Below are 72,089 nucleotides of genomic sequence, written 5' to 3'. Positions count from 1 at the left end.
TGCCTCTCCATCTTCTTACTCCTCAGAGGAAGACTGCGGCTCTGAAGTTTTCACAACATATGCTACAGCATATGTCAGTATGTCACCAGTGCCATATGGATAATTACCATCTCACAGTGTAAACAGCGTGGAGGGGGTTTTTCAGATCTTTGTAGTAAATGATGACTAGAAATAGCTTAAAAGCATACATACGATGTGTTAGCTGTTAAGATCCTTCAATCTGGAGATTTCAAACTTTTTTTCTATTGTAGTCATCTCTTGAAAGCATATAATTACAATAAATTCCATGGTGTAAAGCTTTACGTTCCCTCCAGAAATACTGTCAATTGCTTCTTTGTCCTTGACTACAGCTGAAATCCAGAGGAATAGGAAGTACTCTCTGCCTAGAGTAGTAGGCATACTTTAGGATACTTTATTACTGAAGAATGAGAGGTACAAACCTGGTACATGGACCTCTAAACCCAGGGAATGTTTCTCATTCTCATCTGCATGCCCCATGCAATCATTGCTGGCTGTTTGCTGTTCTCTAAGATTATTTTCTTTCCTGACATATGTTTGTGGAAGAATCATAGGATTCCAGTGCAGTGGCAGACGGAAATGTTGGCAAGACCTTAAGGTGGCAGACCTTAAAGCCATTTTTGAGTAGAAAAATGCAGATGAAGAAGTGTTCCAGTTTGGCCAAACTTAGAAACATATACTCTTACAGAAGGCAGGTCACCACCCCTCCCCCTCCCCTACCAGGTTCAGGAAAAATACATTTTCCTTGAAGGAAAGTGAAGGAGATAAAACTATTTATTTACCAAACACATGGGAAAAGGAAAATAATGCTAAATAATAAAATCTCTCTCTGTGGAGAAAAAACCTGGGAAAAAGTGTTAGAGTCCTCCCTTTGATCTCCTCGGAGCTGGGGCTTGGCCCAGGGCCAGGCCCTCTGTGCCCAGTGGAAAGTCCTCCCAATGTGTTCTGATATTGAAGCAGTCCAGCAGAAAAGGGAGAAAATCTGGAATTCAGGGAAGGGAAAAAAGTTCAACTCTCAGTCTCTCTCCAGAGAAAAAGAAGCTGAACAACTGGCCAAAAGCTGACCGGGCAGCCGCAAGCTGGGTGCCTCCTCCCTCCCCTGCCGCAGCTGAAAAAAAGTCTCTATCTCTGTGTGACCTTGAACAAGCTGCAAACTGCTTCGAGAAAGTTTTGCTCAGTTTTTCCTTCCCCCTCTCAGGCTCAGTTTAAAGGCATAGAAAGGTACAAAAATCAATTTCTGGGCAGAGGGCAATGATCTGGGATACATATCATAAAGTCACTCCAAGACAAGAAGTTACATTTGAAAAAAACCTTGGCTGACGGCAGAGACCGCCACAACACAGAAGATTAAACCCTATGGAGAATTGTCTTCTGACGAGCTTACCCAGGAAACACAGTTGGTACATAATTAGTTTGGAAGGTGTTCAGATCCCATTTCAGCATCAGACATACAAGATTCTGGATTCTGACCTCTCTGGCCATTCTGGCCATGTGTTCTAGGATGCAAAGTGTTTGATGATGAGCATGTAAGTTGCCTGTGAGACATGCTTGAAAAGCTGTCTCCAAACCCAGCTCTTCTAACATGTTCACAGCAGCATGGCAGCTCTGAGCTTGGTCACTTCTATTGTTGTTGCACCCAGACTTCGTGAAAGTGGAACCACAGAGCAGCCCTAGTGCCAACATGGATGAGATGCCTAGGCAGAAGCATTGGACTGGATGATCTCCAGAAGGCCCTTCCAATCCTAACAATTCTGTGATTCTATGAGCTCTGTGGAAATGTGTACAGGAATAGAAACAAAGCCTGCCTCTGCAGATGTCCTTTTCCTTCTTTAGATTTTCCCAGACAGGTTTTTAGCTATTCAAGAACACATTGCAGCTCAAGTAGCTGAAATGAAAAATAATGAACTTTATCCTTAAAGACTCTTATTGTTTATATGAGAAAAATAGCATAGATTAGGATCACACTAACTAAAAGGGACTGGTTCATATATCCCCTTTTTTGTTAAATAAAATTATTAAACTGGCTTGTTCTGTATTTCTAATGAGACAGAGGGCTAGCATAGAGTGTAATATTTCCATTAGTATTGTTTCTGTTATTTGTAACTCTTTATTAATAGACAGCACTTGGAATTTGTTTACCGTCTTCTTTTCCATGTCCAGTCTGCTGGAGCATTCAGAACACTTCAATAATCTGAATATTTCCCATAGCTGCACATTGACAGTATGTGGATGCATTTCCATATACAAAATGTGTGGACTTCAGTGGTGGGTCCATTTTGGAGTCTGCTGTGTCTGACATGGGGACAGAACTTGTCTTTTCTCAAAGGTCAGACAAGCAGCTCTCCACTACCAAAACCTTGCCACATAAAACCAATACACCACTTCATGATAACAGACTGTCCTGTGTGCTTGTGTGCTGAAGTGCTCCAGAAAGAGCAGGTCCATAACTTCTGACATTGGTTTCAGAAGACCTCTAATCATATCACCTTGATTGGTTTACAGTGGAGATGTAGCACAGACCAATCTACACCTCATGGGCCAGTCCTAGACCCAATGTAGAGCAGAACAGAACAAGACAGTGCAAAACCAGTATAGTCTTTCACTTTTGGTCATTATCAAGCTAACTATTTATAAACTAAGCAAACAAGAACTCCAAGTGAAATTGCCTCCTATCATCTCCCTTTACAAACACTTGTCCAAAGTTTGTCTTTGTTGACACTTTTTTGGCTCCACTGGTGCTGCCAGCAGCATGAGAGACATTTATGTTCAGTTCTGGTCTATCTAGACCTCCGGTGAAGAGACCAGGGCTAAGACTGGTTAAAATAAAATACTCACCCTGAATAATCTCACTGATTCTAGAACAATACCTGAGTCTCTTGAGAAGACATATGTATATAAAACTCAAGTATCAATCCACTGAGAAGCAGTGTATTTTCTGTGGCGTGAACAAAGTCCCACGGGCCCATCTCTGATAACAAAAGAGACCTTTGTCTCTTATGCATTACCAGCAATGGAACAAACCGATACAGACCTAGCAATGGGCCACTAAATGTTGTCAAAGGCAGGAGATTATCTGATTGCAGTGTATGGTTTTACCAGCAGTTGTGGACTACACTCCACAAATAATACGCAAGTGTAACACATTCATACTCTTGCTTAGGAAATGAGGCCTGGTCATATTTGTGTTGTGCTCTGTATTGTGTCATTAGTGGCTGCTTAATTTGTACTACCTTTATGGTAGTTCTACTATGATTACCATTGCATGCACTGGTGTCTGTAGTTCCCTTGATCTCTACACATATTCTTCTGTTTACTCCATAAAAATTGGATCAAAAGCTCTCTGTTGCTTGGTCTATTTGTTTCCATAATGTATTCTAAAAAGGAGGTTAGTGCCTGTTTATTGTCCCTGACAAAGTAATACACTCAGAATTACACCTATTGTGTTTTAGAACATGTTTTGCCAGAAACAGTGCCATCAGACAGAACAGGTACCATCAACATAGTCTTATTTTGTCACAATCAGGAAAAAGACATCTGGCAGCAGGCATTTTGCTTTTTTTTTCGTTTTTTCCCTTTTTTTCTGTGGCATTGTTGTAGTTTAAGCCCAGATGGAAATTAGGCACCACAGAACCACTTGCTTGCTCAACCCACAATCTCTCCCCCTGCTATCCCGGTGGAATCGGAAGGAGAATCAAAATAAAGCGGTAGGTTGAGATAAGAACAGCTTAATAACCGAAAATAAAGTAAAATGCAACAATTACAGTAAATAATAATGGTAATAAAAATGGGGAAAAATTGCTCACCACACAATTATGAATACCAGACCCTATTCCCACACACCCACCCTTCTAGGTAACTCCCCTCAGTTTATATACTGAGCATGGTGTTCTGTGGTGTGGAATATCCCTTTGGTGAGTTCTGGCCACCTGTCCCAGCTGCTCCCTCCCAGTTTCTCTTTTGTACGTCCTAACTGGCAGAGCATGACGCAAGAAAAAAAAGTCCTTGACTCGGGATAAGCACAACTTAGCAGGAAAGCAAAACACAATGTGTTATCTACAGCATTCTCATTCTGAATGCAAAACACAGCACTGTAACAGCTGCAGAGAGGAAATTAACTCCATCCCAGCTGAAACCAAGTCAGGCATGTAAGTATAAGAGGGTCTTCCAAGAATTCTAAATGAGATCACTTTTACAAAGACAGCAGTAAGAATTCCCAGTGTCACCATAATAGTTCCTCAGTCATTTGTACCACCACCTTAGGATTCAACCTTCTCCCTCTGAAATGTCTACATTTGCAAAGATAATCTGCAAGTGGAAGATTTCTTGTATTTTGAAAACTGGTTTCTTCCATGTGCCCTACCAAAATAAACCGGGAGGAGAATTACCATTCTCCTCTACTTTGGACAGCATTATCAAGTCTGGTTCAACTGAAACTTTCTTTGGTAGATTCATGCTTGTCAGATAATGTGCGGTTTTTTTCCATGACTACTAGTGCAGCTAAGTCAAATAGTTCTCAGGTATTAGGCTAGCTCCCTCTTTGATGGCTAATGAGTAAACTACCTGACTGGATTTGTGCAGAGCTATACCAAGTGTATCTGAGAAAGCATAAAGCATGAAAAGAATGCAGTTCACTAACTGCGGCCCCTCATGCAGTTGTAGTTGGAGTCAAAGATATTGAAAAAAAATTTTTGCCACATAACTAAGCATATGCAAGTGAGCCTAGTGTAGAAGCCATTTTTGCCTGATGTCTGTATTGCAGGGTGTTGGGAGATGTTTGCACAGACCAAAGACTTTATCGCAGACAAGAAATAAATCTAGATGCAGCTGAAAGCACTTTTTGCAATTTTAGAGATTATTTAAAGAATAAGGAGGGGATGAAGGTAACTTCTAATGCAGGAACAAATTTGGTACATTTTTAGCATTCTATTGAATCCTCAAACATCTGCAAAGGACAAAGTCTTTATAGATCAGAATAGCAATGGTCAGATAAAGAATTATATTTTTATAGTTATTGCAATATACTCAGACGTAGAAAAGAAAGTTCTTCCCCTTAGCATGAATATTTTGAAAGAACTTTAGGGAGAAGGCTTTATGGAAAGTAAAGCTACTTCTATTTAAAGTCTAGCATTTCCTTGTAAAAAAAAAAATAGAGAAAATACTATGGTGGATAAGACCAACATTTTAGTTTTTTCCTTTTGACCATTATTTGGTAACTCCCTCTTTGGAAACAGTCAGGTTGAGGTCTCCAGGACAAAAATACACTTTCTGAAAGCATCTTTGGAGAATATGTTCCCTTTCATGTCCAAGTGAACATGCTCTTATGACTAATTTTCCAGAAGAGGGAGCCTTTTCAAAGCTGGGTATTGCTAATAAGAGCAAAACCACCACCCATCCTGCACTGCTCACAAGGGCTTCAGTTCATTCTGTTGACAAACATACACAGCAGGCTTTATAGAATGACACAAGGAAATGTGAAGAAAAGCTAACGCAAGCAAGCCAAATCTATCCACGCTCTCAATGGTACATTGTTGTTGAAGGACTTTGAGCCCTTCAAGTATTTTGAGTGGTTTTGGATGGTTCCTGAAGGATGGGTGCTCACATCTTGTGCATGCCTTTCCTGAAGTTCCTATTAACACAGTCATAGACCTGACAGATGAAGAACAGCTCAAAGTCGGTAGCTGCTGTCTCATGTTGTTAGATTAAACATTTCTCAATTGAAGTGAAAGTAATGGGGAGACCTTCTTATTTAGGTTTTGAGAATACTGTACCTATCCAATCTCTTTTAAGGAGCCCTTACAATTCTGTTGAGGCTCTTGCAACTCAGTGTGAGCAGGTTACTGCTCTGCAAAGCGGATTACTTTGCTGTATTTAGAAGTAAGCATTTAAGCTCTTGAATAGTGGTTCTGGTATCTCTGGAAGGCAAGGAAGGCTCACTGGTCTTCCCACTTCCTTGTAAATAAAGAGTTTTCCAGACACTGCAACAATCAATACTCCAGAAAAAAAACGTTTACTTGAGTAAATGAGTACAGTCTCCTCAGGAGGTCTTGTCATTTTTTTCTACACAATAAATTTCCCTCTCCTTTTCAAGGGTACTGTTTTCTAGGAGTGCTACTCAAGCTTATGTTTTTATTAGTATGTTTTTCTTAACCCTCTCTCCCATAGTGAGATGATTCCTCCTGTTTCCCCTTACCTCCAAAAGGCAACTAAGGAAAACTATATTCTTGCCTGGAATAAAACACATATCTTTCCCACACAGCATTAAAATGATAATCTAAAAGCAAATCCTTAAATGAAAGTCTTTCAAGGTGCACAATATGGCAGTATGCACACATGATAGAGTGTTTCTACAATTTTTATAAGTTTAGTTGATTAGTGTACTGTGCCGGTTTGGTCAAATTTAGAAATATATCCTCTGAGAGAAGGCAGGTTACAAACCACCCCTCCCCCACCAGGTTTGGAAAAAAAAATAAATTTTCCTCAAAAGAAAGTGAAAGAGATAAAAACTATTTATTTAACAAACACACAGGAAAAGGAAAATAATGCTAAATAATAAAACCCCTCGCCCTGCTGAGAGAAACCTGGGAAAATTTCAGAGTCCTTCCGTAGTCTCTCTCTCTCCCCCTCCTTGGAGCTGGGACGGGGTGGTGGGCTCACCTCCAGGGCCAAGACCTCGGTGGAAAGTCCTCCCGATGTATTCTGATGTTTAGACAGTCCAGCAGAGAGAAAAGGAAAAAAAAAAAAGCCCCAGGAAAACAAAAGTTCAACTCTCCGGAGGAAAAGGAGCTGAGGAAAAACCTGCCAAAAGCTGGCTGGAAAGAAAAGCAAGCCGGGTGCTTCCCTTCCCTCTCCCTCCCCTGCCGCAGCTGAAAAAAAACTCTCTATCTCTGTGTGACCTTGAACAAGCTGCAAACTGCTTTGAGAAAGTTTTGCTCAGTTTTTCCTTCCCCCTCTCAGGCTCAGTTTAAAGGCATAGAAAGGTACAAAAATTAATTTCTGGGCAGAGGGCAATGATCTGGGATACACATCATAAAGTCACCCCAAGACATATACCTATCAAATATTGTCCAATTAGAAGAGCAGTTGGTTAGGTAATTTTTTCCCTTGTTCTGCCCCATTGGAGTTATTCCAGGGGCTTTCTTGTTGTCTTTTAAACTCTAGTGGAAAACAAAGTGTCCTTGCTAGCCTAAAAAGCAAGACCGAACAGAATTCCAAGAAGCTGGCATAATATCTGGGAAAGCGCAGCTACTATACTAAAGTGACAAAGAGTTAGAAACTATATAGCTATATATTAAAATCCATAACACTACAGATTTAGGCATCAATCTTTAGCTTGTGAAAAGCCTTATTGTGTCCAGTAATCCTGAAAGCAGAGGACAAACTGAGACCTGGACTGGTGGTGGGGATTACAATAAAATAGACTTTGGTACTATTATTGCTGCTGCTATTCTAGGCCATGAATAATTTTTAGAAACCTTTAGCCCCATTTTACCTGCAGCTAAATAGAATGAGGATTTTGTAGCAGGAAACACAACTACCATCTTCACACCTCCATCTATTGCAAGTTTTTTCAGCATCTACACTTCATATATTCTGTAATTCATTCTACCTCTTTCTCTAAGGTTATTACAGACAGGCACTAACACCCTTACCACAACCTACAAAGGTGATAAGAATTGTAGGGGAATCAGCAGACATCATTTTAGGAAAAGATGATCTTCACGAATGGTTATGTAGCACTCTGGGAAGTGAAGCTATAAAGTGCCCAGACCGGCCCCTTAAAAGCAAGCCACCTTAGCAAAAGCATATCACATTTTTCATATTACAAAAATACCTGAAAACAGGGTAAAAAAAGTATTTAACATGAAATTTTGATCAACAAAAACCCCAAGTGGGTCACATAATAAGTAAAAAGGCTAGATCCCTGTATCCCTACCTATTTTCTGGGGAAGAGCTTTTACTGAGTCTCTCCTGACATCTAGTGATCCAACAAAGGAAAAATTCCAGCACCTTTTGATGGTGCGTGAAATCAAAATAAAGGTGATCAAAACTAGCAGATACAGAAAGCAAGACGGGAACAGTGCTTCTGTAAATTCATGGAATGATCAGAGGAAAAAAGGATGAAAAGGGGGAAGCAAAATGCTTGGGAATTCAACGGTTACCTGAGAAATGAAGCCTGACCTGAAATCTCAGTATGGGCTCTGCTGTGGTTTTATTACAGCAGTTAAGTAGCACAAGGGGCAAAGTGATGGGTCTGTGGAGATCTCTTCTTTTTTCTACATCTGGTTTCAGGTGAAGCCAGGTCCCATAATCACTCATGAATGGAAAATATGTTTAGTACAGAGGGTACCTTAGCTGACTTCAGCTGAGTTGTCTGCAAGAATAGCACACAGCTGCAAGGATCACTTCCTTTTTTGAAATGACTGAGCATGATTATTCAAAAAACTGTGGAGGATGGATGTGGTATTCCTGAACTGAAAATAGAGAAAACTTTTTTTAGTGGCTCCTTGGGGAAGTACCTGTAACAGAAATTATTCCAAATAAAGAGACAAGATAATTCAGACACTTTCCCTATGTAATAATTATTGTAATATGGCCAAATAGCCAGCTAGAGTAAAATAAGAGTTTTGCAAGACAATTTCAGTCAGCAGTTAATGATAGTTGCATTCTTTAGGGCTATAAACAACTATGGAAGATAGGTGGGATTGTGCGATGTAATGGTAGTTGTTTGGTATGGACACCAAACTTGGGTCCCTGCTGTTGCTTGCGCTAAGATGCTGCACCAGTGTGGGACTTTTTCTTCAGAGAGAGGAAGTAACACTGGTATGAACCTATCCACAGTCTTGTTTCTGAACCAGAAACTAGAGCTGTTAGTTCAGGTAAAGTACCAGGCTGGTGAAGTTATATCTGTTTCAATCCACGTATAAGAGACAGAAATTAGACACGTAATGCGTAGTCTCTCCTTACTTTCCAGCACAGAATCAGACAGATGAATTTCCTGGGTGTATAGTCCCACGTCTGCAAAAGTCCGGCTCTCTCATTTCTGCTAACAACTTCTGCTGTAACACAGCTTCTAACAACATACCCAGGTTACTGCTTCATTTTACAAATCAGGAACAGAGATAAGAAACTTTCTGAAGTGAACATGGGCTACAAAACTCACAAATGGACACAAATCCAGGTTTATTATACTATGTATATGGAACCATTCTCCCTAACATGGGGAGTCCAAATGTTGTAATGCAATTGGTGCTGAGGTAGGAACACTTCCCTAGCAGGTGGAAAACAAGTAAACAAGAAAACTCAGATTTGATGTTTCTTACGTATGCTTAATTCTGGTAACATGCAAGATTTTGCATGTAAGAATTCAAAATTTTCTCATTTCATCTAGACAAATGTGATCCTGAGCTGCCATCTATATTTGCCATCAGAGAACAAGCAGAATGTCATGTAGGGTGCTCCCATTTCCCTCATATTTCTAGCCACCTGACATCAAAGGCATCAATCAATATAGCAAAAATAAAATATTCGCTGTGGCAACCATGGCAACATATGCATTCTGATCAATGCCTTATGAGGTAATACACTGGTTGCTATAGTGAATCCCTGTGCTGCAGAATGCCATAGCAACAAGAAAACGCTTTGATTTTTTCCCCCCTCTATAAAATCATCAGGAGCTAAAGAGTGAACTGGTTTTCACCACTCAGTTTTCCAGTTTTGTATTCTCATGTTTCAGATTCATAGCTTCACAAAGGAAAACAGAAACATGTGTACAGTTGTGCACATACAATACATAATATTGTATTAAATTAAGTACTTTCCTTATTTTCTGGGATAGACTTTAAAACCAGCTTGAAATCAAAATCAAAACCAAGGAAAAAAAGCCTGTCTGATTTACACTGTCATAAATGTATGGTAACTCCAGCTTTAGTGAAGATATACCAAGTTTAGACTGATGTAAATGAGAATTTGATTCAGCCTCTCAAATATGAAAGTTTTGTGACCTGATGCTTGTTTTTATGTTGACATCAGAAAACAGGTTAGGATTGAAGCAGACCTGTTTATTCTGTGGGTCTGCTTACAGAATTGGGATGATCCCACACAGATGAACTGTGGCCACAAATGCCAAACTTAGGGCTTCACACCAGCTGTTCCCAGGACACATCCGGCTGTGCTGGTGACTGCCAAGCAGGGCTGTGCTCCCCATGCCATGTGCCTCACAAGGACAGAGAGCTTCCCTTGCCCTGCCCCAATGCCCTTGATACAGATTTGTCTTTTATAACAACTGGTGGGACTGATGTTCAGAGACACCTTCACACCTAAATGGCACTGCTAAGAAGCACATTTAATGTAGGCTATTTCTAGTTGAAATTTGGAAGTCTGTCAGTGATCCACAGACTCACAACTTTTGGGAACAATGAATTTACGGCACTACATGGTGAGAAGGAGACTGACCCCTGCATAGCAAAAACATCTTTGGTCTGTAGAAGAATTGGGATTAATATTTTTTATCGTTGGCATCTTACCTTACTCTACCCATGTCTTTTGTGAGAAAGAGGTGATACCGGGTTTGGAGAACACTAATTTGGTTCCATAACTTGCTGTATATGACATGCCTCTATGACTGCGTCCTTGTTTTGGCTGGGATAAGGTTATTTCTCTAGTAGGTGGTACAGTGCTATGTTTTGGATTTAGGATGAAAATTACGTTGTTTACACACTGATGCTTTAATTGTTAAGTAGTGCTTACTACTTAAGTCAAGGACTTTTTAGCTTCTCATACCACCCCAACAGTGAATAAGCTGCGGGGCAGCACAAGAATTTGGGAGAAAACAGTCCTGGCTCCAGGCGTAAGGGGGTTAATTTTTGCTGTAGCCAGGAGAGGGTGTGGCCAGGACCTGGAGGTTACTCTATACCTACTTACTATTCTATACCACCTCGTATCACTGCTGGGGGACAGAGGAAGGGAGTCTCTGCTGAGGTGAAGGGATTCCTTCTGATTGAGTAAGCGAGGAGTGGAAGGGTAATGCTGATTTCCACAGAGGGAAAAGTTGGGTGATGCTGGTTCTGAGATGGAGGGAGCAGTTGGAGTGGTGTGCCTGCAGTCAGGTTGAGTTCTGTGGTGAGGGAATTTTTGCATGTGAATCACTCTCTCTCTCTTTTGTACATTTTTGCTATTCATATAGCTGCTGTTACTGTTTGTTTTCTTATCTCATTGCTGTTTCCAGTAAGTTGTTTTTATCTCAACCCATGTTTGTCCCCTTTTATGCCTCCAGTTCTCCTCTCCAGCCGCTCACAGGGGGAAGGGGGAGCGAGAGACAAAGTGAAGGAGTTGTGGTGTGGTTTGGAGAGTCTCAGTGAGAGCAGTACATTGGGGAGTACCATTCCTAAACCATGACACACACAGAGCCAGAACCACTGACTCAAACTGTTTGAAAGGATATTCCATGCTGTATGGTGTCATGCGTGTAAACTGGGGGGAAGGATGGCTGCAGGCTGCAGCCTAGGGACTGAGTGGGCTGTAGTTGGTGGATGAAAAGCAATTGCCTTATGCAGGCAACTGTGCCTTATCACTTCTTCTGTATATTCTCTTATTATTATTAATATTATTATTGCCTCAAACTGACTCAAATTGTCAACCCAAAAATTTTACTTTTTATTTTTGCTTTGAATTCTCCCTGTCCCAGGTAGCAGTGGGGAGTGAGCAAGTGACTGGTTGGTGTTTAGCTACCCACCAGTTAAATCACAACACATAGTCAACTACTTACTTGTTCACAAAGATATATAGGTTGTAATGGCTGTTGTGGTACGTAGAATTGGAAAAAGTTTGTTTCTAAAATGTCCTTGTTTTTTCCATCTGCCTGTAATCTCAGCCAAGTAAAATAGAAATATTTCTGTTACCTGCCAGACATGCCTGATTTACATATTTCAGTACTTTTCTAAATTGGCTTGAGAAAGAACTTTGTTTTATTTAAAGGATCATTTTCATTGACTGTACATGTTCTGAGCATAATAAAGGCTATACAGTAGATTTCCTGGAACTGTTGCACACAGAACTGCGTAAAAGTTTTCCTGGAATTATTACCAGTGACTTTTGGTGACTAACACCCTCCAAAAGATACAGTACAAAGCTTTAGATATGTACTGACATCCAGTGGGTAGCTTGTGAGGGTGAGGAATTGAGTCATGCCACTAATGCTTCATTCACTTGTCATCTTCATTAGTTCTAACCTATTCTGCACTGTGATGCTGATAAATTTAAAGAAAGTTAAACTCTCTTTTTTGCAAAACCTTTGAAACAGAGCTATGTCCACATAGACTTCATCTGCTGTTTATGAATTGCCAAAATGTTCATTTACATCATTGAATCTACAGGTGTATAGAGTGTGTACTGGGTTTTCGTGGCTAGGTTTTGGTAGTGGAGGGGAAGAGGGAAGGTGTGCTACAGGAGTGGCTTCTTTGAGAAGTTACTGGAAGCTTCCTCCATTTCCAATGGAGCCAATGCCAGTTGGCTCAAAGATAGACTTGCCACTGGCCAAAGCTGAGCCCATCAATGACAGTGGTAGTGCCTCTGTGATAACTGTTTAAGAAATGGGAAAAACCCTGCTGCAAAAGAAGCAAGCAGCCAAAAGAGAAGAGTGAGAATATGCACGGGAAATTCTTGCAGACACCCAGGTCAGTGGAGAAGGAGGGGCAGGAACTGCTCCAGGTGCGGAGCTGAGATTCCCCTGCAGCCCATCGTGCAGCCTATGGTGAGGAAGCTGTACTCCTGCAGCCCATGAAGGCCCATGGGGATGCACATATCCACATGCAGCATGTGGAGAAGACCCACACAAGACTAGGTGGATGCTCAAAGGAGGTTGAAGCCCTCTGGGAATCCCACATCAGAACAGGCTCCTGGCAAGACCCATGGCCCCCAGTGCTAGGGCAGGGTCCTGGTGGGCCTGTGGAGAGAGAAGCCCACACTGGAGCAGGTTTGCTGGCGGGACTTGTGACCCCACTGGGGACTAACACTGAAGCAGCCTGTTCCTGAAGGACTGAACTCCATGGAAGGGACACATGCTGGAGCAGTTAATGAAAAACTGCAGCCTATGGAAGGACTCTACTCACATTGGAGAAGTTTGTGGAGGACTGTCTGCTACAGGAGGGAGCCCACACAGCAGCAGGAGAGGACTGTGAGAACTCCTCTTCCTGAGGAGGAAGGCAGGGTAGAGACAATGTGTGATGGACAGACCACAACCCCAGTTCCTCATCACTGTGGACTGCTGGGTGGTAGGGATGGAGGTAGAGAAAATCAGGGTAAAAATGATCCCAAGGCACAGAGCGGGATGGGGGAGAGTATTTTTAAGATTTGGTTTCATTTCCCTTTATCATACACTGAATTGATCAGCAATAAATTAAAATAAGTTAATAAGTTGAGTCAGTTTTGCCTATGACAGTACTTCGTGAGTGGTCTCTCCCTGTCCTTATCTCAAGCCTTTCATTGGATCTTCTCTCACCTGTACAGCAGACGAGGGGAAGGACAGAGCAACTTTGGTGGCACCTGGCATCCATCCTACCACAAAGTCAACCCCACCATATGTGCTAGCAAGCATTTGATTAAATCAAATGTTTCTTCTGAGGTCTGTGATGCAGGCTTGTTTGTGCTGGTATTGTCAGAAATGTGTTCCTGGGCACTGGTAGTTCAGGGTACAAGCTGCCAGGGTAACTCCAGGCTGATGAAATGCACTATTCCACTTTGGTGCTGAGAGAGACACAAAGAGCTCTACTCTGGACTCCTAGCACCATCACAAGACAGAGGGAAAATAGTCACTGGAACACATGATGGTATTTTTGGTAGCAATTCCCTCCTGCTTTCACTGCTCTTTTTGTTGCATTTAGGATGTAATGTTCCATGTATATTGTCTTTTGATTAAGCCATCAGCAAACCAGCTGGGCAAGCTCTTTGAGCAGGTGTAGCGAAATATCATATATACTCTGGAAAGATTGCCTTCCATCTAATCCAGCTATAGAAGAGTCTTAAAAAGGAAAAGAAACAGAGCACATTTCTTCAGGAGGAAGGCTGCTACCTTCAGCTATATGAGAGACTTTTTAGCAGTTTATGCATGATGGTATTTACTAGCCCAAGTAGCCCTTTTACCCAGCATACAATTGTGAAATGGAAAGAGCAGCCATTTCAAAAGACTGATATTAAATAAAGCATGGTAGGGAGTAGCAAAAAGGGAGAGTGCCAGTGATGATTTGTAAACAGAGCATGTGAGGTCTGTTCTTCTTGACAGCGAGAACTAATGTTTCTGATTAATTTTCCTTGAAATAAAATATTACTCTATTTCAGACTCTAAGCTTACTTGAAATCTACACCCTGCTATAATCAGCATGATGGATAAAAATTGTGGATCAAACCCACGCATTTTCTTTAGGATGGGTTCACATTAAATATATGAGCATATATCTGTCACAATCAGGATTATAAACATCCTTTAAAGCCACTGAAAATTGAGGATGACATGCAGTCTCCTAAACCTAGGTGGATGAGGCCCAAGAAAAACATCCAACAATATAAAACCAGAGATAAAAATCACAAGTAGGAGCAATACTGGCATTTATAACTTTTCAGAGGATTAAGTTAATGAACTGAGCTTGAGAGAAAACTAGCACTTTCACAGTAAGTTCAAATAAATACCCCCCTGGAAACAGCTGTACTGGCAGCTGTCTAAGTTAATGAACCTGGATTTCCTGGAAAAGATTCTGCAGTAATTAATGGAAGATTGAAAAGTTAGCAATTGCTTTACCTGAATGGACCATCTGCACAATTTTCATTTGCAGAATGTGTCAGAATTCTCTGATGTTCCTGTACCTTTTCTCTCTCTGTCTCTTTCTCTCTGCAAAGAACTTCTCAGTTTTGGAGTCCATTAAAGTTCTGAACCTTAAAACCATAACAGACCTTCCTCTTCAAAGGGATCCTTTAGAGACATTAATCTTGCTTTCACAGGAAATAGTCATGGTATGGACCTGATTTTTCTTGCATTTGATAATGTTAAAATGTGCATAATAGTTCCTGGTTGGTGACTCCAGGATCAATTTTCACAATGGTTAAAAACATAGGTTCAAAAGAATTAATACATGAAACTTGGAGTCTGGACATTTTCACTCATATGAGTTAACTCTAAACAGGGACCAATCTGCACTCTCCTGTGGGCAGAAGAAGGAGGACTGTGGCTTAGAGTGGCTCGTCCCCAGTTTGGGTGCTTCAGTGGCCAACCTGATGAGGTAGAACATGTTTGCAGCACAGTTCATGTGCAGCTATAGCTACCTAGCTATAGGTAGGTATATATATATATATGTGTGTGTATATATATAATTACCTCTGCAGAAAATGCAGATTTCTGAGAACAGAGTAATTTTTCTTCATGCAGTAAACATTTCTTTGCTATCAAAAAAGGAAGAAATACTATTAGAAATGGATGGCAACTCTGAAAATTATTTCTAGTTCATAGCTTTCTGTAAGTGGCAGCCAAGTCTTCTGAATCTGATTTTCTTCATGCCTACAGCAGTTTAATCTGGCAAATTAGTCAGTTTCAGGGTAGAAATAAAAGCAGGAGAATCAGGCTTAGAAATGTTCTCTATTCCGATTTGTAATGGGAGAAGAATTCTGCAGCAAGAGGTGTCTTCCATTTATCCCAGTTTAATTTATGAATAATTCCAAGCAAGTCAGAGGAATTGTGCTGGTAAGAAATGAAAAATAAAGATTGCAAGGGGGAAAATCACCCACATTGTAGCAAAGGAAATTTTTTATTTCCTTTCTTCCAAGGAACAGAGTTCTTTCTTATGATCTATCCTCTTAAAAAAATTAAAACTTAACCTAAGTGCAATGAAAAGCATGTTGACCCAATATTTGGCAACACACTTTCCAGGAATTCAGACTGTAGTTCCCTCCAGGAAAGATCTCCTCCGAACGATTTGCACTGGGGAAGGAAATAAAGCAGAAATCAGATAAAACTCCTTTTCACAGAATCACAGAATTTTGCTATGGGAATCTCTCTCTGCAGTATATGTATATATACATACACACACGCACATGAGAACACACATTTTCCAAAGCAACTTTAGATGCGTTAAAATTTTCATGAGAAATGAAACAGAGAGACTTTCCAAACACCAGCCAAGTGCCACATATCCAGATGTTCTCTGTTTTATCAGAGTAATTCCCGGTTTTCTGTAGAAAGTCCTCATGCCTCTGGTATATCTGCCTAGACAACTGAAATGATTGAGGGTTTCACTTCTCTATTCAATATTATTACATATTCAAAGCATCTGCTTAATGTTGATTCTGCTGAAAATAAAGCAGGTTCTTGTCTTTGTAGCAACCTGTTAGAGTTAAAATTAGTGTGATGAGCAAAAGTTGGAGGAATGAAGAAGTAAGAATGATTGAGTACCCAGAGATGATTTTTGCTGTTTAAGTTCTTCTATTTTCAGTAGCAAGAAGAAAAGGATGAATTAAGAATATTTATTTCTAGAGCAATTAGTTGTGAAAATGAAAAAGAAAAAAAAAGAAAAAGAAAGGGAAGGGGAAAGAGAGAAAGGGAAAGAGAAAAATAAAGAAAGGAAGAAGAAGAAGAAGAAGAAGAAGAAGAAAGAAGAAGAAGAAGAAGAAGAAGAAGAAGAAGAAGAAGAAGAAGAAGAAGAAGAAGAAAAAGAAAAAGAAGAAAAAGAAGAAGAAGAAGAAAAAGAAAAAAAAAAAAGAAAAAGAGAGGCAGCACATTAGGACAGATTTGAAAGGTTCTTGCCATAACCTCAATATATATACCTTTGGTTCTTTTGAGGTAGTATTGAGTATGTCTGAGTATGTTCCTTATTTAATATCAGTATTTCTTTCTTCTCTGCCTTGGACAGAGAGTTATGAAATACAAATTATCTTGAAATATTTTTCGATTTTAAAGGCATGTAAAGTTTTCAGTGTAAACAGGCCTGATTACTATCATCTTCAGTCACATTCACAGACAGAAGAGGGAAAGGAGGGAAAAGCTCCTGACTTTTTTTCAGCTATTGCTATCCTCAAATACTATGTTAACATTATTAGTTCAAATATTTGATTTTTTTTTTTGTTAGTATTTGAGATAAGCCAGGGATCATTGAATCCAACCCCTGACCCTGAACAGCACCATCCCCAGGAGTCACACCATGTGCCCGAGGGAACTCTGTCAGGCTGATGCTGTGACCTGGGGAGCCTGTTCCAGTGCCCAACCATCTTCTGGGTGAAAAATTCTTTCCTAATATCCTACCTTAACCTCCCTGAACACAGCTTCAGACCATTTCCTCAGGTCCTGTCACTGGTCACCACACAGGAGAGATCAATGCTTGACTCTCCTCTCACAAGGAGGTTTCAACACAGATATTTTGTATTGTCTGTTGTTTCTGTATGCATTTGCTATGCAACAGAAAAATGCCCAAGAAGAGGAAAACAATTCAACAGCATTAAAATATTCATTTATCTAAAAGATGCTAGTTCACTGAAAGCAGGTGCTTAAGAAAAAAAAGCCAAATTAAAAAAAAAAAAAAATTAGGTTTTTGGAGAAGATATGAGCTCCCTAAATTTTACTCTCAGAGGATAAAGGGCTTCTCAATACCTGGTGAAGAGAGGCTGGCAGCATTTAACTAGCTCTGTGCTGTTGGCAGGGAAATCTGTGAAGTTGGAAGCATTTCCTAATAAGATGTGGCAAGGAACTTCCAAACCAGGGACGGTCAGCATTCCTGTGAAGTAAGTTACAATTTTCTTAATGAGTAATGAAGAGGAAGATGAGATTTGGGGATGTGAGTCATGGGGGCATGATCAAATGAACCATCCTGGCTGACGTAAAATCACCATCTGAGGTGGTTATGTAAAAGTACAAGGTCAAAACCCCTGAACTGTGGGATTTTTAAAGAATCTGAATAATTTTAAAAAACTGAAGTAAGGAGCAACCACAACAATTTATTTACTTTTTATATGTAGAAATTAAACTACAGCAACCTGTTACACTTAGATAATTTTGGTTTCCTTTTCTTTTGGCCCCTATTATAATAATACTGCATAGTAATGCTTTTCTCACTGCTGGGTCAGTGAGTTTTCACTAACTAAAATGAAGCTATGTTGCACTTAAAGCAGTGCAAGTAAATACAGAACCTTTTATTTTGTTTTAAATAGTTTGCTTTGCTAGATGTTCTCCAAAATTTCCTACAAATAGTAATGTCTGCATTCACTGGAGTAAGGGAGACACAAAAGTATGAAAGTGATACCTCCTTCTCCATGTAACGTTGTGGACACATTTTTAATATGTTCTTATCTTAACTGAGGTAATAGAAATTGCTTGGCTTTTCTACTTTCTCCTGAGCATAAGGAAAGCATTTGCCATAGCAAGACTGAGTGGAATGCAATTTTCTTTCCAAAGCAGATTCTATTATTTTGGGGAGATTTTTCCAGTGGCTGTTCACGATATTATTCTTAAGATCAGTATTGTGAAATGATACATTTTAGTAGGGCTTCCTGGTTCCTCAGTTATGCAGAGTAGTGTCATGTATTTAAAATATTATGGATGGTTAAGAGACTGATGTTATTTCAGGTGTGCTAGTTCTGTAGCCTTCAGAAAATAGTGTGGGCTTATCATTAAAATGTGTATGTTTCTGTTGCTACCATGAACACAAAGGCATAGAGAGGTTGTGGTAGAAACAGACAGTGCTTTTAGCTACATAAAATAGCAAGATCTTTCTTCACTGTTGAAATATAAGTGCTTTAATCTTCATCATAAAATTTTGTGTATCACATGCTCACGTAAGAGAGCTGAAAAGGAATTGTTAAATATTGAGGATAAATTTTACCTATTGAAACATATCAATTAATTAATCTTTTGAATAATTAATATGTTCTTTTAATTTATTCCCTAAAATGACTGTTGCGTTGTGATTCTTCATTCAGATTAAGGGTGAAATTTTGAAAATAAGGATCAGCTGTGGAGTCCCAGTTAGGACCATTTCACTAGTCTAAATGCTCTATGGAAATAATATCCACTCAAAATATTGATTTAACACTAGGACAAAGAGTTGTTTAGATTCCTCCTCACTCTTTCACTCCTTCATTTCACTTTTCTGTTTCTTTTCCAGAATTGGTTCTCTGTATTGGTATCTAGTGCTGTGGAGGAGGGAATGTAATTCATCTATAACTTGCTTTGTTTATGAGTTACGTGATCTGCACAGACAAACAAACAAACAGACCAAAAACCAACAAAAAACTCCCCCCAAAAAACACCATACCCCCCACCCTCCCAAAATAAAGGCATAATGGGAGAACTAAAATCTTTACATCTTTTCATATTCTAGCTTTCAAGAACCTTTTGTCTCGTATCAACTTTTAATCCTGCCAAACCCAAAGATATACTTGTGTTTGAGTGACAGGGGCAGCCCAGGTGGATATAGCTTGGTGCTGGTGCACTGCCATGTGGTGGTCACAGACTGTAGGGGACACCCAACCCCAGCACTGTACCTGCAACACAGGCCGTCATGAAACAGGCTGCAGTCCCCGCAATCATTGCTCTGAAAGCACCATCGGCTATCTCCTTCTTTTTTGAGGGAGCAATGCTTGCTAGGAAGAAAAATAAAGTGTATGTCAAGCAGAAATACATATAAGGAAGGTGAACCTGACAGCTTTTGCCCCCACAGGAGGAATTTCCCACCCTGCAGTTTGAACTAAGGGAAACATGGAGGAAAAATGCAGCACTTTTTAGTGGGCTGTTTGAAGGCCAAGTGCCAGTGTTACCTCTCTCTGTTAAGAGGGTGACTTATATGTAAAATGGTAACTTCTGTTTGCTTTGGCAGTTTGCACGTCTGTGCTGGATGACTATGCCCTTCGATGCGTCTGGCCCCATGGCTGGGTCTTGCTCCTCTATGCTGTCCCACTGCTGGCACTGCAGAGTCCACTGTGGCTTCTGGGTAAAGAGGACTGCCAGCAATTCTAGCTGCCTGGTGAGGAACTCAGATGGTTTTTCAATTTTTCTTCTTCCATTGAGATCTGAAAACCTTTACTTTTACTCTTTCCCTATAAGCCTACTGCATATATGTGATATTTTTACAGGAAATAGCCAACTTCACCTTTCAAACCAGCACACTGTGGAGATGATTTGCTTCTCCTGAAGCCCATGGGTAGTAATAGCTCAGGCTCATGTTTGAGGGCTAAACAGGGAGGGCTATCAGAAGGGCTTGGTTCCTTCTCCTTGGCCTCAGCACCTCTCCCAGTACCTCCACACCAAAGCCTGTACCCCTCTGTGTGCCCTTCCATTCTCAGTTGAGTGCTATGCCTTGGCAGAGCAGCTGCTCAGCCCCTAAGCTGCTAAGCTTCACCCACAGCCTGCTCCTTTGGGTGCTTTCTTTGGGATTTGCTTGACAAACAAATTATCTGTGAGAGAGGTTCTTACTCAGGCCTCCTATTACCAGTCCCAGGGAGCCGAAGTTGGCAAACCCACAAAGAGCATAGGTGGCGATGACTTCAGAGCGAACCTGAAAAACAAACACACACCCTCTGAGTGGTTTGAAACAGCTCGTTGTGATTTAAAGGTCTGAAAACATGGCATTGTGGCTCAGGGTTCCGAGTACTAAAATCATTCTGTTTTGCTTGGTTGCTACCCAAGGTGTGGCTTTCAGAAAAGTAGACTTATTCTCTTCTTGAAAGTCACAGGCTTTTATACCCACTGCCCATGTGAGGACTCATAAGCCATGTGATGATTTTATCTTTCACGTATATTGTTGTGTCTTTTTGAATTGAGTACTAATAATTAAAGACAAAAAAAAAAAAAAATCTGATCTTACTAGTGGCAACTTAGCTGCTGTTTTCTGAAAGTATGAGTCAGAGAGCTATAACACAACTTGTTTTTCACAGCTGGATGCCTCTATAAAACTCTGTTGGAACCTAAAGTTTTGGTATGTATCCCTGACTTCTTTGTCCCTGAAGAAGCAGCGGGCTCTATGTACAAAGCTGCTTTGTGCATGCTCCACCCTGTGTGGAGAAGGCAAATGAGTCTCCTAGGAAGTGGGTACATTGAGGTGTTAACAGGCAGAGAGGAACATCATGATTTTGGAATCCCCATTAACAATTTCCATGCTGACTTCCACCCCCCTTCTCCCCCTGGGTAACACCATCTAAGCCTGGACCTCAGAGCAGAGACAAAGTTGGCCTTTGCCTCCATGGAGGGACACTCACAGGACACAAAATGGCTTTAGATAAAATCAGGCTACAAACCTTGTGGGCCTTCAGACAAACGTAGTTCAAACATTTTGAGAAAGGAGGCAACATATCTCAACAAATGAATTTGTCCCCCTGGAAGCTCTGAATTCCTATTTACTGTGGCTTAGGTTCAAACTGAAAATGAGTGAGTGTTCTGGCAGGTTTCCTGTTTATTAGAAGTTTCCCTGGTTTAATTCCTCTTTTGTGAACATCAATTTGTAGGTACTTTCAATCAATCTGCACAAATGCAGGAAAATGTTTTTCAAGTACCCACTCTACCAGCTTTTCCTAGAAAAACCTCTGTGTACTGTGATTTCCCTGCTTTCATTTGCACTTTCCTAGCTCTGAAAACAGGAAGCCGTGTAATTAATGACTCAGGTGAAGACACTTGTTTGCTCAGAGTGAAAATCTGTGTGGATGAATTAGAGAGCTCTGAAGCTGAAGAGAAATTAAAAATGGAAGGCAAGCGCACCCTCATCTGAACTGTTGTGCTGTAATTATGATGGTTACCAGCCAATTTTTACCAGCATTATGAATCAAAATTGTTTATGTATTTCAGAGCTTTTTCACCAGGGAAGCTAATACAGCTCTTTACAGGTATTAGAAGTGAATGTGAAAGTTCTATATGACATCTTATGGGGAAGAAAGAAAGAAAAAGACAAAGAAAAAGAAAAAGGAAAAAGAAAAAGAAAAGAAAAAGAAAAAGAAAAAGGGAAAAAGAAAACAGAGTGAAACAGAGTTCTTGGGATCTGTGTTTTAAGGCTGTATTCCAGGCTAAAAAAACCTTATTCACTTATACAGGAATTCAGTGCCACATTCACATAGTAGAAGGAAGCACTTCTATAGCAGGGCATATCGAAGATCATTCTAGCCCAGGACCCTATTGCCAACAATTTCAGGAACACTAGTAATGGATGCTCAAGCAAGGGTGCAAATATTTGACAGACCATCTGGCTTTCTACCTCCACATATGAAATATGTTCTGTTAATCAGGAATGCAAGTGGTCAAGAACGTGGGTTTGGTTTTTAATATAAGAGGTATCCACAGCATCCCATCTGATTCAAATAAGGAAATAAGAGCTGTACAAAATACTTTCTAATTCAGGATTTCTCTACAGTGACAATCTGTCTCAATTTGAGAAAGAAGGATCAATGAAGGTGAAAAGCTGGATATCATGGTTTTCATTGCCTGTGCTCAGGAAGAATTCAGCATGTGCTGTGCATGTGAATGCCAGAGGGTGGAGCAGTCATGTCTGCAAAGGTCAGCTTTGATCACTGCATGACCTTTGGCCCCGTGCACACACACCTAGGATGCCCTTAGCGCTGCCTTCCTCAGGGCACTGTAGTAAAAGTTACAGGTCGGTTGGGTAGACTGTGAATGAAAGGTGGGACAAGGCTGGAAAGCTCACCTGAGAGAGACTGGTTGGACTCAGTGTGTCAAGGGAGGTGTATGCCGTGTAATACATGTCTTTTGTTACTGTCCTCTGCAGAGGGAACAACAGCCTACACAAATGTGTGCCAGTAATGCTGCCTGCTGGAGCTTGCTGGATGCCTCTCTTCAAGTTTAATGCTTGAACAAACCTCTGAGGGCAGGAGGATCCTCAAGTTCTTCCTCAGGGTTTTCTTGGGAGAGTAGCTCATAGGAAAGTGCTAAGAATCAGGTAAGAAGAAAGTTGCCTTGAAGAAAGCCTTGTCTTAAGTGCAGTGTCCTGTGGGACACTGCATATTTCCAAACCCATGCCTTTCTGTTTCTATGTTTATTCAAGATGGCTAGGGCAGTGAAAGTCATGGCAGCCTCACAGAGGAATGCTGCATTCTCATAATTGAACTCTGTCACTCAAAGACACATCTTAAGAGTATTATGCAACCATTCTATGGCCATATTAAAAAATAAGTTGAGTTTCAACATTGAAGTATTAGATCAAATAAATCTGTAGAACAGAAAATGTTACTTACTGTCATATACTGCTTCACACCATTAATGTACATGCTTCCACCCTTTTCTCGGTTTTGAATCAGTTTTGAAAGGCGTTCATAAGCCACAAACTCATTGAAGAAAGTTTTGTAACCCAGTAGTCCACCGACAATAAAACTGTCTTCCCAGTCTACTCCCATCATGAAAGAGAATGGCATGAAGACATACGCACAAATGTTCTGCAGAATGTATAAGACAAAGCAGGTCAAGAGATATGGTTGGTCAAGGAACAACAGCATGCAGTAACTTTCCTAAACTTAAAATAAGGATGGTTTTGTTTTAGCAGAGGAAAACTGGCTTTGAATTTCTGCTGGCAATAACTCTGGGATAGTTTTTAATAGTAAGGCATGCTTGAGTAACTTTTAAAATACTAATCCAGACTCTAGATATAACAAAATATTTATATATGTCCCTAATCTTATATCTAAAACAAAACAAACGTTTCTGTGCCTTTTTTCCCCTCAATAGGGCTTCAAATTAGGCAAAGTGTTTGATGACAAGAAGGAAGATTGAACTAAAAGAGCTGATAAGAGAAGTGAGAATTCTAATTCTTCTCTTGATTAAATCAAATGTGTTAATGAACATGCTTAATTATCAGGTTATTGGACTCCAACCAGCGTAAACAAAAGAGTTGTCTCTGCATAAAAACTGTGCATCTGATACAATTAAAGCTGTACCTACTTTTTCCTGGCATTACAAGATCTATGCAAATTGAAAAAGAAATCCCATTCACAGTATAGCTTATTTTTATATGGGAGAAAATAGCTCCAGTTGTGAAAGGGTTTGGTCAGATTGTCCTTAGGGAATGTAATGGAGGTCTTAAAGCAGTTACTATTTCTGGCTGGTTTCTCTGCCCGCAAAAAGTTACGTTAATGTCTCTCCTAAGGGAAGAATGGCTGCATGCATCATGTCTGTGTGTTTCAATTCTTTGTGGACTATCTACCTGTCCATATCTTGCACCATCCAGCAGTTATTAAAATACCAGCCTTTGCATGAGTATGCTTGAGGCACATACTTGTGCCTTTCCTCAGCTGTGGGTGTTTGGGGTGCAGTGAGATGTCTTGAAAGCTCACCAGGGTAATAACTTAGTATTGCTGAAGCCAGGTCTGTTGTGAGTGACTATTCACTTCTGCAGCACCTTTAACACAAGTTATATCCATGTTTTCCACAGGGCTTTTATTAGGGTCTTGCAAAACAAAAAGCCCCAAACCATTGAAACAAGGTAGTTGCATTGGGTCAAAATTCACATATTGACCTAGGTTTAAACACAAGTCCTGTTTGAAACCCCTTTGCTCAGTTGAGTGATTCGGGTACAGTTTTATGTTGTAATTGTATCGAGAACTAGGAGATATCAAGTCTGGTTTCAGACAAGTCCAGCCTTGCCCCAGTGTCCCCATCTAAGCGAACCTAGCAAGCATTAAGGGTTTGATGGGATTCTCTGAAGCTAAAGCCACTTTAATATTTAGCTGAAGGAGATGTTAATGGCTTGGCAGGTGTGTAACTGACAGATCTGCTGCACTGCCAAGTCAGAGGGGGCAGGTGCTAGCATACTCCGTGTAAACATACTTTGAGGGTTAGAAAGAACACCACAGAGGGAAACTATATGTGGACTAATAGATACAGAAATACTTTTATGGCAAAAATTTTACTTTAAAAAACTTTCAGAACATGCAAATGAAATATGGGTTTAGATCATGTTAAAACACAAAACAACAACAAAAAAAACCCCTACAAACAAACCACACAAGCACTTAAATTTGAGAAAGACAAATTATGCATGTATCCAAGCTGCATGAAGGACCTGGAGACCATACCTCAAAGTTCAGCTGTGGATAGTCAAACAAGTTGCCCACCCAAGAAAGGCCTGAGTCAAGGAAGCTCAGCAGGGCAAGGAAGGAGATCACATTCACGGCGATGTTTGCTACCAGCCCAACGGAGGTAGAGGCACCCTGACTGGCTGCTTCCAGCAGATTCTTTGATTCACTTTGACAGTGAAGAAAAAAACAGTGTGAACATCTTTAAACTCAAGAACAAATAATAGAACTAAAATGTACATGCACTTGATTAAAAGTCTAGTACTGAAACAGTTTGTTCACTCATAGAGAAAATAATGAAAAAGAATTATGAGGTGAAGTTGGATTTCCCTGTCCTCATGGCAGACACTTGAAGCATATGCTTGTGGTGCCCTGAGAATGAATTCTGGTACATTCAGGGTTGGGCAAGATATGGATCAGATCTCAAAACTGTAGCACTGCTGGGATTAGGGAGTGTCACTGCTCCTCTTCCATGCAGCCCTTGCAGAAATGCCTGGGCCGTTCAGGAGCAGATCCTTACAAACCTTTCTGCTTTGCCTGTCCTTCTTAAGAGAAGTCTCCCTGCAGATGGGCAACAAGTTTGCCGCTGTTGTTGAAATGATTGCTCTGCCTTTGCTTTTACATGTTTGTATTTTCAGATTCATTACAGAAAAAAGGCAGCAACATTACAAAAGGGAAAGCCTCCTGGCAGGTCCTCAGGTAGGTATTTCCCTCTTTCTTTGGAGAGTTTACAGTTTGACCCAGGTCCTTGGCATATGTTAGATTATTATTGGGCACACTCACCTGAATTCACAAATCAACCATTTGCAGTATATTAGTCTGTAATTAATTTATTGTTTGCAATCCTACTATGTAATCTCCCTAAAATTTATGTGTGAGGAGTTACTTTCCCAAAAACCATTTTTGCAGTAGTATTAACTAGTACCTGGACCAGCTTACCTTTTTGCCATTTGTAGGCCACTCTTCAGAGTTACCAGAGGCTTTTCAGTTTCAGGCCAGAATAATTTGGAGGCAGCTAATGACGCTGGTGCTGACATGACAGAAGCAGTCAGCAGGTGGGAGGAGGAAACCTAGAATTCCAGGTGATAGAAAATACTCCATGATAACCATATCATGCACAAACATGGAGGAAAGCAATTAAATTGGTTAGTTGTTTGGATGATTTTTTCTACAGGAGGTCATCAAAAGTTCTTATTTCTCATAAGGAAAAGAGAAAGAGCTGTCAGAAGACCAGGAATTTTTGTGGTTAATTCCTTCAGAGAAGAAAGAAACAAACAGTGAGAATGATTGAGGGACATTTTCAAAGCATTTTAGCTGGGCTACATACTTAAAACATTTCAGATAAACCAGATATTTTCTAGTTCTCTTCCCCTGTCTTACCCCAAAAGAAATATATGCTCCTAAGACACTTCCAGCGATAGTTGAGAATCCTGCTGTCATGACTGCATGGAGTTCAGATTTGGTGATGTATGGTAAGTAGGGCCGTACCAGGAGAGGAGACTCTGTCTGGAAGTGAAAAACAAGTATCAAATTAAGAAATCCCTAATAAAATCCCAAAGATTTCTTTTATTAACAGGGCAGAAAAATGAGTGTCTGCATCACACTTTCTTAGGTGTCTTTGACTAGTTAATCCTAGTGCTAACAAGCACTCATATTTCATTAGACTGGGGATTTTTTATCCCAAGAAGGAGAATGTCTGAAGACAATTCTGGCTGGTTTACTGTCTCCCTGAAAGGCACAATGAAATTGTCAAGAAATTCTATTCCAATTCTGAGTCACTTAGGGACAGCCACAGATAAGGCTGTTTGTTAGTCAAGTGAAACATGCCCCTCTGGCATGCGTGTGAGCACATTCTGGAGGCAGTGTCATGGAGAGGTACTACCCTAAACCTTGAAGCAGGGGGATGCGGTGATGCACCACTGCTAAATATCATGCCAATATTGCATTTGGACTTGGATGTTAATTGTTGATCTTTCTACATTGCTTTTAAGCTTTCGACAGATATTGTTGTAAATGTGGGTTTCACTCATTTCCCATTAAAGTGGTCTACTAGATGCTGTCCACTCATTTGGTGGATAAGGCCTTATACTGCTAGCCCTGGATCTTAGTTTTCTGCATCTCTCTCTCCTGCCCTTGGCCTGCTTTGCATGCTGTCTTTTCATACCACTTGCCTTTTCAATTGAAAAAGAATCCTAAAACTCTCATTTCTTCATGGCCTTGGAGTAATCTGGTAGGGAGACCTATCACCTACATTTATGTTTGACCTTCTGTCGGGAAAACATATCACTTCCCAAATCCACTCCATTGTGCATCACTGCCAACATAGGAACATACTGCAATTTTGGAAATCAACATTAGACTTGCTGTAGTGGAATCCTGGCTTTATAAGAGATTTTTTTTTAATACACAAATGCTCCATGAGCAGCATTATTTCCCTATATTCTGTAGTATTGTGTTAGCATGTTTTTCTGTGCTCCAACTCACCTGTCCCACAAATATGTTACTCGCAGCTACCAGAGACTCAACAGGAGTTGTCCCCATGAAAATGTGCATTATCCAACCAACCTAAAATGATTTAAAAAAATAAACAAAAATTTGTTCTGGCCATTCCATGCCCTTCTTGAGTTAATCATATAGATTTAAGAGTTCAGAGACATGTTACAATACTTCCTGAGTTATGATTTCAGCTCCAAGGTGTAGCACATTCATGTAATTATTACATCCTAAAATAAGATAGAGGAAGAGCAATTTAACAGAACTGAGAGTACTCCAGGCTCCTTCGGGGCACAAAATGTTAAACAAAATTAAACAAAACACATGTTTTCATGTGTTCTTATTATTTATGTTCTTGTCCAAAGAGACTTGGATCATATGAAGGGGAAAAATATGAAATTTAGATTAAGGTTAAAATTGTCTCGTTGCAATTTTAGCACACCAGGTGCTAGGTGAGGTTCATGGTGCTTATATAACAGTATTATGAATGTAAAGGGGCAAAGTACTTTTAATTTAGGAGTATCTTTAAATAAGGTTTAACGACCACCATAGAAGAAGATCTTTTCCCTCATATGATAGTTTTACTGGACAGATCTTATCTTAGTAGACACTAGCACTACACATAGATGCTGACAGAAATGAACACTTAGGAGAATGAGGCGAAGAACCTGCTTTGACCTTATTTGGGTATCTGTGATAGGAAGGTACATGCAATTGCTACTGAAACACTTAGCAGAAATCCACTGTCTGTGACTTAATCTCCATCCTGCACTTTGAGGGCTGTGAGAAGGGCAGGCAAAAAGGAAGATTTAAGCAAGTATGGCACCTGAGGAATGCTAAAGCTAGCCAGGGAAATCGAACAATTAATATGACATAAGCAATGAAACCAGACTGAGAGACAGAAAATGTGGAATGTGATGCCAATTAAGATTTTGCAATGGTAATATTTGGAACTATTTCCAGGTTAGGTTCCTCTGCATGTGTTCAAAATGTTTCCCACACTAGCCAAATGAGCACCTAACTGGTAAAAATGCATACCTTTCCAATAAGCCACTGCATAAATCCCACGTGGTAAAGCATAGACATAACTGTACTGAAGAAAACCACAATTGGCAGGACCTGGTTTGAAGACACAAGATCATTAAAACTTCTAGAGTAGTTTCCTGTCCTTTAGGCCATTTAATCTTTGAAAATGGAATCCTGCTTTTGAAGTTGTACTTACAGGTATTGAAAAGTCATCTTAAAGTTTACTCTTAGCTGTAAAATTTTTGACCTTCCTGATTGTGCTGTAATTAAGTAATTTTCATTTATCTACATAGTTTTCTAACACAACCGTGATTGTTTTGAAACTGTCTGGTTTAGCATGATATATGTTAGTTTATAGCCATGTTTAAGTTAGTTCAAACATTTACATTCTTTAAACAGAATCTATTTAAAGGTATATACTTACTAAATACAAAATGTGAATATCCATCTCTTACTTTGGAGACTGAAAAATACTTTCTTTCAACATAATTTAAAAGAATTGCATGAATGGATTATTAAAAGGATTGGATTATTAAATCTGATGGATTATTAAATCTGTTGGGTTTCCATGCTGAATAAAACTAATATAACTTGATTCTCAAGTATGTTAAATATACAGGACCCCACCACTTCTATGCTAATACACAAAAGAAAGAAAAATTTCCCCAAAGTCCACAACTAGTCAGACAGATTAGTTACAGCTAAAACAGTACCACTGTTACATGAAAAGGGGAGGCTTCCTCAACCCTTAGTGTGGAGAGATTTATGTGACCCTCAGTGTTTAATTTGTCTGACAGTGTCCCAGGAAAGCCAAGACCCTTGTACCTGATCAGTTTGTCAGCATCCCATTAGGGGGACTCCTCATTGAGCAGTCCTGCTGGATTGGAGGGTGGTTTGACTGTCTTAGTCAGGGACACACACCACCAGCACAAGGGAGACCTCTCAGCAGGTCTTTCCCTTTATTAGAGTGTATTATCCATTGCTGGCAACTGCTAGCATCTATGAAGGATTCACACTAACAGTTTATAGGATAACACTCTTTATTAATATAAAATCATGACAGGTTAAGGTTTGAAGATTGTTGATGATAGTATCTGACTGCAAAAATATACTTAAAGGAATACACAGACACGCTCAAATCCCCAGTAAAAGTAGTCAGGGTGCATAGAGTCTGGTTCTTACCCAGTAGGTGTTCCTATGGGAAAGAAGACAGGTTCAGCCCATCAACAGCAGCTACGATGGAGTGTTCCCTAACTTTTCCTCCATTCTTAACTTACATAATATTTCTTCGTGTTTACGTGCAGCTTGAGTGACTCTAGTCATACATACCTTTGTTACTGATCAGTGTAAAATTGTCTCCCTTCGCTTTTAAAGATACAGTCAAAAATAATACAGAGAGCATCCCATTGAGGGGTGGCAGTACCTCGGGGACGGGTAACTTTGACATGGATGTGTGCATTAATATTATTATTAGGCTTTAATGAAGCAAGTTCATCAAAGGAGAGGGATTTCGCCACAGTTGCTGGCTCAGCAGTGGGACATCTTCCCTTCTTTCCCCGGGTTGACAGTTGGTATGTGGCTTATCAGCTACAATGTACCACCAAGGTCCCTTCCCTGCAAGGATTTCCACAGAGCCTGGCCATGGTGTCTCCACTCTGCTTCACCCTCCATGTCATCCCCCTTAGTAGATGATGGTAAATCATCGTGGAAGAGGTTTCAAGTCATGCGCCAACCATACTCCATGCAGGGAGCAGCAACCGTGATTTACCGTGTATTATAATTCCTGTTAAGATGCTAATATAACCCCTCAGTTTCCTCTAAATGTATCTCCAGTTACCAGTCCACAGGGCCTCAGTCATTTTCCCACAGCCACATAAGCTTTCATGTGTGTTCACTAATGACATAATGCATTGCAAATAAAATCAAGTAACAGAATGAAAAACAACAAACCACTTTGTTAGTTCAGGCCTTTTCAGTAAACAGACGCTATGCCTTTCTAGAGGAGAGCTGGTACTATGAACAATTTTGATAAACATTTAGAAACTCAATTTTGATGATCAGAACCTTTCATTGAAAGGACAGAGAGCAATTAACCAATATTGTTGTGCTGTTCAACAGGTTAATATAATGCTGCTTTCTCAAGTTTGGTTCTTTGATCTTTTTGTGATTCTGTAGGGATAGTTTGCCTTGCAGTAATACCAGAAGCTTTAGATCAGTAAAACAAATATCTTTCTCTCCTGCCTTTTCTTTTGTTATTACCATACAAAGCAGGGAGTTAAAATTGTTGGCTGCTCTCAACTCCCCTCCCATTTGTGGCTTGATGTTTAACTTTTTCCTTGTTTTCCTTTAAAGAAGTTGCTATTGATGTTTAAGGAACATCCTGCTTTTTCATACACTCCTAAAGCTTGACCTTCAAAGCAAAGCCTTTCTCAGGGAACCATAAATTTTCCTGGTGTTAAAAAGAAGCTAAAGATTTAACAGAAGTCTTATTTCTTCTTTGCTCAAAGCAAACATTGCCTTTTGTAGTCAACAGGATAGAAGACAAAGTACTAAAAGGCCGTTTCCATCTAGTTAACTGCTTGGAAGTGCTTATTTATGTGGGAAAGTGTTTTTTTTTCAGAATTCAGAAATGATGCATCTGCATACACAAATACACATCTAAAATAACCCAGTTTATGTATGTAAATGCGTGCATTTTTGACTAATTAGTGCTTCCAGAACCGTGTGCTCAAAGGCTCTGGGGGACTGGTGGGCCAGGTCAGAACCCATACAGGTGTGCATATGCACATATGGGATGTGTCTGCTCTGGTAACATGTCCACCTGGCAGAAAACTGATGTGTCCCTGCATATTGCTAAGGATGCAGTATGGATACAACTGGACTCTGAGTTTTCTGCAAAGACATATCCTGTCCCTTGTCTAATCTCTCAGGAGCTAAGCACTGTCTTTGAAGGATGCTTTGAAGTATCTTGGGGCAAGATTTGGAGAGATCATCACAACATGCAAAGCCCATAAAATATCTGAAAGATATAAAGAACCACTTTGGACCAACTTAATGTCTAAGTAAATGACAAGTGTTTCAAGAGAGAAGAGGCTGGCTGTCACTCACTGTTGTTGGAAGAGGGAATTCTCTGTCTACAGGAGGAGCAGATGCAACATGTTTTGGTTCTGCTGTACACTTGTCTGCCATATATATGTACACATATATATATGCAGCTCTGAAAATCAACTCATGGGTTTTTGTTTTCTTGTTTTTCAATATGAGAATAATCTACTTGCTCCTGTTATAATCTTCTAAAAATACCATGGTTTTGCTGGCTTGAACCATAGCATAAGACTGATGGATGTTTGCCTACACAGAAGGAAACTAGGGCTGTCTGGTCCCTAGTTATGGCTTTAGTAAGCAAAGTATTTTGCATCATCACTAAGGCACTAAAAGTCACCTTGGGAAAGAATCATATTCATAAGGCATTGTCAAAAACTACAGAAAAAATAACACAGGGGTGTGGGAATTAAATAATTTAATCCCCAAAACATGCAGTTGGAAATAAAAATTGTTATTTGAGTACTCAATAGAGTAAAAGTGAGAGGAGCCTGGAAAGCGAAACTAAAGGTGCAAAAGTACTGCTCTTAAAATGTAATTCATATTTATTGATGAAATGCCTAATTTCTTTTTTCCTTCTAAGATGTTCTGACTATTCTTAGTAGCAGGCTATTTTGCATATAGCAGCTTCTTTCTCAAGTAATGAAAGAGCTAAGGTTGAAGAATATCTAGTTTGGAATATCACCTCAAGAAAAAAAATAAGATAAAAGGCATATAAGTCCATGGTCAGGTATCTGAAATATCGAAAGAATGGTCTCTGAGTAAGTCCTGGTACATTTTTCTTATTTGTTTGGGGTTTATTTATTTGTTTTTTGGGTTGGTTTGGGGTTTCTTTTGACTTATATGTTCTTAATTCGAACCTAAGCAGGCATTGTGGCATGAGCGACTTCTCAGACCAAAACTAGGAAGGATGCTGGTACAGATTAGAGAGCACAAAGCAGATGAACTGCATTCCAGCTGTTTCTTAGGTCTCTTAAGAGAAAGATGGGAAATCTCTCTGTGATCTTACTAATGCAATAATAATGTAGTATCATGTAATTCTTCTTTCTAAGGGAGCTTCTAGCTCTTCTCCCAAGCATGAATAAATACACATCTAGGTTCTACACTTCTTCAGGGGGAATGTCTGTGAGGCAGTGATCTGCACAGCACTTAAAGGCACAACAACATAGCATGGTAGAGCACTTTTACCCATGGAGAGGTAGGGAAGATAGGTAGGAGGTAATATTTCTTTCAGTGGCCAGGTACAAGCCTTTTAACCTATTCCTTGTAGAGAGATATGCCAAAGTTCTGTCTACATGCAATATATGTTGTTATAATTAAACTAAATAAGTGCAATCTAACTCAGTGTATAGCAGACAATGAAAGGGCTCCCAAATTTTCTATTCAGAATGTCACATAATAAGGCATAATTTGCCTGCTGATTTCTCTGATGACTACACAGGTATCACAAGACAAATTTATTTCCCAGCTATACTGTTCCTCTTACCATTGTCTATCTGCCACATATGGCATATAACAACCATCTTACCTTAAAAGCAAAGAAGTGATCCGTGTATTTGTCACCAAACACAAACTTGGCACCTGTATCAGAGTACTCCAGAAAAGTCTAGGGACAGAAAGCAAAATAACTTATCCATAAAACCTGGGTACCTGCCAAAACCCAAGAAAATATTGCTAGTTGTCTTGCAGAAATTTGGTGAGGTACAAGAAGATTGGGCTCTGATTTGTAGGGGTCCAGGCCTCGCTGACTGTGTTTGGCTGAATTGAGGATCTCTGCTGTGCTCTGCTGAGTACCCGACAAAATAGAGGCCATAAGCTACACTGAAAGAAACATTTACTCTTTAATCCAAATACGCTGGTGCATTCCTATGCTCCATCCGATGTAAATAGGTAAAATAAACTACACGGCTTAAAACGGAGGTTTGATGGCTGAAGTAACGAGTTTGGGAAGGTGTAGCTAAGAGCTAGCCTAAGGGAATCTTCTACTTTTTAATTCTGATCCGGTGGTGCATTTTTATACTTCTGATGCAAATATATGCGTTAATGATACAGTTTAAAATGGAGTTAAAATACATTTTGTAATAGCTACCGTAATTAGTTCTGACAGGAGAGACTGTAAGACATAAAAATATGAAGCTAACGAAAGGGGGCACCAGACCTGCTTCGGTCAGAAACTGCAAACCTGGTAACAAAACCCAGCTGACTCCCACTGCCTGCAGATTAGACGTCAGATCTGTGCTTTTGCTCCCACACAGAGACAGTACATTCTGCACTGTCTGGTTTTACATGTGCTTAATTACCTGTGAAGAACAGCCGTGAGAATAGTATCCCTGGGGTGAAAAGTCTGAACGTCCTTCAGGGGGGTACTCTCTGATCTATATTTTGGATATTGCTTATTCATTAGTTTACAGTACGAGACGTAAAAAAATTTTGTGTCTGCAGAGACATCTGTGGACAGATCCCATCCCATCCACTTTTTAGAGATCCCTTCTGGCATGCAGATGTGGTTTTTGCCACCTGTATGTATCTGAATTAATTTTCTTATATGTTATGAGAACTATGAAATGTCCTGGGTGCCAGGAATGTTGCTGCTCTCAAGATAATTAGGGCTGTGCCCTAAATCCCAAGGCTTTTCAGCATATCATGTTTATTGCAAGGGTGATTTGGAGTTGAGTCATTTCTAAAAGTTCCTATGAGTGCCCTGGCACAACAGTAGTTTGTGTTTCAAGAATGCCAATTTACAACTTCAGCCCAATGATGGTAAAGCCATTAATAAATGGGATTACTCTGGCCACTGTATTAATGGAACAAAAAATAAATGAGAAGAAGGTTGAATTCAGGAAGTCAACTACCTTTCTGAGAATCCATTTTTCCTCAAGAGGAGAAAAAATCAAGGGACAAATGGATCCTTGAACAGACTGTTCATATAATTTAAGACTTTCAAGACAGAAAATTATATTAAACAAGTAAGGATTTTGCTCAATAGCTTACCTGGATCTGAATGCCTAGCCAGTTAAATACATCAAAACCCACTTTGGTCCTCAGAATAAGAACCCCAAGAATAAACTGCATTCCTATTCCTGAAAACACTGGTCTCCAAGCAACCTAGATAGACAGAAAAATAAAGAAACTGCTTGTTATTTATATAAATAATAGTTTACTTTGGATGTTTGTTTAAATAATGTAAGGGTATTGCCTGACTATACTGCAGGACAGGTGCAGCTGCCAAAACAGGTTGTAGGGGACTTGGATCTTCACATATCTGGACAGAGAATAAGGAGATATTTTTATAGGGTTTGTCATTGGGTAATTTCAACTCTGCTTCTGTCCACTAGCTTTAAAGACTTTTGATACCTGAGAACTACTCAGTTATGTATTGTGATTCATCATATAAAGGCAGTCATAGGAAAAACTGTGACTGCTTATGATGAGTTTCTCTTCACTACACTGATGATTCCTGTTCTGCTGCCTCAGAACACATCTTTGTTTTGTAAAATTGAATCAAATTACTTACAAGACAAAAAGCTGAAATGGTGTTCTCTAATTTAATCAGATCATATTTGAGTAACACAAACCAATTAGGTGTAATGAGGACTCATGGGAGAGCACAAAGCATTCGGAGTATGAGTTTTCACCTCAGTTGGAGACGACAGCAGTTGCAAAGGATGGGGTAAGTTCATCAGTCCTTGCTGAGAGGACTTCACCTGTTAAGAAAGTCTCAGCACTGAGAGAAGACATATTGAAAAGTATTGGGAAAACCTGATGACCTGGACAATAGATATATGATTAATGAAAGCATGCAGAGGTATGTGAGGCATGCCAACAGGAGTAAAAGCTAAGGTGGTAGTTGCGGTGGCTGACTTAAGCCCTTTGTAATACCACAGCAAACCAGAGCGGACATTTCTGGTGGAAAATTAAAATAAATGGCATTTACAAGCCTATGGGAGTGGGTGAGCAAAAGGTGAGGATCTCAGCTCAGCCTCAGCTGCTGAATTTGCAGTGGGAAACAAACTTGTGAGGGGTTAAGAGCTATACAAATCTATCATATCTCTGGTTCCATGCTATTTGTGTTGATGTGATGATGGTGTCCTCAAGTAAATAACTGTGATGTGCTGAGGACTGTGGTGAGGCTCCTGTGGGTGAAAACATGGAAAAGGCCTATCTCAGCTTGCACTGATACTCCAGGAGCAAATGTATTCCAACCTGTATCATGGCTTGAACAAAAGATGGGCAGCTGCTTCCCAAAATAGTGAGAGACCAGTGTTGGTACAGCCCCACGCATGCTCCCCAACAGCAAATTTACTTTCCTCAGAAATTAAATACGGTGCTTAGTCTCAGGCAAGCCTATATTTTTACTTTCCCACATTTTGTTACTCTTACTAGACTTGGTGCTAGGGTAGAGGAATAGCTTTTTAGACACAGAATAAGAAAATTCCCGAAAGGCCCATCAGGGAATAAATACTCACTCTGGTTGGATATTTGGAAAAGATAAGCATCAAGAGAACATACATCACAAGCCCACCAAAGGAGATTAGCTGACGGGATCCTTGTTTTGTTGTGTCGAAGATGAGCCAGCAAATTATAGTTATAATAAGAGCTGCACACAACACCCTAGATAAAAAAAAAAAGCATCATGATATCCTGAAATAGCTGTTTGGGATATTTCTTTCCCTTCCTGTACCCAAAACATTTGCATCTCTGTTTGTAAATAAACTCTTTGTACAATGTATTGTATGAAACCTGTAGCTCTACACAAGCAGGAACCTGCCCTTGCTGATGCACCTCTGGCAGCATCCTTGGTGACATCTGGAAGAAATGTCCTCCAAGGCAGAGTATGAGGGGAAACCCAAAAAAAGCATGAGTTACTCTTGTCGGGGTGCTATTTCTATTAAATGAACTGTGATATCTTTCTTTCTCACTTCATCCTTCTTTTCCTTCCCTTCCTTCCTTTTCTTTATTGAATCTTTCTTTAGTTCTAGGCAAGACAGGCTGTGGTTTTTACAACTTGCCCTATGCTCTTTAGCTGGTGGGGCTATGAAGCACACTCTACTGAGGAGCAGGCTGTAAACGGCTCTTTGTAACCATTTGGTCTGCTCAGCTATCCCAGAAACAGTGGCAAGAGACGTGTACATCTGTGTTTCAGTGTTTCTATGGTCCCCACTATCAGAACCACATTAAGCTTATTTATTGAAGGTAATTACCACAACAACAGCCTGGAAGGCAACAAAATACATCATCCCATATACAGAGAGGATATAAATATAGTCCCAGATCTTTAATGCTAGTTTTGTCTAACTGTAAGCTTTCACTGATTTCAGTGGTACCTAGGTACATAAATTCCATTTTTAGATGTGGATTAAAAACATTGCAGGCAAACTCTACAAAATGGCTTGGCCATTGCAATGCTGAGTAACCCTTTCTACACCTGAGAGACTTCCTGTCTCTTGGAAGGAAACAGTTAAGCACCTAATCTGCGTATGTACAATTTAAGGATTGCAGCCCAGGTAACATGGCACTTACTGCCCCAGCTTGTTCTGTCTGCTCCTCGGGGCTCTCCTGTTCCTTTTGCTCCTTCTCCCAGAGAGGCTGTCAGATCATCTAATGGAAATACTTCTGTGTGACTGCTTTCTAATGTGGCTCCCGAGGAGAAGGACCACAATCTCTATAGGACCTTTCTTAGCAAAACCATTTTTAAATCTTAAGAATAATCTGGAACATTTCATGCACAGAGAATGACTCCTCCTTAAAATTCTTTGTCTCTCAGCTAGTAGTAACCTAGCTGAAACAGAAGGTAGCTTGTGAATTTAGCTTTCCTTTTTAATGAGATTTCATTTGGTCTTTTCTTTGGTCTATAAGGCTCCTTGTCTCCTCATTTTCCCGGGGATAACTTCAAAATCCCTGATCACTGCTCATGAATACTTGAAATAACTATCTGACAGGTCTAATTATTTACCATTTATCTACCAGATGAATGTCTACCATCCCAAATTAAGGTCATACGACCTTATTATGACATTAAATCTGGCTGGCATGTTTTGATTCCTGAAGGTCAAGTAAAAATTGCTGTGGAGATATGTGGAAAAGCAGTATCTAGATAATACACTCCAATCTTTAGCAGTTTGCATATGTTAGAATTAAGGTTTCAATAAACCTAACAGCTCTCTGAACAGTGAAGCACTTTCTGGCTTGCAGAAAGAATGCAAAAGCCAGCAACACACATGGACTTTTTTGAACGTATTCTCTTTGAACCACAAATGTGTTCTGCCTCAATTCATGGTATTTTTCTACTCTTTCTGTGAAGACTTTTGATCCTCAACTACTGTATTGAAATCCTGAATGTGTTCCTGATATCTATAAACTGGTAAATACTGAATGATTCTGTATTATTCAGATATGTATGATTGACCCATCTCCTTGTGTTTATGGGGGAGTAAGTTGAAATAAAATCATAGGGGTAACTTGACTACTGCATTGTCCTTCTACATAAATAGAAAGTAATTAATATTTACCATTTCAACCAAAACCACTGTTTTTTCAGATATCTGTCTCCAGGGGAAAAGAGCGCAGCAATTCTGTCTTCGTACTTAGCTATTAAAAAATCCCAGCAGATGAAGAAGATGGCTAGGACAGTGACAACAAAGAGTGGCAAAGCTCTCTGAAAATTCAAACTGCAGGCTGCAATAACTACTGCCAAGTATGCTGTCACAGAAACAAGAATATACATGTCAGTTAGGTTGGTCTTTTCAAAAACAGGATCAAACCTTAAATTTATAAGATGTGATCAAAGTCAGGCCCGTGTTTATCTTTTCGGTGCTTTTCTGACTCTCAGACTAAATACTGAAAAATTTTGCTTCTGTGAATAGTGTTGTTGCTTATGATATGCTCGTTGATATGAAAGGTGGCTTTCATTCTATCAAAGCAGGTTATACGCTTTTGCCAAGGCAAATTCATGTCAAACATGTTAATCACTCAAGAAAATTAAACACATCTATAGAACTTCTCTTTCCTGTGTAAAAAGTATGAATTAAGAGCATGAGTCTTTTTCCATTTTTCAAAAGAGGATGAGTTTGCCCAATAAAACTAGAAACAAACACTTACAAACATATGTCAATTGACTGAATTGATGACCTTTCCAAGTAATTGTGAAGCTTAAAAGTAATTTATTTCAGAAAGTAGTTACGAAATTATTTGACAGGTTCACTGGTGATAAATGCTGGCCAAAAAAATATTCCGTTCTTGTAAAGAATAATTTGATTTTGTCTATGGCAAATAATGAAGAAGGACTACTGATTTTTGTAATGCAAGTTGGTTTTTTTACGGAATTAATATATGAAATCCTGTCATATTCTTAGAACTCACTCACTCTTTTGAGCCAGAACATGTCTGTACTATGACAAAGCAAGACAAGATGATGTTATGAGGGCAGGATATTCAGCATGCAAGCAGCACTTTTATAACCCCTTCTGGTGTGCTGATGCCTATCTCACAGACATATTTCAAGTCTCTGGGTTCCCAGTAGTCAAGCAGTAAGATCTCAAAAACAAACTTGGTGAAGTGGAAAGAAACAAACCAGCCTGCTTGCGAATTAGGAAAGGGAGAAAGAAGAGTATCTGAATGATTTTGCAGTGCATACTGTCTAAGTACATTTACTCTAGAAAAAAATTGCTGTGACTATTGAGTAATATGGGTCAGAAGAGAAAACTTTCATTTCCAGCCTGTTGATTTAAGTCCAGTCCTATTAGGTGGCTGACTGTTTTTAATGTGATTTCATGGTTTTGGACAAGTTACTGAAATCGTAATTTTGGAGTCGCTGGTGATAGAGTAGACACAAAGTCTGAACTATCCTGTTATCGCAAGTTTAATTGCTAGTCAGACTTTAAACATGCTGGAGAAGCAGTTTAGCAAGATTTGTGCTTTTGTTATGTTTGGGAATGAGCAGGTTTTGCAATCTGGAATTTTCTCTGGGACTAAATTCTTACCTACTTTGAAGTACATTCTTAAAGACAGTCAAGAGTTTTTATGTCAGACAAAGACACTGCACAGCCTACAATCTCAAACAAGTAAATAAAAAAGGCTTCAGCAATCCTGGGTGTAACATATACTGTACCTGTTATTAAAATTCCATAGACCACAAAATAAATTCTGGTTTTATGTTTCTTGCAAAATTCGCAGACTTCATCATATTTTTTTTCTAAGAGCCTAGGAAAAAAATTAACAAAGAATAGAAACGTAAGCTTTTGCAGAGGAAAATTGTGTTATATTGGTCAAAATTTCTCCACTGGAGTTCACTGAACTTGGTAAGGGTTAAATTTGGATCTCAAAGTGACAGATAAGAAGTGTCTTTTGAGAGGGACTTCTTCGGGTTGATGTTGGACAAGTGAAAAATAAAATACAGCAGATATGTAATGGGACAATCTGTAATGTAATGGGGCAAAGTCAGCAGGCCAGTTCTCCTACCCTCTAAAGTACAGCTCTTCTGTGAAGAGATCTGTTAATGGAGTTAGTGCAAACTGAGTAGGTAGGTAAAGATTGAGTGTTCGTTACTAGACCCACAAAGTCTGCTAATACAGCCAGCCCAGCATTGCTATGCAGAACAGTAGTGTTGCTGTAATTGTGAAGGCCTAACATTTGTGTGTGTGTGTAAAATAAACAATGCCCAATAAAACCTTATTACAGTGTGCATAGATGTTTCTGGATTTTTTAAAATTTTGTAGTTATTACATTAACTTTTCATCTCATTATCTCATGACAATTTTATTTGTTATATTTGAATGTCATGCTCTAGTATCAGTTCCTCCAATTATAACGTATTTCACTTTGTTTTCCTCACTAAAGGTAACAGCGTGATTTCATGAGGAAGGTTGAAGCCTAGGGAAAGAGAGGTAAGGGAGTTTATTCAATACAGATTTCCGATGTTAAATATGCTTGTGACGTGGACGTATATCAATTACAAAAGCAGTGGCTAAATAAACACCTTCATATTGTGCAAGCTGGAAAAAAATTTCAGCTATGGGTCTGTCATCTCAGAGGCACTGCTTTAGAGAGGCACATCCCTAAAGCAGTGCCTCACATTCCCAGTCCATAAAGGCAGTGTTATATTTAGAGATGTTAATTATCCAGACTGTACTTGTTTGGAAAATAAATGCAGCTGGAGCTAGATGCACACTGAAATCCAGCATGAATAGCCTTCTTTTTTGCACTCAAAAAATTTCAATTAATTTGAAATACATTTGAGAGAAAGAAATATTAATTTAAATTATATCAGCACTCAGAAGAACAGAGCAGGAACACACTCCTTCACAAGTACAAAGAGTAATAGGTTCTCTGAGAAATCTTGATTGCTCTTGATACTTCAATTTCAGTTCTGGGAATTCCTGTTGCTTCACAAATCATAGCCTTTTTTTTTCTAACTTGTAGGAACATTAGGTTATCTACCCAATCTCAGCAGAAAGATTAGATAGAACAGGAAAAGAAAAAAGGAGAAATGAGAGACAAATAGACGAAAAAGGCATTAAATTTATGGCTCGTCCATCACCCAAGAAAAGGAAAAAATACTATCTACAATCTGTTACTGCTCCTTATGACTCCTTTGTGATTTAAAATTGTTACTTTCAGATTACAATTTCTTGTAATTCCTTCTTTTATCTAACATCTCTCTCTCCTTGTTTTATTAATTTAGACTATTATCACCTTGGTACCAGGATATCTTAAATAATTAGACACATATGTCATAAATATGCGGCTCTGTTCTGAAAGGTGGCAGAAGAAATATGTTCCTTATGAAATATGGTTAATTTACTAAGGAAACATTCTATTCTGAAGTTGATCCCAGCGGCTTGAAATGTAACTGAAGATGTTGAAAAAACAGGTCTCACTTAAGCACATTAATGTGAAATATTTATATATGTCAAAACTATTCTTGCTTGCATTTTGCAACTCAGAAATCAATTTTCTCTTGTGTATGTACTCCAGAAGAGAATGCTAACACCTTGTACTTGTGTAGTGAATCTGTGTTATCAATAGACTGATCTTTCAAAAGCGCTGTGTCTCAGACCACAGGCTATTCAGTATTATCTGTTGAAAGAAATCAATGACACTTATGAACATTTAGTATGATTTCAAGTATTGTGTCTTTACTTTTTTAATGCCTTAAACAGGGTTTGTTATTTTCACAAAAACTCTTAATCCTCAAGTAAAATGTGGATGTGTGTTTTCACTCTGTGATCACTTGGGAGTAGTACAAACAAAATGTAAAACTTTTCTCCATTAAAATGGCTTTTTTTCACAGCTATTCTGTTCTTATTTTGTGCTGGAGTAAATGGCTATACAAACTGAAAGACAATAGTGAATTTTTAACTTCCCAAAAGAGACCACTCTTTAAGAGCTCTCTTTAAAATCACTGCTGTAGAAATACTAGAAAAGAAGTTATTGTAAAAGTAGAAAAAATATTGCTCCTTTAATTTGCAAGGCTTTAAAAGGACAGTTCGACACGCACAGATGTCATTTGTGAGGTATAATAATTTTAAAAATGCTGTGTTTCTGTATTACACAAATTGCTAGGCAATACAAAGCTCTATGTAGCACTGGGGTACAGCAGTGAAATTTAGAGCTGTCACTCCAGAAGTAGAAACACTGGCAGCTTTTTGCTTAGGCCAGGATGAAGTGAGTGGAAGACTTACTCATGCAAAAACACATTACCCTTTCAAGCGTGGTTGCTCGTCATCTACGGAGTCACGTTTGTTTTCATGCAGATCACTCTCAATATTGATGTATTCATCCCCCTGGAAAGCAGATCAGTGCCAAGGTTGTCAGAGGGGTTTATGCTTCTTAAGTAAGGTGCAAAAAAGCATCCCCACTGGCAGATGGCTGAAGCAGTCTCTAGACTTTCCTGTCTGCACTGTGTGCATGGCTCCACCTCTCCCATCTGCCACCAACTCTGTGATCAGTATCAGGAAAACCCAGTGTTTAGCCAGGCTGAGGAATTGCCCAAGCCATCCACACCATTTTCAAAGTGGAAATAAGGGGGGGGAAAAATACCAGTGTTACTCAGAGCTGAAGAGGGCAGGGCCTCATAGATAGTACTACTGCATACAGGTCAAAAGCGCAAACCGCAAATTAGCCAGCTTGCCCAGCACCTCCTGTAGACACCCCCTGGTTTTGTTGTTTCTCTCTCTGCAGAACTTTAACATGATGGAACTTTTGTAAACAGAGACTGGTTAAATTGGACAAGGCTCAGTGTTTTAAAAGTTTAAGCCAATAAATTTGTTCTTAAGAAAAACCACTACCTGAATCCACACAAGCATGGCACTATTAAAGCTTTTGAACAGCTACAGGCTGACTTGCACGCTGTCGAGGACGGCCTTTAGGCGGCCAGGAGGGGCACAGTCCCTCAAAGCTGCTCAGCACACCTGTGGGGACCGTCATGCCCACACTGCACCACTTCCCCCACCCCGCTCTGGTGGGGCACAAGGAAGGCGCCTGTCCCGTGGCTACTTACCTCCATACCTGTGGTGGGGCCTGCAGAGTGGCCAGGGCCCAGGGGAGGCGACCATTGAGTTCAAAGACAGCAGTGTACCTGCATATGGCCCTCACGCCTCTCCCTTTGAACACCGTGCCAGGGCACTGTGACCAGCTGACCGGCCTGGAGTGTCTGGCCATGGCCAAGACAAACGCAGACAGTCTTTGTCTGGCCTGGCAGGCATTCCTACCCTCTTCAGAGGAGCAGCCCACAGTTGCCCAGCCACTTTTGGAGCAGTGGCAATCTGCAAGTGAGTTTGTCTTTTGTTACTCTGTCACTGTTGTTTATAGCAAGTCAGTTCCCCCGTCTGCTGTGGAAAGCAAGGCCCATCACAGACCTTGTCCTGGCCCCTGGATTCTGTCTGTCTGTCCTCCTGCAGGTGCTGCCAGAAGTCCTGGAAAGCCCTCAGTTAGCTGCCAGGGAGAGACTTGAATCACAGTCAAAGAATGGCCTGGGGTAGAAGGGACCTTAAGGATCATTAAAGATCATCGAGTTCCAACCCCCTGCCGTGGACGGGGACACCTCACACTACACCAGGTTTCTCAAAGCCTCATCCAGCCTGGCTTTGAACACATCCAGGGATGGGGCATCCACAACTTCTCCGGACAAATTATTCCATGGTCTCATCACCCTCACAGTAGAAAATTTCTTCCTAATATCTGATCTAAGCCTTCCCTTTTTCAGTTTAAAGCCAGTTCCCCTTGTCCTATGACTACATGACCTTACAAAAAGTTGCTCTTATTTTTTCACAAGCCCCCTTTAAGTGTTGAAAGTCCACAGCGGGATCTCCAGAGCTTCTCTTCTCACAGCTGAACAACCACATCTCTCTCAGCCTGTCAAGTGTCTTCGGACTTTAATGATCTCAAAGGCAGAACTAACGCATGGTGAGACCAGAGGAGTATGTACATGGAAGCCACTGTTCACTCTCCTAGGTAAAGCTCGGCGTAAGACCAGCAGGAGTCTGTTGGTCCTCTTGGCTGCAGTTTTTGGAGTGGGGTGCTGTGGAGCTCCACTACAACTTATGGCCATATTTTCACTAAACTCAATTTCTTTCCCTCTTTGGTCTTGACTGTGAAGTAAAGCAAACCTGAAAAATGCCTACTAAGTTACTATTACTTTTGGTAACTGGCAGTACTCTTCTCAGTGGCTGTACGAGGTAGGCTTCTCATCTTAGGGACACTGAGTGCTGATAATATGTAAGTATCATTTATTCCTGAGCTTAAATTTGGGATATATTGCATATCAGTGCTTCTCACGGATTTTTTAACCTGCATTATAAATCAAGAGAGTCCCAGCCCTCCAGGCTGAAGTGCTGTGCTTTCATGTTTGCAGGCACCTACACTCCCTTTGGTACTGTGTCCACTCTCCTGGTTGCGGCTTGAAGCTCATGTCCTAGAGATATTGCTTTCATCCCCACCATCATTCCCAGTGCCCCCACTTCTTGCACTGCCTAGGACAAGCCATGCTCCTCTATCTCTTTCCTGCATGCCACAACATACTCCCTTTGCCTTGTCACTCACAGCCTGAACTCTGGCTCTCCAAATTTGTGAAATATATGGTTTGTCTTGAGAATATAACCTATTTTTCCTTTTGAGTATTTCAATTACAAAAACATCAATCTACATCTTTTCACATAGCTTACAATGTATTTAAATATGCTCAGAATATTACTATGTCAACCTTTTATTGTCACAAATACTTACGTACAATAACATTAAAAGGTGCTGAAAAAATCTGAAGTCAAGGACAACTTTCTGTGAAAGTGTGCAGACACAAAAGGAAATTGGGAGAATGGATGCAAACCCCTTTTATTTTTTTTCATGGGCAAACATGATACCAGGTCTGGCCCTTGGGGAGTGTTGGCCCTTGCTGAGAGTTACCTAAGGGCTGTGTGGAGCATGTGGACTTCTGCCAGCAAAGGGACACACTGCAAAGTTCATGTTGTAAAGACCCTCAAAATAAATTCTTACGCCTCAGTCACAGAGTGCCTGAGAAATTGTTGGTGTGAATATATGCATTTCTAATACTCTTGAACCAAGCAGAGGCAGAATATTTTCAGATGAACCTTTTCAGTGGGAAATTGGTTTCTCTGGCAAAAATCAGGCTTTCATAGATGCCACTGCTTTTCTCCAATTTTCTACTGTTTCAATCAGTTCTGAAAGCCCTTTTTGGATTTTTTGCTTTAACAATTTCCTTTTTGCTGGCTTTTTTGAAGATGAAGGTATAGGCACCATCTACCACCTTTCTCTCCTAAGATCCCAGATCCCAATCTAGCTCCCAGGAGTTCTTATCGGAACAGTCTTAGTGACGCTTTCCATCACTGTATATCTGGAATTAATTCAACTTTGAGAGCAGAGACATCACTTTGGCAGCATGCCTTTGCTGCCTCTGATCATATCCAAGAAAACAACAGAAGGCAGAAATGAGTACCCACTGCATCAAGTATTCCTTATATGCTGCTTTGAGTACTATTACCAAATTTGGCAAGTAGATATGATTACAACAGAACTGAATTTTTAGAGTAGCAAGTTATTTCTGGAGTGGGGATCTGAAAATATTAATACCTGACAATGGTAAAATAACTGTGGATTTTTTAACCTGACTCTCATGTCTTCATAGTGGGATATTCACTATGTGGGGTTAAACAAACATGCAGGCAAAACAAGTCAAAATGAACATGTTGTTTATTACAGTAATCTGTATTGTGTTCTCTTCTTCTCTGGTCAGTTTTACACAGGACCTGTTTCCTCAAGTTTGTGTTTGTCTGAAATTTTCCCTATTTTAGATTTTTATTTCATAATTAAATGTTAATATATTATTAAATATTTAGTAATATGAATTCTCTGTCTGATTGGAAGATTGTATCTCTAAAACCAGGGATTACAGATTCTCTTTTACCACCTTCTTATGACAACGTGTGTCTATGTCAACTCCTCATCCACAGTCTTCCCTCTGATTACCATTTCTGATGCCTCTTTTGTATGAGGCCATTATGACATTAGAAAAGATTTTTCTGAGCCCTACACACCCTGTAATTTTGTTTTTTCCTTAATGTATTTTTGAGAACAAAACTCACTTCCCTGTTTATACATTTTAAATTATATTCAGATTTTGTTAGAACATCTTAGATATATTATTACATTGCTGACATTGAATTTGAGGTTTACTAATTTTCATAAGATTATTTGGAAGAAAAAACGTACCTGATTAGTATGCACTGTTTTCTTATTTTGTGAGTTCTTGATTGTCTGTGAATTGTCTCCAGTGCCTTTCAGATTTGTAACATCCACACCACCGCTGTCATTCTAGGACCAGAAATTATACTGGTTCAAATCAGAAGCTGAAAGCCTTTCTCATGTACAGTAAGAACTGATTTACACTCTGATGCCTGGGCTTCCATGGAAGAAAGTGAATGGGCAACAGGAAATGGCCTCAAGCTGCACCACAGGAGGTTTAGATTAGATATTAGGAAAAATTTCTTCACTGAAAGGGTGGTCAGGCATTGCAACAGGCTGCCCAGGGAAGTGATAGAATCACCATGCCTGAAGTTTTTTCCAAAAACCTATAGATGTGGCACTTTGGGGACACAGTAATTGGTGAACATGGTGGTGCTAGATTAATGGTTGGACTCAATGATCCTAGAGGTCTTTTACTATCTAAATGATTCTACAGTTATTGGTGTTACTTTACTGGAACAGGGAGCCCAAAACTTGGTGTGCAAAGCCTGGCTGTTCAGTTCCTGCACTATAGCCTTGGTCATGCATGGTGCTCATCTAATGTGAATCTGCTGTTTTCTTGACTAAACTCACATATCTCCCATGGTGAATTGTGCTGCTCATTGTCTCAGGACTGGTTCAACAAGTTTATAAAAATCCAGCCCTTCTCCTCACCAAGGGCAAAATGGACCATTGGGGCCTTCCTCAGTTGTTAGTACCTTTGCTCTGGTATTTATGCTCCTTACATGGAGGAAATGTGAACATGTACTTCTATTGCTCTTAAAATAAGACACTTGGGGTACCTTTAAAGAGAGGAGTTAGTTTTACCAGACTGAGGGATGAAGACAGTCATAACCAGCCCCAGTATTTCTATATTTTTTTAAAATAAATTCTGAATCTCTCTTTCCTTGTTCCTTAACGTTTTGAAGGATACATTATCTCTTTTTAATGGTCCTAGAATGTCTGGTTCTTGGTTTTGTAAGAAAGCTGCTTAAACAAAATTTCAGATAACTTATACCTGCAGTCACTGTGAATGCTTTGTATTTCAGTAGTTTCTTATGGCAGCAGTTACAGTATGGTCAATTAATTGGGTTTTATTGCACGAAGTAGCTCATTATTTACATGGTAATAAACCCAGTAAGTTAATATTTACAACGACAACAATCACTTCCACATGAATAATACAAAATAAGCTGAATCATAGTAAATTATGATAAACACAGGAATAAGCAGTACTACTAGATATAAATTGAATTTTGCCTTTTAGCAGAAACATGACCTTAGAAGCAACTAGAACAATGCTCAGTAACATATTTTCCTTAAAGATACTTTGCCTCTAAACTTAACGAAAAATCAGTTTCAGTAAAAGTGTTTCTGTAACTTTGTGTGTCTTGGAGAAGAGAGAGGAGTCACAAGAAGGTGTTTATTCAAGTGCTGTGGCCTTGATATATCAGTTCCCATGCTTCTACGTGAAGAGTTTCTTTTCCTTCCCGTAAGATAGAGATATTTCTTTTTCAAAAGCATTTGTTACTTGTTTGCCTTCTAACTATGCCATCATAAGAGTTTACTGTAGCTGCCCCTGCAATCAGCAACAAATGCAGCTGCTGGATACTCCATACAATTAAAAAAAAAAAAAAATCACAGGAAGCAGTGATTAACTGTACCACTGAGATATATTAAAAATACTACACAGGACAGCATAGTGAAGTCAAAGCTGTATAGTTCTGTAATTCACATACACACACACACACACACTCCTGAGATAGTATCTTTGAAGATTTCTATACTTGGGGCTGAGGAAGAAAAGGTAGGTTTCCTAGGACTTTTGTCAGTAAATGTGTGAAAAACAATAAGCATGCAAGCTGCTGTCTATGAAATACACAAGTAAAGAACAATCTGTGTTGGAAGAAATCTCTAGAAATCACTTTGTCGAATTCACCACTCAAGTGTAACAATTACCTAAGAGTTTCATTTATAGAGTAATTGAATATATGAATGTATGAGTAATGTAACAAATGTAACAAAACCAGTAAGAGCACCATACGATTGCTGGAATTCAGTAGCCGATGGTGCAGAATGGTAGATTTTTGTCCTTCTCTGTGAACATAAAAAGTCCCTATTTCAACTGATCATATCACATTTCTGGAATATTACTGATTCAGTAGAAACTGCTTAATTACTATTGATAACAAGTTTACTTTATGGCACTCATTCAAAGACTGTTGACTAGAACAGTCTTTGAATGAGTGCCATAAAGCTGAGTAATTTTCTTATTTCACAGCTGTTTTTTAAAGTACTGTCTCTTCATCCTCCCCTTTATAGAATTATTTTGTTTGTTTTGTTTGGTGAAAACATTTAATCCTACTGCTTGAAGACAAAAGGCTATTTTTAATTTCTAATAAGAACAGAAATATTCAAGTGATAAATAAAACTGCCTATTCCCTTTTCTTGTTTACTTAGTGTCTGAGTTGCTGAAGGAGCTTCTCAACAAAATGTCAGTCTGTGCATATCACCTGCTGTTGGTGATTGCTATCTAAGCACCCAGCACAGGCAGAAAATGTGTATCCCATTTAAGAAGTATCCTTTTCCAGCTACCTGTAAATGTCTGGAGAACAAAACACTGTAAAAGCAAATGGGAGTTCAAGCCCTAGGAACTACAGTTAGCACAGTCCTGTTATGAGCACAGACCAGTCCAGCAATATGTAAAGTCACTTCTGAAACTTCAATCTCCAGGTGACATGAGAGAGCAGGAAGTTCAGAGAGAAGCTTGGATGGGAAAATTCTCTTTGCTTTAGTTCAGTTCATAGTTAAAGGATTACAGAATAGATTCATCTATTTTGAATGTTTGCAATACGAAAAGTGTTTTGAAATTCTGCTTCTGCTTTCACAAGCTGCTTTGCTTTGACTGACTGGAATTCCACTCTTGTAAAGTATTTGATTAAATAACAAGGGCATAGAGCTGTCTCAGCTGTGTAAGTGAAATGTGCTTACCATGTTTGTTTAGTTCCCCTAGATGAGTTGTTCATTCATCAAGTATTGTTGCACAACTACATTCATGGCCCTTCCCTGACTTTTCCTCCTTGCTTTTGAAGGAGGAGGGATTTTGCAAAGAGCTAGTAACTTCTATTGTGCTTTTAAGAATAGCAGACACTCTGGAGTAGATGGTGTTACACTCATGCTAGTTAGGGATGAAAACAGGCTGGCCATCACTGCATCCAGACTGCTACTTAAACTGTTTATGGTTTAAGGGTGGGTCCTTACATTATACTGGAGATTAGAATCAGGATACTCAAAGAACTCAGTGGAAAACAGAGGCTTCAAAAGCAAATAGTTTAAGTTATAATATCGGATTTTGTTGCATCTTATTAGATTTTTAATTGTATTCACCCAGCAGCCGTGAAGCCATCTAGTTTACAGATCAAAATTGCTTTTCTTTAAATATTCAGAGCAACTGAACACCATTCATCTAAATTTTCCCTCATGTATTATTTTTTTCTAGCCAGTGACATGATTCTGAAGGAGTTTAAATGCATTTTAAATATTGAGGAAGAATCTTTTTAAATTAATGACAACTGCACTCATAAATACCTGCCGAATTATAAAACTCAGTGTACAAGACAGGAAGGATGAATGTTCATTATCCACGTACTAAACTACAGTAAATGAGCTGTAGAAACAACAGATAAGAAACAGGTACTGCCGGATTTAAATTTAGCAGACTAAGTCTTCATGGGCTGTTTTGAAAAGGACTGTAAATAAGACTCCCCACCACTGAGTATATTGTTGTTTTCTTTAAAAATTTAGGTTGTCAGGGTAAGATAGTTCAATAGTATCCTGAAATGAAGAGTTTTTTATTAAAAAAAACCCGAGTATGGCTTTGGAAAGCAAGTTTTGAAAATGTGGAAAAGGACTGCATAATTTCCTGACTGTATTTGGTTAAGCAATGCAGTGCAACACCGCCTCCATTTCCAAGGGTAAACATAACAGTGATGCTCACGAAATATAAATTCTTAATAGCATCTACAGCCTAAATTAACCAACCAGGCAAGAGTATCTAGGCAGCTGTGAAGAATGGCAATAAACAGAAATGGCATTTTTTAGGACATGTTTTAAGCTTGTTCAAATGAAATGGAGTACAAATACTGCATGCATTATGGCAATACCAATGTTCTACCCTTTGGCAGAATTTGAAAGGGGATCCTTCCTCAAGTCAACTTCTTAAGAGCATGGTATGCTCTGCTACAGAAACAGGTACAGGCTGTTTAATGCATCATAACACTAACAATAGGAGGCCAGTAAACAATAATTACTTATTAGCTGTTACTTCCCTTTGCATTGTATTTATTTTATGTTTGCCTCTGTGTTGCTTTCAAATGTAGGGGAGCTTATTTGTCCCACCTACCATTCCTTTTTATGATGCAACTTTTATCATTCCTTATGGAGTAAGTGTGACTTGATGTTTAATGTTATCAGAGATTTGAATCATCAGAACTGATTAGATAAAAATTTTTGCCTCTTAAATGAGGGCTAAATACAAGCGAGGTAAATCCAATCTCAGTTTTAGGGTTATTGTTAGTGATACAGGGTTTATGAGCAGGAAAATCTGTCAGCAAGTGTAGTGATCCTCCAGCCAGCAGTGCCATCAATGAGAAGTTAACTGAACCACCTTGCAGACAAGAGACACAGTTGCGTTTCCACATATTACGTATGACATTATTGTAGCTATAGATACACAATCTATTACTCTGGTACATAGACACTTACCAGGAACAATTTTCTGAATTGAGCATAATGATTTAAGTTCCTTAAATTACATGACATTTTTAAGATAGAAAAAAAATTAACAACCTGAGTGTCTCATTATAAACAGTGCAGCAATCTGTTGATTCTGGTTATGAGGCAGCATCCAAAGCAGGTAACTTTAGCATGTAAGTCTTAACTACCGCACTGGGTTTTATTAAAGTAAATACTTTATTACTGAAGTGTAGGGGCATGCTAGGGAAGACTGGCAATATGGATAAAGCTATGTATCTTCTTAAAACCAGTACAAAAACCTCACTTGTAATACACTCAAATGGCTGTTGGTAATTGAGATGCTCCTAATATCAAAAAGAGAGACAAAGAGAGATACAGCAGAGGGGTACATTTGGGGTTTATAGTCTGTTTTCTTTTGAGACCATTTTGAGCTGTTAATGAGGGGGAAATTTGCTTTTGGGTCTCCCAGGTACTGGCATTATCACAAGGCAATAATGCAGGACTTGCAAGTTCAGTGCTATATTCCAGTGGAAACTGCACTGTGTACTAAACAAGTAGCTGATATTTTGCAGAACCATGCATTTTTAAAAATGCAATTAATGGTATTAATATAACTTCATGCTAGATTGATGCATGTCATATCTGAAAGTTAACATTGGTTAACAGAGGGTGTACTACAGTACCACTGAAAACGGTGATGCAGTGAAATGCTTCTGTGATGAGTGAAAATCTTTTCACAGCGCAGATGGATGTGTTTATATATCGATAGCAAATGAGAAATTGAGAAGAGCTCATAGTTACCTCCCTTTGACCATTAGCAGGACAAGTCAAAAAGCGGGCTACTCTATATTACAACTTATTCATCCTGTTGGAGTCCCTTTGCAACAGAAAACACAATGCTTCTCATTCCTGACTTAATAAAGATCTGATATGCTCCTTCGTCCATCTTGCTAGCCTTGAGCTGCTTTGTATTACATTGAGAGCTGTTTTGCTAACTTAGGCGCTTTATAAAACAAATTACCTAACTCGGATTTACTTGGTCTCTCTCTTACCTTATCCCCTTGTGCACTACTCATTAAATGGTTCAGGTGCATCTGAAGGTACCTATGGATACTTAAAATGGTACGTAAACGGATACATAAAATGGTTGAAATTAAACCTTTTCCGGAACACTTTTGTGATTTAAGTAAGATACTCATTGCTTAGTACTGTAAGACATTGTTATTTTGAAGGAATTTAAGTGTTCACTCTTTGTGCAAGAAAAGCTTAAATACAAGAAAGAGTGGGCAATTATGAGATTGTTTACTTTTCAGTGGCTTTTACTATGAAGTGATTTATTTGCTTATATACAGAAGTTTACCTATTTCCTGCTGCATCTTCTTTTCTCCAGAGAGTGACTTACGTGTTGAAACAGAGAGAGACAGTATCAAAGTAAATAAAAATGATCCAGGTGAGCTAGCTGAGTAAGGCAGAGGATTAACCCAGGTCACTGTACTGTGCTCCACGGACCTCTGAAGAAAAACGTGATTTTCAGCTTAGGCCGTTCAAGAGAGCTCAACACCGAGCTTCTGTAGCTAGGACTCCTCTCCTTTTTGAGTTTGTAAGCACACTTTGGGAGCTGATTAAACTAGCTTAGGCACACATTTTGTGTGAAAACACAGACAGGATGAAACCTTCTCTTATCTCGCTCCCTTGAACTGAGGGAGACTCAAGTTCAAATTGCTTGTCTGTCTGCTCCGAAGCACAGATGCGTTGAAGGCTCTCTGATTACCCAGGAGAATGCCCTAACCACTGCGCTATCATGTTTTAAGAGTTATCTCTCTTGCCAACATTCCGTAAATATTCCCTGATGTCCCTGTCTGTCCCTATAGCGCAATGAATAAATACACAGAGTGGTTGAATGTCGCTGATGTTAGGTAATAGTCCACATGCTTAGCATCTGCAAAGATCCTTCTGTGTTATTTGAATAGTGTCGGCTGAGCTCAGGGGCAGCGTAAGGATCGGAGGCTGCAAAGGAGAGCAAAAGGCTGCTTTGCTAACATAGCTTCAGAGTACTTCAGAGCCACTGTCTCTCCCCAGCCTATTCTACTTTCAGCAAAAACTACAGTGAGCCAGCCAGGCTGCGGGTTCACAAGTTTCTGTTTGTCCCTGATCTAATTCCAGTGAAAGCACAGGGATGCTGGACACTGAAAAAGAATAACTAACTAGTTTTGGGGGTTTGCTTTTTTTTTTTTTTTTTTTTTTTTTTTTTTTGGGTGGTGTTTGTTTGTTTGGGGGGGCTTGTGCTTCCGCTTTTGAAATCTGCGTTTTTTAAGAAGCTGTTAACGTTACTTTATACCCGGAAAACGCAACACCTTCTGGGCTGGCTCCTTACCTTCTCTCTTTGTTCTTCTCGAGAGCATAACAAGACAATTGCAGTTACTTTATGTATGTAAGAATGATTTGCCCCACTATGATTACATTACTATTTTTCTCATATTATTGATGTACGTTGCTTTGATAAGTTATATGTCCACTACATGATGATGACCTTCTCTTCAACAGAACTGTAAATTACCTATCCTCAGGAAAAACCAGCAGCTGATATAGCAGATGTGAGCCAGTTGTGAGATCCATCAGCCTATGAAATATTACCGAGTCAGGACACATTTCGAAGATAGCTGTATACCACTGAGTAGAGCATACTCCTGAATACGCCAGTTGTGCTCAGACTGCTTTTTACAAGAGCCGTGTACTTTGGCAGGGTATCAGCATGTAGAGTGTTGTAAAATACCTGCAGGCACAGCGCAAAAAAAAAGCTTTTTCTTTGTTCTGGGGCTGAATTAAACGTTGTTCAACGTTATTAAGTCCTTTCTCTTCCCCATAAAGCAAAGGAAACCACGCTTACCTGGAAGGCCAAATTGTGCACTCCTGAGTGATCATGGTCAATCTCCGTCAACTCCATCTGCTTAGTGTGGACAAGAGAGGTCTGGGTGGACGTTGGAAGCTACTTGCAGCGCAGGGCAGAATCTGCCAGCACCTGATTAATCCATCCACGGGACCGGTATCACTTGAAGTCAATTAACTGGAGGCCTTCTCAGGTTACTCTTACTCCCACTTAGCTCCACCTTCTCGCTCCGCTGGCACAGCCCCTTTTGGCCAGCATGAAAAACGGCCTTCAGGGCCAAGATTAGAGGATACCTGCAGGCCCAAGAAACATATTTCACCCAGTATATCTCTGGGTGATCCTAAAAGCAAATGTGTATACTTATATGAATTCTGTCCTTCCTCACTTGCATGGGAGAAAACTGTCCACACCCAGATTTTGAGAGGCCACCATGTTTTTTGTCCTTTCTTACAGGTATTCTCAAGTCATTATTTTTGTGATATTATTGTAGCTTTATTTTCATAGTAGTTGGGGACTTCATCTAGCAGGAGAAAAACGAAAATGCGAACACTCAAAACTCTGACATGTACTGGTTAAACCACTTTCAGTTGGCATCCTGTACTTTATGGCACCGAGTCTTTTGGTTATCTGTCCACAGATTACTCACCTTTACCTGAGGAGTTTTTCTAATACTTTTCAGGCTTGCTATTTGCTGTATTGCAAGTAGATGTTCTTAAAACTATCAGTTGAGTCTCTTACCCACGTCTTTTGTTGGCTATGGACTTGGTGTATGCAGCTTGTTCTATATAAGTCCTGAAAATACTAGCACTATTACAGATGCCAACGTCAGATGGGATTTGTGTGAATATAAATTTTGCCATTAAGAACAGCAAAAATGACAACGTTCTGTTTCTTGGAAATACAATAAAGTATATTTATGAATTCATTAGCTGCCTACATTCATAACTTTTTACATGCAGATGGAAAATGTCATGAGTTATGCCTCATCCTGTGAAAAGCAAAAAACTATGCCCTGTTTTACGTATAAAACCAGAATGGATTGGCATGACTGAATATATTATTTGAAATAATGAACGATTACATGAAAAATAAGATGATGCATCTTTCTGAGTAATCTTCCAACTGTTTTACTAATATTATAAATCATACTGTTGCAATATGTGCTTTCTGAATATTTTAACTATTGCTCAAAAAGGAGGACTAGCTGGGTTTTTGTTTTTGCAAGGAGTGTAGGGTTTTTAATGATTTTTAGATTTGCAGTGTTCAGAATATTTTTGGTGACCCAGGTTTTGAAATTAATGTGTTTATTGTTAGTTGTATTTGCCGTGTGAGTAGATAAAATTTTCTGACTAAGTACTTCTCTCTACACAACTCTTTTCAGCAAGAAATAACTACAAATATTTTTAACGAGTTTTTATACAATTGCCTGCTGATTTCTGCATACCTCAGCTGCTTTGCCTTCCTTTCTTCCTTCTCTCCTCCTTCCAATTCTAAACATGGTTTTACTACAAGAAGGCAGAGGAAACAAGGCAGTGAATAATTTTCAAAACCAGTCCATGCAATCTTATAGTCTGTAATCTGCATTTGGATGGTTGGAAGAAAGTTCTACCCTCCTAACAATTACAAGACAAAGTATTTTCTGCTATTGCTTTTCGTCTTCCAGCAACTCAGATAATTTTTAAATCTCTCTTTCTCATTAAAAAATCTCAGAATAACACTAACTCAATAATTTCAGCGTGGTTTCCTCCTTTGAATTATATTTTATGTTAGAAAACTCACAGGCTATTTAAAACACAAATATCCACACATCCAAGAAAAATCTGAACTCACTATGAAAACCATGAAATATGCCATTTCTCTGTGGACAGAGGACCACACATTTAAAGAAAATTAGGTAACTCTCTGATATTTTTTGACATGATCAGTCAGAATTATATTTAATGTTTGATTTACAGAAACCCATTCCTGTTTCTGATTAGTTTAAATACTTGAAGACATGTTATGTGTATGAGGGATATTGCATCCCACCATTTCAACTGATAACAAGCCTGAATGTCTGTTTTCCACTTATGTGATTCCTTTGGCCGCAAGAAAGCATTAAAGACTCACATTCTTAAATTTAAGGATGTTTTTACAACAATAGATTAATTGCTAGGCTGAAACAAATATGTGTTGCCAAAATTCTACTGACTAATAGCAGAGAAAAAAAATTACAATAATCTTAAAATTGTTTCCAAAGAATAGTGTTAAGAAACTTTATGTTCCATCCCACTATTTCTGCATAAACTCTGGAATCTCTTTATCTTATTTAGAGGAAGACCAATCAAAAAGCCTAATTCTCTTAGTGAATTTCGTATATAAATGAGATTTATATTTTTCCTAGTGTGAATAATACATGGAGGAAGTTTATTTTCATTTGAAGGAATAATTTTCCTGGGTGGTCCTCACTTCCATTTTTAATGGTAGAAGTTTATGAATTTATTGAAAGAATGCTGCTTTTTTAGTTAGCAGGCCTGAGAAACTAGGGAAGTAAAGTATTTTAGTGTATTAAAACAACAATCTGGAAAAGCAGAAACTACTTTTCATAGAGAGACTAAGGAAAATTTAATGTTAATGTATTGGGTATTTTTACAATATTATGTATAGCTGGTACAGTGAAGTACTGTTATTTCATCATACGTATGACCAAAAGGTAGAAAATTAATAAAATTTTGTAATTAATATTTTTTTAAAAGTTTTGAATGTAGCAGCTATTTTCTTGAATCCTTTCCTCAAAACATGTTAAAAGTGGGTTTAGTCATTCCCCAGAAATTTTTAAGGAAGCTGAGTGTTATCACACCCTCAGAGTGTTTTTCCTTGTATTCTAATGCAGCCGAAGGAAACAAGAAGTCTTGTTAGTTGGAGGGGCTTTCAGCTGAGCTTTTTGCTTAGAGGTCTGAGTGGCAAAGAAACTGAATGCTATGGCAAGTAAATAAAATATTTTGTTAGCAAATGAAACATTCCCACTGCTAAATAACCCTGCCATGAAATCCTAGTCACAAGGTAAAGCATTCAGAACATCTTTGTGCTTCAAGTAACAGCACAGCAATGCTCAACTTGCTCTGAAATTGTCACACAGACTGGCTAGGCCAGAAAGGTTTTTTTGGGTAGTACAAAAATATACAAATATACAAATATACAGAAATAACAGCACTGCTTAACTGTACACACAGCAGGCAAATACATAGCAGCGTGATTCCTAATAATTTATTGGGTGCCTAGAGAAGATGACCAGGAGTCTGAAGAAACAAGGTATTTAAAAAAACAGTACGGTCATTCTGGGTTTTTTTCATTGTTGAACTGTGAGAAGCAACTTCATAGTTAGAACCTGTAAAGTTCTAAATTTCAAAAATTCAAAACTTTTACATTCTAAAATGATCCTATTCAGTATGTATAATTTTGTTAGCATTACTCCGCTGTGATTCCAAGAACATTTCAGTTAAAATTTTCAAAAGCAATGAGATAGACAAAACTCAATTTTTCATACATGTCCTGAGTAAACTGCACCTCAGAGGAAAGGTGAATGAAAAAAATCATGGTTACCATTGACAAATGGTTGGCAAGTAGAAGATTAGTTGCTTTACATTTTGCTATATGTCCTCACATTTATGTAGCCAGTCCTGCTTATATGTCTTCTGACTTCTCTGAGTGAAAAAGGTGTCTTCCATGTTTGAAAAGACATGGGCTCAAAAGATATTTTTGTCAAGATCTATAACCTCCAAGCTTCAGGTGTTCGCAGTATGGCCTATTCAGTTTTTAGAAACATTTTCATACCAGTGTCAAAGATAAACTATAACCCTTCACCTCATCATGAGAATAAAGGGTTAAGGGAAGAAAGTACTGTCTTGGGCGGAAAAAAACCCACAATTTATGTGTGTAAAATTGTCCCTCAACACACACTTTTCTTGGAAAATGTGGCTTTGGGACTCATTTTTATCAAAGGAGGATTTCCCCTCCAAATTCTCAGGTACTGCTTTCACATTTTTAAAGGAAAAGCAGACCGTGAAAAGCTCTTAAAAAAATAAAAACAGTTTTAAAAAATGCATAACGGTGTCAAGTTGGATGAGACTTGGACACAAATCCCTGGATCTCCACTTTAAAAATCGTTTATGTCTGTACAAAGTGACTGTAAATGAGGTGGCCGAGTGACCAGGTGCTGTCTTCATTTCTCCCCGGTTCTGCTCTGAGTTCAGCTTTGGTTCTTGCTGGTCGCAGACTCTTGCCCAGTTAAGTCTCCAGCTCTTACTGTGACTTGTGCCTCTCCCTCTGTGATCTTTCGAAATCAGTATGAATTTGAGCAGACTTATTCTCTTCCTTGTTTCTCTTGTCTTGTTCACTTCCTCGTTTTTCTGTGACAGTATAAATGAAACATACTCATACTTCCCCGTTGAACTAAAATTGCTCCTTCACGGAAGGGAAACACTGTAAAAGAAGTGCATGATAACAAAAGCAATGAATTAGGGAGCAAAGACTTCTCAGAGGAAGGTCAAGGGCTTTGCGGGCGATTGTGTTTTACTTTGTGGCAAATACCTGTATAAAGCTTAAAAAAAGGAGTCCTGGGCACGTATTCATTTTTACTTTGTAATAATTTTGCCTTTCTGCAAAATTCCTGTTCAGTGGGATGAAATGCTACAGAGAGTTTACAAGACAGCCAATCCCTCCTGTTGCGAAAACCAGACCTCTGAGCTGGAAAGTGAATTACAGGTATCATTACTTGTTGCACTTCCTGCAAAGGCAGGTGTGACCAACCCCGCTGGGAAATTAATTTTTAATTGTGGTATAATGAAGAAATTGTAATTCTTTCTGTAATTCTAGTTGTAGTGTAGCTGCCGCGTGCAAGGACCGTGTATACAGAGGTGTGCCTCTGGGCGTACCTGTAGTGCTTCGCAGGAACTTCCCAGCTTGTTTCTGTACGGATGAGAGAGTGGACTCATTTGTGACAAATCACTTCACTGAATTCCTAGTTTGCTTTGTCTCAAAGCAACTGCTTAGTTGACACTGGATCTCCCCAAGTGCTGGATTCACAGAGGTGCCAAGGCGTTTTGCCGGCAGCCCCCATACGAGGCTGAGACAAGTTGATAGGCGTTACTTGCACATTGAGATGTGTCAATGGATATCCTGGGTGGAGAAACTGAATAATCCTGGCAGCTCCTCCGGGCAAGGCAGCTCCTACCCGGTGAAAAAAGTTGACCGAAAGGTGCATAGATAAGAAAATTTGAATAACGACTAGAAACTGATCCTGCATATGTAGGAATAGCAAGGTAGAATAGTCTTTTGTCCACTGCCAAGATAATTAGAATATGCTTTGTAGGTACTTAAAATTAGCCCGTAGCAGTTTATCATGCCCTTATTAGGGTAGTTATCCTGCTTATGGGACTAGAATCTAGCAGGATCACTAGGGTTGTAAAAATTTATTTCAATTACAATTCAGGAGTCTGATGTGATCCAGTGAAAATGCCATTGCAACGCTTGCAGTGGTGAGTCCTGCACCATCTGCATAGTGACTGACAGCCATGTTTGAGAGATTTGGGTCTCCACGAAAGCATTACCTTATCAGTGCAAAAGATCACAGGAAATTATTTTTGTAACTAGCACTCTGTGGGTGAATATTTGTACAGGTCAGAGTATTGTTTCAAAACCAAAAATTCTGGTATAAACCAACATAAATTTTTACTACTTGTTTAAAAGTGAGGTGAGAACCTATCGAGTTGGTGGTTTGTTTTTTTTTTAGTGCTTGTTGTGTATTTGTTTGTTGTTGTTACAATCCAAACAATGATAGTTACCTACTTCTTGAGGTTTTTTTTTACATAAGTAAATGCAGATATCCTGCCTGTGCAGTATAAACTCGAGTATAGTACCGATTTTCAAGCTCTAGAAGTACAAATTAACATTTTCCTTATAATAAAGAATTTCAAAATAACTAAAAAGAGGACAGACAGATCAGAAATCTGAGAAACCTGAGCAAAAGTTCTGAAAGTCTGTCTGTCTACAAGGAAAAACTATACTTGTAGCACAAAACTTACTCTTCTCTGTGATTATTGCTTTCTTTAAAATGTTCTAAATAAGTTCTAAAACTTAATAGGGTTTCTGGAGCTTGTAACTGCAAGAGGATGTTGATAAGCAGTAGCTTAAACTAGTCAGTGGGAATCCTTGCTGTCTGGGTAATGAAGAGAAAGTCCCAAGAAATTCTGTACTTACATTCTTTACATTTAATGATAAATCACTTATTATTACTGAGATCCAAGGTAATTAGAAACTGTAAATATACAGTGCTCAGTGTGGTTCCCTGTGGAGACACTCATTACACAGACAACAAACATTCACTGCTGTAATGATGGCAACCAGCAGTTTATAGAGCTGGAACCATCGCAGTGAGGTTGAACATTTTTACACAGAACTGTAACCTGCAGTCCAAGTTACTTAGATCTGAAAAGCAGCAGAGGTTTAACCTTGAAGTCTCTGCAAGACTGTCTTAACTGCCAGCAAATGGTCCTGTCTTTCCTTTTTTTGAAACCATCACCTGGTCACACCGGCAGTTCAGCAAACCCTAATTTACGGCACCTCCAGCGTCAGGGGCTCCTTAAGAACACAAAAGTCGTAGGAGGTAGAGGATTGGGGTGCATGCTACTCTGAGTACCTTTAATTTAGTGTACTAGTACTAGAAGTACTTTTCACCTAGGACAGATAACAAGGTCTATTCAATGACATGAAGTACTATACTAACACAAGCTCCAAGCTCTTTTTGGTAAAATTTCTACCCATTAACTTTTACTTTTTGTTTGTGTGTCTGTTTGTTTTGATTGAGTTTTGTTTTGGTTTTTTGCTTGTGTGGTGCTGCTATTTCCTCTGAAAGAATGGCAAATACGCTACTCATACACTTCCACTAAACAATGCTACCTTAATTATATACATAAATTTTGGTGGAATGGATGACTTGGAAGCAAGGCAAGCACACACTGAGGTTTTGAATTAATATGCCACAGGCCTATAGCAAGAACAAATCTTCAGAAATGAGACCAGTATGGAGGATAAAATCTTGAAGACAAATGAGGTTGAATTCTAAGTTACTGTGCTAAATCTCTCCCTCATGGTGATTCCCTAGGTGTACTAGAGATGATACAGCATCTCTCTGCTTGATGCAATGGGAACACCCAGCATGATTCTATTAAAGGTCATTTCTCGAGTGCTGAATGCAATTTGAAAGAAACAGAAGCATGAAAACCTTTTACAAGAAAGAATCCTACCCTTTGAATATCAGGAAGATGGTTCATTGGAATACTTAAATATGATTAAGCACCCTTTTATATTTTTTGTATTTGTGTATTTTGCATTTATTGACCAGATGCAGAAGTTGAAGTAAAATATGCTTCAGAATAGAAAATAGATTCCTGGATTCTGAAATACTACACCAACCAAGGACAGCATGTGCACTCGGTTTGAACTCCAGGGCATTTTTTAAAATTGCTGCCTCCAGGGGAGGGAGAAACACGATCTAAGATGATCTTTTGAATTTTTAATGGATATTTAGAAGTTCAAGCCTCTGCAGCAGCTGAGGAGAGTTAAGTGAAGAGGTCAACAGTGGCTAAATAGCACTCTTAACATACCACTGTTAACACAGCCAAAACTGTTATCATCCTGATTATCTTTCAGGGAGTACCCAGCTTAGAGAACAATAGGGGGACTTCTAGGTTGCTCCAGCATCACAGCAGTGTTTCCCAGACCAGTTCTTCCAGCTGAAATCAACTCAGTGTTGGAGCCTGGAGATGTTTGTACCCTGTGTCATTCCAGCAGGACCATTTCACCCATCCTCTGCACTGTTTGCTTTGTCTGGGAAACAGTCAAACTCCTCTTGAAAGACAGCCAGCCTGGAATTATGCCTAAAAATAAAAAATACGTGTTCTAAGCACAATCTCCCCCTCCTCACTAAGAAATTTGGGATATTCATTTAAGGTCCAGAGACACAAAACTCCATCTTGTCTGTCAACACAAAGGGCTTAACAGGGCATAAGTGGATTTGGACAACCAGTACCATAAAATATTCCTCCTTTCGCCAGTGGATCCTGTGTTTGAGCAACTAATCTATTAGTGGGAAATTTATATTTGCAGTCTCATTTTTGCAGCTCTCGTCTGACTTTGCATAAAAAAAAATCCAAGGCCTATTATAATGTTTCTGTACCACAGGCTGTATGCACTGATGGTTCATTAGTACACTTTCAGCTAAATATTTCCTGACCTAATGACTTTTTGAATTTTTTAAAATATGCTGCTTGATAGAGTAACCTGTTCATAAAACTGACACAACATAACTTAAAGACATTTATTCCTTGCTGACAGAAAAAACCGTAATCTATCTCACTTCACCTTATCACTAGAGTAATTTTTCTTTCAGCTTTTTCAACAGCAGAGTGCTCTCTAGCAGATTTATGTGACCTACATCCAAAGACTGATGACACACAACAATGTTGTTGCAGAAGAATTGGCTACTCTTTGTTTATCTAGCTTGTACTAAAAACACTTTTGAAATTTGGTGATAGATACACACAAAACTTCTACACAGAGAATCCTGTTCACTTCAGTCTTCTGATTCCCCATATAGTTCCTTTTAATTTTGGCAGATCTCATGCAGGTTCCAATTTCTCTGCACGTCTTTAAATTTCACATGTTGCAGCCTGTACAGGTCTATGGGGTCTTTGAATTTTACTGGTGAATAAATGAGATCTTTTTAAGAAGTAGGTGAGAGTGTACCATAAAGTCAAACTCTAATCCTTCCAGGATCCATTTCCAAACCTTAGTTATGTAACCAAACACAACACAGTAGAGTGAGTCATGCTCAGTATGTATGAGGAGTAACACCTAGCTTAAAAGTAGTGAAGGGTAAAACAAATTGTTTATCATTGGACTAAAAAGTACATAATTAGTTTAGTAGCAGGAAGGAATTGCAACCTGAGGGCAAGATGTTCTAGTTAATTATGGAACTGAGTGCGGAACATAATGAGAGAAAAGATATTGTGTGCCAGAAAACTAGCAATTGCCAGTTGAATAGTGAATGCCACATGGGGAAAAAAAAGGGAAATAGCTTGTCACATCTCCTTTTATCCACTGAAATCCACTTCTTTTTTTAGTCTTGTCTTCCTTTGTGGACTTCTTTCACATTAAACAGGCTGTCCACTCTCCATCAGAAAAGCTGACTCTTCAGGCCATGCCTAACCAGTAAGATAAACACTATACATCTGTTTCTGACTGACTAGCCAAGTCCTCTAAGGACAGCTCTAATTATTTGTGATGGATTATTCATTTTACAAAGCTTTACACTTAAGTACTTCAAAATATATTCGAAAATTCCACTGGAAGCAAATTGCCTTGCAGAGCTGTCTTGCACCATCTGTATTTAAGATTAATTGTTAGGCAGCACCAAACCACACTACGTGGGAATCATATTACAGTCCTCGCAGTGATTGATGTGTAGAACTATGAAAGGTTAGGCGCACTTCCTGACCCCTTTCTTTCTTGGAAAGGGGAAACAAACACTAATAAATTACGTAATTTTAAGCAGAGGAGTAACATTTGTTGGTAGCAGAAATACAATATATGTGTGGTGTTCTCCAGATAGGCCACACACCAGAGACTGTCAGAGCAGGAAGTCTCTGTTTATCCTGAAGTGACAGTGTTACCAAGCACTGGTCTTTTGAGCTGTCTTTCAGGTCTGCATAGTGAATGCAAGCATTATTCTTCCTATTTCGCATACATGGTTATTCATACATATACCCTGATTCCCTGACAAAGTAACAGAACAAAAGTATCTGGTCCATGCATCCTGATAGATGCACTCTTTAGTGTATATTTGTATCGGTTTTCCTGCCAAGAGTCAAAGTTTGACTTGAAAGACAGTGCTAGATCCCCCCGCCGCTTGTGAGAACTCCAAATGGGGAGGTCATCCTTGGTCCTAGATCCTCTGTGGAGACTCAGGAACAGTCAACTCCCTGCTCACATCCTCTGGTGACACTGAAATCCCACCTTCTGTTTTGCTGCGGTATCTACTCCTTGGATTAACGGTAACCCTCCTCTTTTCAGCACTTACATTAAATCACTCCTGTCTTGTTTGTATCTAGTGTTCCTAACTAAGGATTTTCTCTCTTTGTCAGTATAAGGATCTCAAAACTCAACTATGGCCAGTAGTATTAATTACTATCATACTGATAATGTATACACACAGAATAATTAACCCACCACTGCCTATAAAATTATATTCTTGTTAAGAGTCTTGGATTCCATTTAGTGGCATTGATTATCTGATTATCTTCCTATGTCATATTCAGGCTTTTAGTCTTCACCTTTATGCCTTATGCAATATTGAAGCTATGTATTCTATTTCATCTTTGCTGTTTTTACCTTGGTTGTTCCATATAGTCATGTTTCTGCTTTAATCTCCAGCTTTACTTATTGCAAATTCCTCATAAATTCAGTTGGTTTTCCTAATCCTTTAATTTCGCCATTTCTTTCATCTCTTTCTCTGCCTTTCAACTTCCTACACCCTGCCCTGGTGCTTCCTAAGCTTCAAGAAGTTGCACAATTTCTGTTCACCATTAGGCTTCCTCAAGCTTCTCTGAAGACAGTTCAACCAGAAAACTTTTCTGCTCCTGCTTTCTGTACTGATTATTGTTATATGAACTCAATTCTCTCAAAACTTTTATTTACATTGCTTGTATAGTAAGTTACAGAGTGAAAATTGACATGACCAGAAGACACTTATTTTTTGATGACTGTGAAGGACTCTTTGTACATTACCTGCTTAAAATAATAAACAGTGGAAAATTCAAGTATAATTATTTTTAATAAGACGGCATTCCCTGCCATTTTTATGAATCAGCCATCTAACAAGATTAATAAGAATAAAACTCAGCTAGGGCTTCTCTTTTTCACTGAAAATCACAGATTTTCAGAAATTACATACATTCAGTTAGATTTTGTTGAAATTGAGCAGTAAGATCAAAACATAAAGAGGGGAAAGGGGTTTCGTGCCGATGTGTCAGAGGGCCAGGCAGGCAGGTGTCATCTCCCAGGTAAGCAGGTGGGAAGAAGGGATAAGGCCCAGGAGCTGGTGGTCTCTGCCTTTGGGTGGGGGGTGGCTGGGGGTCCCCAGTGGGCCAGAAGATCCTTCTGGATGTCGTAGGCTGTTGGTGCATCATCTGAGACACCCACATTAATGGCAGCCCGTGAGGGTGCTGGCAGTGATCCCACGTGTTTAAGTGCACTTTCTCCTGTAGCTCTTGCCAGCATACCTAATTTCTGAACCAAGATAAAACACTTAAATTCAATTTTGAGGCATTCCAGGAAACTGAATAGGCCATACAGCTAACAGAAGCCCACACCTGGGGAAAATTATTTCCCATTCTGGCTACACTTTTTAAACTCTAATGCATCTCTGTTGTCCCCAAGAGGATGGGTTTGCATTGACCTGTACATTCATATTTGTTAGCCATTTGACGTTGTACCGGAGAGACCGGTACGTAAGCATGCACAACCGATGGATGCTGCGTGTTAACACCCTCATCTCCATGAGCAGATGTAGATGGAAGAGTCTGAGCTGCAAACAGGTCTGTTGGACACTTGATGGCAGTATTGGCTCTGGGTTCTTCCTCCGGTAACTCCATTAGCTCTGCTTAGTGCAGTCCCAGGAGAGCTGTAGGCATTTTGGGAAGGGGGCACAGGGCGGAAGGGAGTCACAGAAAGGGAGTGGAAGGACAGTAAACATGATTTAGTCTCTTCAGTCCTAATGCTGCAGCTGTCAAAACCGATTTTCCTTTAACTATTTCATTTTCCTTGTTATTGTTGACTTTCTTCCTTGGGAGCTGTCACTGACCCTGTCTGTTCGATCTCAGGACAAAAGTTATGTAAACAGATTTGAAATCTGTCACAGCGCAGCTGATAACATTGATCTGCTTTCTATTGATTAAAAGTGAAGGTAGGATTGTTATGACACATTAGCCTCCAGTAATTATTATCTTCAAGGGACTACAATTCTTCTGCAGTGGCTGAAGCACTTGTCAACGTGCAGGTGCTGCAAAAAATATCTATGAACAGGTGAGTAGGTGAGAGCAGTCCCCAAGTGTAATGACCAGCCTCCTACACAGCTTCCTGCTGATTCACCACTGGTGATACTTTTGGAAGCAATTATCTGAGAGTGGCTAACATGTACAGATGACCAACCCAATCCCCTCCTAATGCTGCACACAAATGGCAGAAGCAGAAAGGTGGCAAGAAACCATCTGGGGGGAGCTGGCAAGTGCACCCCAGCTCAATACAAGGGCTGTGGTGAACAGGAATGTATAAACCACTTTAGCACATATATTACAATACCTATTTTCAACCCCTTCTGTGTTCTGAAATTTGTATCAAAGCTATATTTTTATCAGATAAAATTTGTGTAAATGCTTGTGTTTCAGTTTTGTTTTGGTTTTGTCTGTTTTTTGTACATGTGAACAGCAGATTAAAGTGGTGCCACTAGTAAAAGCTACATTCTGCTGCTTCAGTAACACTGAGCAGTTAAGGGTTCTGGGTAGATATTTTCTTTCCTTAATGCAATCAGCTTTTCACAGTTAATTAGAACAAAAAAAAAATTTAGGGTCCCCCTCCTCCCAGTTTTAGTTCTGTTTCTCTTACTTGTTTCAGAGGAGAGAATTTATTGGTCTCACGAGATAGTTTTTACAGTATGCAATAAATTCATATTATATTATGCCTTTCTTCATGAGGCTCAGAACTCTGGATTTTTGTCCTAAAAGATGACATCAGGATTTTTTAAAAATCACACTAGAAAACAACTCAGTCTCCCTCAAAAGCTAAGAGAGGTCTTTAGCTGACATAAAGCAGTATATACTTAGTATTGCTTGCTTTTACAAACCTGACCCACTTAGCAATAATTTTAGTGATGAGGCTGGGGATTTTCATGTCCAGGTGAGTCATCCTTCCATGTGTTTTCATTTGAAAAGCAATGAACAGAAGTTTTCCCCTCTTACTACATGGGAAGTTAAGTCTCCTTCTGGTAGTTGTTGTCTTTATCAAGCTGAATTATGCCTCATCCCCTTGAAATTCTTGGTAATAAATTAATAATTTATGCTAAGTGAAGCAGTACTGCTGGGAGCTGGGAGTTGAACTAATCAGAATTCAAAAGTTACAGGGCTCATTGAAAACATTTGCTGAAATCACTATGGCTCCAGGAGATATTAAGAAGTGTGTGTCTATGTGTGTGTGTGTTTAGAGAGAGAGGAGAACTTTGGCCCGTTTTTCCTTTCCCAAAGAAATGACTAGCAATTGCTGGATTTCGGAAGACAGCAATGCGCTGAGTAATCTTGCTCAGAACATTCTGGCAACTGAAATTCCCCTCCATGGAAATTTCAAAAAATATTCTCTCTGTTTGGAAAAAGTAGATCAGTTTTCCAGCATTTTCAGTGGCATGAAGAATTTGAGAACTTTTAGTTAACTGTGATTCAAGTAATTTATTTAGGGTATAGTTGTAGAGGTCATTTATTATTTCCTTTGGGAATCTACATTCTGAACTTAACGACGTGGTTATGAGTCTCCCAGGGAGAAGTTAGCTGTCCTGAAACCTACAGCTGAGGCTGTCTCCAGCTGCAGATACCTAGTAGGAACCTGATACCACCCCACAACTGTGGCCCATTGTGGTTCCAGTGCCTTTCCTGAGCTAGCTGGTAGAGTCCAGAGAGGACACAGCCATGCCTGTTTTGTTGGACTTTGTTCATGAAATATTTCAGTTTTAAAAACCACAGTTTAAAAATTATACGAAAAGCCATTTCCCATAGAAACTCCTAGCCAACTGCTTTCAATAGACAGGTCAATATTGGAGATACTGGAAGGACAGCACAGAAATAAGTGGTGCCGTTGTCTCCCAAGGCACCACTTCTGGAGAGTGGATTATTGCTTCATACTGGAACTATAATGACAATGGCCACTGTGAGATAAACCCACATAATTTATTAAGACCCATTATAAGTTTATACCCTGGTATCTCATTTAATCTTTTCTGGCTGTCCTCCCAAGTGTGTCTACATAGCCACGTGCCCATTTCCCTGGGCTGCATGGGTAGAACCTGCGTTGTTACTGGTCCTGAACTATGCATTCCAAGGTACTGATGCATTCCAAGAATGAGCTGAAAAAATGAGATAGCTGTGTAATGCATATGCTGTGGGTGACAGGAACATTTTTGTGAAATACAGCCTTTTTCTCGATTTAGTCAGCTTCTCCAATTTCTAGTAAAACAGGAACTCTCTCCCCATCTCTGGTGCCTCCACCCCCCTTAAGACTCCAAATCACAGAAAATACAAAGCTGCTCACTGAGAAAAAAAAAATTGCTCTAGTGAATAAAGAATTAGTCAGCTACCAGCAGATGGTGCTCCAGAGTATGTAATGCTATCTGCTGCTTTACCCAAACAGAAAAAATCCATTGCAATTTTATGGTAAAAGGGGTTTTTGGAGGGGCTGTCCCATTATCTTCTTGAGTGCACAGATGATGACTTCATTTGAAAAGACATCCCCTATATGTAGCTCCCAGTAATTTAAACAAAAAGAGCAAAACCCACTCATAAAAAATGGCTGCAAGTTTTCAAATGTTTTGGATAACTTAATTGACTTGAACAAAGATTCTCTGTAGTTCCTCTAGGAAATGTAGAAATAATAATGGAAATAAATAATTGAGCACCACTCTCCCTCTCCCCCCCCCCCCCCCCCCCCCCCCAAACAATAGAACAAGAAACAATCAAACCAACCCAAACAGAAACAATCCAGAGAATGGAGGCTAGAATATCTGCTGTGCAAGTATCAGTCCTGAACTAGTTCTTTGCTTTCGCACTTTCACAAACAGAAAATAGTCTACAGATTTAAAATTGTGTGGGGTTGGTTTTAGGTTGCAAATTTTTGTGAGTGGTTTATTTGTTTGTTCATGATTTTGTGGGTTTTTTAAAAATTATTGGTGGAGGTGGTGGTGATGTTGGTTTGAGTTTTGAGGGGGTTTTTATGTGTGTTGGGTTTTGGGTTTTGGGTTTGGGGTTTGGTTTGGGGTTTTTTTTTAGCTTTAGAATTTGCACAGAGGACCTAAACCAGCAGCCAGAAAGCAGAAAGCTTTGCCTCCCTTTGCAATTGAAAACTGGCTTGGATCAGCAGAGAAGAGTAGTGTTCTTGCAACCACCTACTCACCTGTTCACCAGCACATTTATACAAATGGCAAGGCCAGGCTTTTCTCCATATACAGACTTCACTTGTCTCACAGCACCCTTAGTAGTCTGGTTAATTTTGTTTTATAGATTCCTTTAACCTTAGATGTTAAAGGAGCTGCAGTGTTGAAATAATCTAAATGTCTGGTCTAAATGTTGAGATAAAATTTTGATCCGAAACTTGACCAGGATTTTAAACCATGTATATTTCAAGAGATGTTCATCCTAGATTTTCTCCTAACTTTACAGTGATCATTCAAAATTCTAGTCTGGGTTTTGTTTCCATTCTACATCAAGAGCAATAGGCTCGATCGCTTTGATTTTGACTCATATTTTAGTCCAATGATAACAGTTAAGACAAGCAATACTTAAGGTAAATCTAAGTCTTCTCTACACTCATCTGTCCCAGCTAGCATTATAATTTTTGATTATAAAGGTGTTGAAATATTTGATCTTCATAGTGTAATTTCAAAAATAAGTTCTTGAAGCAGTGCTCAATCACTGGGTTACTTACACGTGATCAACAGTGAAACTCATAAAGACATCAACAGTGGAAGTATTTGCTCTTGGCTTAGACTTCAGCAGAAAGGTGTGAGAATATTGAGTCAAAAACATGTAAAGCAATGTGCAAAATAAAAAAATCAAATGTCCTGGGGTGATGTTATGAAGCCGCTTTATTCCTTAACCGCCTGCTCAATGCCCAAGGACGCTGTGCCTGTAAGATAGACCCAGGGGACAGGGCCGGAGCCACGGGGCCGAGTGCGGGTCGGGTCAACGGCTCAGCCCAAGGGCTCAGGGCTCTGAGGCTCCGCCGGGAGGGAGTGCGCCGGGAGCGCTGTGTTGATCTTTGGGTTTCTTTCGTGTTCCAGCTAGCTGGGAAAAGGTTCTGTTGGTTTTTCTTGTTCTTTTTACGCTTCCCTTCCCCTTGCCTCACTGGCTCCCTTCCCTCCTCGCCGGTCCGGGGAGCCTGTGGGGGTGGCCCCGGCTGGTCCGAGCCCGGGGGTCTGTTCCCTCGCTGGGAATTTGTTGTATTTTGAGTTTGGTTTTTTTCCCCCTGTTCTACCCTATTTTGTTTGGGTGTTAATAAACACTTCGCTTTTTTTCCACTTTCACTTGCTGTGACCCACTTGTCTTATTGGTGGAGGAAAATGGGAGGCCCTTTCCCCTTCGGAGGAGACACTCATTCCGGAGTGTTTCCTCCTGGAGTTTTGTCTCCAAAACCGAGACATCAAAGCAATGTGCAAAAATTTCCTTGTGTCAGGATGTGACCCATTACCCTGTTATGAGATCCTTCTTATTCTGATCATTGTGGCTCTGGGCCCAAGGATCTCACTGTGTCTAATTACCATGGGTTTACTTAAGAAGTATGACAATGTTTCATATGAACAAGGTTGTTGCAGGTTTTCCTACTATTAGTAGGAATTTCCTACAAATTCCCTAACTTGCCCTATTGATTCTATAGCTTCACTAACACACGGGGACTAGCTCTCCCTTTTTTGTTCTATGAAATTCCCTTTGCTCCCATATAGGAAGATCTCTTCAAAACCTAGGAAATATGAATCCTCTTAAAATAAATAAGAAAAACCCAAAATACCAAACAAAAAAACCCCAAACCAAAACAGGTTGGAACAAGCGTCTCTCAAACTGTGATTCCATAAGATGTCTTTTTGATTTGGGGTACTTGTATATGGATTAAAAAAAGCTGCACTATTATGATAAAACATACCAAAGTAATATAAGTTTACCTTCCTCTCCCAAAGTGGTTTTAATATATTTTGTTTGTGGTATTGCAGGCCAGTTTTATTTTGGATCAAACATAATTTGCTATAACTTTCTATTGCATCAGAGATCGTTGGCATGGTTAATTTGATAAAAATGCAATTATATATCTACACCTGATTAAAATCAAATTCATAATATCTGATAATTCAGTAGCTTAAAGCCCCAGTATTATTGATTCTGAAATTGCATTTTATTTTATGGACAGATGTTCCCTTTTGAGTGCAGCAGCATCAGCTGAAGATGATATTGTTCTCTCCCTCTGGGTATCTTTCTTGGATGATTTGAAGTTTCCACCTCCCACAATTGTGTCTTGTTAAACTGGTCCTGGAATACTTCTTGATTCAGATCAGGCAAAATAAACCAAGTTAATTCAAACTATTATCTGAACTGTTGAAATTAATGCAGCTGGTTTGCTGGCAGCAAAATAAGAATCATTCACACACACTGCTCCGCAAAGGTGACAACCTCCAGCAAGAAAGCAGTTGCTAGCAGCTGGGGTGTGGAAAAAGAGAAATCTTAAAGTAGCACATCTGTGAAGAGCAAAGGTTTCTCTGCAGTTTTTGCCTTTAATTGAAAGACTTATCACCTCATTAAAGACAACTGGTAAGTGAGCTAAACACTGAAGCAGTATGAAATAAGATAGTAATTACTGTAATGTTCACATCAGATTGTTCTTGAAGGATAGACTGTTTAGTGCCCTTCTGGCATAGTCTCTGAGAGTACTATGAAGAGCTGACCTGATGCCACTTAAAATTGAGAATTCAAGCCAATAAATATGAACACCTGGAAGCCAAAGGTGTGGTGCACGACTGAAATATAACCCTAGAGCTGTAAGTCCTTCTCTTATTTTACAGTACGTAAGGGCACTGTGTATTTCAGAGCAGTGCTCCAGAAAGTCTGTAACCTGAACAAGTCAATAAGAAATACCTGAAAGTAGTGGTGTGGTGAAAGTTTATCCCTTTAAGGAGGGGTCAAGCTGTTGGTAGGGGCTATCT

General features: G+C 39.4%; 1 protein-coding gene across 3 annotated transcripts; it reads right to left on the bottom strand.

Moving 5' to 3' along the window:
* Positions 1–15,571: 15,571 nt before the first annotated feature.
* SLC28A3 (solute carrier family 28 member 3) lies at positions 15,572–54,493 on the bottom strand. Of its 3 annotated transcripts, XM_032097549.1 has the most exons (18): positions 54,050–54,493; positions 46,396–46,497; positions 42,373–42,455; positions 39,782–39,873; positions 38,184–38,373; positions 36,141–36,285; positions 34,666–34,779; positions 33,203–33,280; positions 28,585–28,665; positions 27,538–27,618; positions 26,434–26,559; positions 25,993–26,123; positions 25,054–25,222; positions 23,221–23,418; positions 20,459–20,540; positions 19,531–19,629; positions 17,642–17,765; positions 15,572–15,979 (listed from the first exon to the last, which is right to left on the bottom strand). In XM_032097549.1, the coding sequence occupies exons 1-18, from the start codon at positions 54,104–54,106 to the stop codon at positions 15,877–15,879; spliced, it is 2,055 nt and encodes a 684-aa protein (XP_031953440.1). In that variant the 5' UTR covers positions 54,107–54,493; the 3' UTR covers positions 15,572–15,876. The 3 variants fall into 3 exon arrangements, with proteins under 3 accessions (XP_031953440.1, XP_031953441.1, XP_031953442.1); XM_032097550.1 differs by lacking the exon at positions 46,396–46,497 and having other exon boundaries at positions 15,573–15,979; positions 54,050–54,487; XM_032097551.1 differs by lacking the exons at positions 42,373–42,455; positions 46,396–46,497 and having other exon boundaries at positions 15,573–15,979; positions 54,050–54,486.
* Between the last annotated feature and the right edge of the window lie 17,596 nt (positions 54,494–72,089).

This window comes from Corvus moneduloides, chromosome Z, assembly GCF_009650955.1.
Source record: "Corvus moneduloides isolate bCorMon1 chromosome Z, bCorMon1.pri, whole genome shotgun sequence".
Taxonomy (NCBI): Eukaryota; Metazoa; Chordata; class Aves; order Passeriformes; family Corvidae; genus Corvus; species Corvus moneduloides.
The sequence above is the reverse complement of the archived record's forward strand: the minus strand, read 5'-3'. Positions and strand labels throughout refer to the sequence as shown.

What these genes read in the sequence shown, in the direction of transcription:
- SLC28A3 (XM_032097549.1), bottom strand. Translation starts at nt 54,106, where the DNA reads ATGGAGTTGACGGAGATTGACCATGATCACTCAGGAGTGCACAATTTG. An exon ending in CTATGGAATTTTAATAACAG is followed by an intron (nt 38,374 to 39,781) that starts GTACAGTATATG and finishes TTTCTGTGACAG; the next exon opens with CATACTTGGCAGTAGTTATT. An exon ending in CAGTGGTTTTGGTTGAAATG is followed by an intron (nt 36,286 to 38,183) that starts GTAAATATTAAT and finishes TTTTTTATCTAG; the next exon opens with GGTGTTGTGTGCAGCTCTTA.